The sequence below is a fragment of the Cyprinus carpio genome, chromosome A14 (genome assembly GCF_018340385.1).
Source record: "Cyprinus carpio isolate SPL01 chromosome A14, ASM1834038v1, whole genome shotgun sequence".
NCBI lineage: Eukaryota > Metazoa > Chordata > Actinopteri > Cypriniformes > Cyprinidae > Cyprinus > Cyprinus carpio.
In genome coordinates, this window is record NC_056585.1 from 26,625,509 (window position 1) to 26,697,597 (window position 72,089).

General features: G+C 36.4%; 2 protein-coding genes and 1 pseudogene across 3 annotated transcripts; 1 reads left to right on the forward strand and 2 right to left on the reverse strand.

Moving 5' to 3' along the window:
• Positions 1-15,559: 15,559 nt before the first annotated feature.
• Positions 15,560-33,075, reverse strand: kctd16a (potassium channel tetramerization domain containing 16a). 2 transcript variants are annotated; one of them, XM_042770416.1, is made up of 3 exons: positions 32,589-33,075; positions 31,492-32,310; positions 15,560-16,908 (listed from the first exon to the last, which is right to left on the reverse strand). In XM_042770416.1, the coding sequence occupies exons 2-3, from the start codon at positions 32,294-32,296 to the stop codon at positions 16,475-16,477; spliced, it is 1,239 nt and encodes a 412-aa protein (XP_042626350.1). In that variant the 5' UTR covers positions 32,297-32,310; positions 32,589-33,075; the 3' UTR covers positions 15,560-16,474. The 2 variants fall into 2 exon arrangements, with proteins under 2 accessions (XP_042626350.1, XP_042626349.1); XM_042770415.1 differs by having other exon boundaries at positions 31,492-32,446.
• A 4,599-nt stretch (positions 33,076-37,674) lies between these two features.
• Positions 37,675-59,165, forward strand: LOC109066913 (glucocorticoid receptor-like). Its single transcript, XM_019083925.2, is given in 10 exon segments — positions 37,675-37,976; positions 38,941-40,037; positions 53,611-53,759; positions 54,766-54,882; positions 55,022-55,306; positions 55,802-55,946; positions 56,728-56,858; positions 56,980-57,137; positions 58,875-58,992; positions 58,995-59,165. Coding segments are annotated over 9 exon segments (2,223 nt in total). The 5' UTR covers positions 37,675-37,976; positions 38,941-38,949; the 3' UTR covers positions 59,027-59,165.
• An 8,307-nt stretch (positions 59,166-67,472) lies between these two features.
• LOC109066911 lies at positions 67,473-72,010 on the reverse strand (annotated as a pseudogene).
• Between the last annotated feature and the right edge of the window lie 79 nt (positions 72,011-72,089).

Here is a 72,089-nt window from a genome sequence, read left to right on the forward strand (position 1 = left end):
AGTATGCCGAAAGGGTATCATGTCCAAATCTGTAGTATGTGAAAAACAATATTTCAAAAGTGTAGTATTTCTGAATTCACAGAATGTGAAAAACAGTACGACAGTATCTCCAAATTCAAAGAATGATATGGGAAAAACAACATGTTAAAGACCAAAAAGCATTAATCCTAAAAAAAACAAAATCCAAATTCTTAATATTCTAGAAAACAGTAGGCAAATAGTACCTGGATGATTTCATTGATACTAATATTCTAGAAAACAGTAGGCAAATAGTACCTGGATGATTTCATTGATACTACCTCTATTCATAGTATATAGAAAATACTTTTTTAATGGTCATGAAGCAAGTTTTAAACCAACCAGGCAGAATGTGATTTCAGACACTGCTCTAGTCTATTGAATTGTTGCACCGATTTTGTAATCTACTAGGCTCCAAATAATAGACCAGACCAAGAACCAACCTTTAAACCTAAGTATGAGCAATAATAAATATGATGCTTACCCTTACGAAAAATAAGTTTATTCAAGTGTGCTTTTAGTATACTAAAAATAGAATAGTATGCTTTTAGTTTACTTTTTATGTACTTCTCAGAAATGGGCTTAATGTATTTCTCAGAAATAAACTTAAAAAGACATTTAAGTATACTTGACTTACACTTACAAAAAGTCTAAATATATTTGAGCTATACTTGTGCTCCTAGAATCCGTGTTTTCATTGTTATATGGTAGAGGGCGCTATACACATCTTCTGCACAGAATTTCCAAAAAAACACAAGTGAAGAAGAAAAAGAAACAACAGATACTAACACATGTAACATCTGACATGAAACAGCATCACAACTGTAACGTTATGGAATAAAATGTGACCGATGAAGAGATAATAATTACAGTCAATCTCTGGGGTGTTTATTCAACTCCATCTACGTTTTAATTATCATACCCACATTAAAGTGTTTACTTTTTCAGATTTTTGTTCAAAATGTTATATCTTTATTTTTTATGAAACTTACCCACATTAAAGTGTTTAAAAAAAAGAATGCATGAAGCTAGAATACAATGTTCTTGATTACAAGCAGATACCCTGTTCTTTCTTTGGATGTTTTGTATGTTCAGATATTCATATAACAAAATATATACAAATTAAAACCTAAATAGGGACATATTTAAGTATACTTAAAGTATGATGTAAAGTTCACTTTATGAGTATACTTGCAGTATAAAACTACTAAACTAGTAGTTTACTGAGACTATACTTCAAAGTGTACAAAGTATTTAATTAGTAAACTAACAGTATACCTATAAGTTCACTTTTAGTATAATTGCAGTACAAACTACAAACATAGAGGTAAACTAGTTGTGTACTCAAAGTTGTGCTACTGTTATACTTAAAGTATACTTAAAAGTATACTTTTATATACTAGAAACTGGGCCAATTTAGTCCCAAGGAGTATTGAAACAGTACACTTACAAGTATACTAATAGAACACTGATATTTGTATACTTGCTACATAAAGTATACTTAAAAATATACTTGAACTTTACTTAAAGTATACTTAATAAAATAAACTTGAAGTATACTACTTTTTGGTAAGGGTAGCAGAGCGAACTTATGAGTTGAAGTTCTTTCACAGAAGAGCTGCTGTGTGTGGCTCCTCTTTTAAAGAGTGGGCCGAACAGATCACTTAAAGGAGGAAAAGTGCAAGCTTTTATGACAAATGATCTCTCTCTGCCCCCTACCACACCATCAAGGAGGTAAACATCATCTGTTCTGGCCCTGTTTTCTGTTGGGTAGATAATAACTCACATCAGGAGGCTAAATGAAACTCACCGGGAAAAAGGAGGAGCAGATTACTCTGCCATTCTAGCCCTTGACACTCATAGCAATAGAGATAAATGTGAGGGTGTTTATGAAGCAGCTCAACACAAATATTTTCACCTGATTAGGTGCCACAGCATATTCCTCTTGATAATATATCAAGTTAGCATTATTAAATATTTTGTTTAAATGCCATGCATGTAATGTTTCTATTTTTTTTTAAATACATTAAAAAAAATGTAATATTGTAATTTTTTTAGTGAACGTACAGATGTTTTTCATGCTAAATAATTATGCTGTTAACTTGTTTTCTATAGATTAACCTGCATGGATGAATTTTTCACCACAAGACTATACATTATAAAAGTAAATAGAGTCTATTTTGATTTCATGTGGACTTTAATGTGGCAACTTTTTTATTTTATTTTTTATTTTTTTACTTGAAAGATGGCACACTGACTTCGAAAAAGCTGATTGGCTTCTGTTTCTTTCCCAAAATGTTAGTTGTGGGGATATGTAAGATTGTTGAGCAGATATGAAATTCTGTGAGAAGGCTTGCTTTACAGCAGCAACAAACACACATGTACTGTAATGACAACAGTTATATTTACCACAGTGAATTCAACTTAATTGACTGTAGTGTATGCAAACCCATTTCCACCATGGAATAAAATTATTATTATTTGTTTTTTTTTTACATTTTTTTTTTCTTGCAATTCTGAGAAAAAATTTAGAATTGTGAGATATAAACTTAGAATTCTGACATTCTTTCTCACAATTCCAAGTTTACGCATCACAATTCTGACTTTTCCCCCGGAATTCTGAGTTTACATCTCAAAATTCTGTTGTTGTTTTTTTTGTTTCCGCCACAAAATAAACAAAATGGCAGTTGTGACTTTTATCTCACAATAAATTGCTTTATAATGAATCCAATTTCTTTCCCACCCTTACATACTGTACTACCAGCCGTCAATTTCTGGCGGTGTAATGCACAGCTCAATTGAAGTGCACATGCACAGAAGTTAATGAACCCATATGTTGCTGTGGATGACTGTGACATCTTGTGCATTTTCTCAAAACACTAAGGAGGAAAATTCCAGACATCAGCCGGCTCATCATTTCCTGCACTGACATATTAATAATCCAAAATACAAATACTGCACAATATAAATGACATGCTTGAACAAAAAATTAATTAATAACCTAATTATCTTATGCTTTCTAGATGACTAAAGTGCTTCCACAGTAAACAACTAACTATAATACAACATGATCCACAAAAGAAGGATTTATTCAATTAAAACAGAGTCACTCAGTGTTTCCAAATTAAGTCTAAATGAAGTGGTCAATATGCCTTACAGACACAGAGATTTTACATTTCCTTTCAGATTTAGAGCTGGTTCAGCAGTATTGGCAGAAGACTGTTTCTCTCAGGGCAATATTTAAAAAGTGCAGAATTTACCTCCAAACCCAACGTTTATCTACACACATACTGAAATGGGGGAAATTCTCTGAACTAATTAGCGGTGCTTAAAAAAGCATTTTCACCTTTAGCTATAATTCTAGCATGCATATTTAATCACAGCAGGGTAATTGCTCGCATCGTGAAAGATCTGCTCTCCTCATCTAAAGAAGTGTAAGCACTAACCTCAGGGAAAATGCATGGGCTCATTTGAACACCTTTTAGCGGATATGTATGAGCAGACACACAGAATATTGTGATAAATTAGTTCATTTAATAGTGCACTGCAAGAAGAAATGTTTTCAAGTAGTAATTATGAACACACTTTTGGAGAATGAAACCTACAACAGAGTGATAGAAGACTGAACTGATAAGCCTGAGGTGAAAATATTAAATGATTAGACGTTAAACTCTGCGACATGCTATCAATTACCCGGGTAATCATTTTGTAAAAAAACAAGAGTGTTTACAGTACAATGGAAAGACATTACACTGAAATAAATGGTACAAAACACATTATTTGGTCAAGACTTACTCATTATACATACTGTATTAATGCAGTAATAATAAAATCACTTACTTACCTTGTCCATGCAAAGTTAGATACAATCTTCTCCCTTGTAAGAAATAAGTACATTTCAGCATACTTTTAAAAAGAGTACTTATTACTGAATAAGATACTTTAAAATAATATACTTAAGTGCAAACTGTATTTATGTTTTTGGACACTTTACTGCATGTTGTAAAACTCAAGTACATCTTTATATGTAAGGTTTTTTTTTTTTTTAATAATTACTCCTGTTTTCTTTGAAATATGGTTAAAGTGTACTGCTGAATGTACATTTATTCATGGTAAATAAAATATATTTACTGTAAATTATATGGAAGCTGATATGTCATATTTGTATTTACACATTTGTAATGATGAAGGTGCAATTTAGTGGATTTAAAATATATTACATTTAAATGTGATATCAAATAACTCAGATTACATGAGCTGTTAGTCAACACTTCAGAATAAGTGTACTTTTTAAAGTATGACAAAGAATATTAAAATATAATGATTTAAAATGTACTTTAAATAAAAGTTTTCATGTGACAGTATCATAAAGTGCAGTTTTTAGAGCGTATTCATGAAAGTGTACTTTAATTTCACTTAATTGGCCTTTTGGATTCTGTGATGGCCAATCCATGTGTGAAAATGATGTATATATATATATATATATATATATATATATACTGCCCGTTCCAAAAAAAAAAAGTCACACACTCTAATATTTAGTTGGACCGCCTTTAGCTTTGATTATGGCATGCATTCGCTGTGGCATCATTTCAATAAGCTTCTGCAATGTCACAACATTTATTCCGGTCCAGAGTTGCATTGATTTTTTACCAGGATCTTGTATTGATGATGGGAGAGTCAGACCGCTGCACAAAGTATTCTCTAGAACATCCCAAAGATTCTCATTGGGGTAAGGTCTGGTTCAAAATTCTGTGATGGCCAATCCATGTGTGAAAATGATGTTGCATGCTCACTGAACCACCCGTTCAAAATTTTAGCCAGATGAATCCTGGCATTGTCATCTTGGAATATGTCCGTGCCATCAGGGAAGAAAAAATTGATGGAATAACCTGGTCATTCAGTATATTCAGGTAGTCAGCTGACCTCACTCTTTGGGCACATAACATAATCATCCATGCAGTAATTATCCAATAGGAGGATCCCCATACATACATACATATATAAAATATAAATAAAAAGGAAGCATATATTTCTATAATATACATATATATAGTACAGGTCAAAAGTTTGGAAACATTACTATTTTTAATGTTTTTGAAAGAAGTCTCTTCTGCTCATCAAGACTGCATTTATTTGATCAAAAATACAGAAAAAACAGTGATATTGTGAAATATTATTACAACTTAAAATAATAGTTTTCTATTTGAATATACTTTAAAAAAAAAAAATATTCCTGTGATGCAAAGCTGAATTTTCAGCATCATTACTCCAGCCTTCAGTGTCACATGTAACATTCAGTCTATCACATGATCATTTAGAAATCATTCTAATATTCTGATTTATTATGAGTGTTGGAAACAGTTCTGCTGTCTAATATATTTTTGATGAATAAAAGGTTAAAAAGATCTGCATTTATTCAAAATAATAAAAAAAAAATTCTAATAATATATATTCTAATAATATATTTTCTTTACTATCACTTTTTATCAATTGAAACACATCCTTGCTGAATAAAAGTATTGATTTTATTTAAAAAAAAGAAAGAAAAAAAAAAATTACTGACCACAAATTACTGACCAGTAGTGTATATTGTTATTACAAAATATTTTATATTTTAAAAAACATAGCTCCTTTTTTTTATTTTTTATTTTTTACTTTTTATACATCAAAGTATCCTAAAAAAGTATCACATGTTCTGAAAAAATATTAAGCAGCAGAACTGTTTCCAACTTTGATCATGAATCATCATATTAGAATGATTTCTAAAGGATCATGTGATAATGATCCTAAAAATTCAGCTTTGCATCACAGAAATAAATTATAATTTAAAGTATAATAAAATTTAAAACAATTATTTTCAATTGTAATAATATATCACAATAATTCATACATATTTACATATTTTTCTGTATTTTTGATCAAATAAATGCAGCTTGATGAGCAGAAGAAACTTCTTTCAAAAACATTAAAAAATAGTAATGTTTCCAAACTTTTGACCTGTACTATATATATATATATATATATATATATATATATATATATATATATATATATATATATACACACACACACACACACACACACACACACACACACATATATACATAACACTTTTGAGATGTGATGTACACTACAAGTGCACCTTCAATGCAATTAAGCACACTTCTTTTTCACAACAGCTGTTAAACAAAGTTAACTTTTGCAAGTAAAACACATTGTTTTACATAAGGGAGGTCAGCATTGTCCACTTAGATAGCATGGTCCCCTGCTGGTAGAATTCACAACTACACCATTATACTGTAAAAGCCTGTTTCTCCCTTGATGGCCATTCAAAAGGATCCATGCATGTATTCTGGTGGAATCCAATTTATTTGCAAGCAAATAGAAATCATAACATATATTTCATCATTTATAGTTGATGTTTAGCAAGTGCCAGTTTTTGCAGGAGCTTTACATCCATACTGTACTCATTTTCCTGTGACTACAGACTAATTTGTCACATGACGAATGCTTCTGAAACTGAGCTGAGCTGAGCTTTACATCCATACTGTACTTTTATATTACTTTACATCTTAAAAAAAAAAAAAGTCTTGCACTGTAGACTTCAATGCAGTACTGTGGGATGAGTAGAAAATACTGTCTATGTAAATCACAGAGCTTAAATTTTGAATGCAAAACATTCCTTTACAACTGTTAGGAATGTTAGAGTTAGGTTAGGTGACTTATGTAATTGGCCCATAAAATATTAAGACTATGATGCATCAAACTCAGACTCATACTTCAGTGTTCAACGGTGGGCCTCGTCGTGATGCAGCCAACACAGTTTATGAGTCACTGTGGCTGTTTCTTCATATGATGCACATGTTCGTGGTGCAAAATGACAAGGTGATGACACTATTTCGAGTTAAGCAAATAAGAAGCAATGATGCATGAATAGATTTTTAATTGTGAGTGTTAACCATATGCTACACATGTCCATGTCTTCTCCCATACCGATCATCAACCAATGGCATGGAGATCAAAAACGTATGATTTCTAAAATTCAATTCCCGGGCACTGATACAGGCGAGATGACTGTGCCGATAACCCACACCTCTGTCCATGAAATCATTTTAGCAGCAAACTGATGAATGTGTCACACATGGGCTGGTCCTGATGAGAACTTCTCTGTGCTTGTGCCATTTCAAGAATGCGTATTAACCTTCAGTCAGACTTAAAATGAAAAGAACAAAAAATAAATAAAAAATACAGGGAGTTACATTGTAACTTAGTATTAGTTTTCAGAGCTCTGCATGTTTCCAAGATACATACAGCTTTAGTCTTATAGGACACTGAACAGAGTATTAAAGGAATAGTTCACACAAAAATTAGAATTCTGAACAGATTTGGAGTCGTGTGGATTATTGTGATGCTGAGCAAGTGATGTAATGCTACATTCTGATGAAGGAAAAAACTCATCTACATCTTGGATGGCCTTTTTTATGTGACATCAGCATTTTTATGTGAACTGTCCCTTTAAGATGTTTGCACTAAAGACATGAAGGATACTTCAAATCATGTGGCTGGTTGAGGTGAAGTGTGCTATTATTTTTCTTGGTGACCAAACTTGTGATTTTACACCTGGCGGATCATAAAACAGATGAACAAAATCACTTTGTACTGAAAGGTGACCTGAGTCATATCTAGAGATGGAAAGAAGTTGGGATGGAATTTAAATTACAGTTACAGGAAGGAGATTTTACTAAATTGCAATGTATTGCAAAATATGATGAAAATTCAACAATGCATTAAGAATGAGATATATACTGAATTTAGTCTTCATCATCTTAGTCTGTTATTCCACATTAAGTGTTTTGTGGTGTGAGAGGAAAACACTTTGCATATTCTGTTTGTATTCTGGCCATCTACTTGCCTTACAATACATTTTATTAATAAATTGTATGTCAAATTTGGTCTTTTAATATCACTGTCTTAATGCATTAAGCCTTATTAAGTGTTTATGGTTTTCTAAGTGGGAAACTCTTAACGAGAGACTTTGTGCATTGTGTTTATATTCTGCTACAATATTACATTAACCATAATCCTTTGCCTGGACTTAGCACTCATTGCAATCACCTGTATCTCATCACACCATCAGTCTCACTCTATTTAAAGCCTGGTTTTTCACTCATTCATTGCTTAGTCTTAAAAGTGTCACACTGCTGTTCTTAGTGTTATGGTTTTCTGGTCATCCTTATTGTCTAAAGCTTTCTGCCCTGTTTGTATTGTTTGGACTGACTACCCTGTTTATTACTTTATGCTTGTCTATGGACTCCGGCTTTGGATTACCCCTGAAGTAAACTGCATTTGGATCCTCAATCTTCATGTCCCTGTGCAGATCGTGAGAATTAGCACAAAAATATGATTTATACATCATTCATTGAACAGTTTTTCCTGAAACATTTTAGACGTTAGTTTGTCTAAGGTTTTTTAAATGTTACAGCTTATTTCAGAATGATCAGAGAACATTTAAAATGGACGTTCCATTAATGTTTGCAAAATGATCAAATTAAATATTCTATTAACGTTTACATAACCAAGAATAAAAAAAAAAAAAAACTGGATGTTTTGAATGTTCAGAGAACATTCAGGCAACATTAGCAAAACATCCTTATAATATATAACTGGGTTATATTCCAATATGTAATTGTTTAGAGAACTAACTTGGTATTTTGGAAATGAACCATTTCTTAAGTGTGCTAATGTGCTTGTTTGTAAATTTAGGCATGAGTGTTAGTATTACAAGGCCAGAGGGACTCCAGGTTATATCCAAACATATGGTGTCTTGTTTCAGCGCATCAACATGTTTCTTTTGTCTTTGCAATCCTCTTAATGGTGCGCTATAAACTTCGCCGTAGCTTGTACCTCTGAGTTGAAAGCCGGCCCATTTGTACTGCTCTGTGGCAGGCCTGATTAGTAACCCTGGGAAATGATGAATAACCACTGGGATTGCTGGTCAGAATGGCTTAATTGACTTCTTGTAAATTTGGAGGCAGTCCTTGAGAGAAGATTAGGTAATGAGGGGGAAAATGACAAGCCGCTGCAGTAAATCTCAGCTCTTCTATAGCCAGCATGAATGAGAACAGGCTTGTGAGGAGTCACCAGCCGACTGTGATGCTGTCGAAGTCGACACAGCTCGCTGACTCCAGGGTAGGCTGTTTATAGGTATCTTGCCATCTAACTGTCTCTCTCAGCATTAATCTATAGTTAGAGCCAAGAGGGGGGAAACACAGATGAGCATCAGAATTTACAAGGCCTGCATCCCTTCCCCCATGTTGCTTATGCAGGAGCCAAAGGCACCTCTCTTGTTAAGGGCTGCTCACCTGCAGCGCTGGCGCCTGGCTCTGCTGAGGGCGGCTCTCTGGGGAGAACACTGAGAGTCACAGATAAGAGTCAGGGGCTGCGCTGCTGAGCACAGAGAAAATAGAAACCACATGGAGAAGAGTGTGGAAGCTCTCCCAGGACTGAATAATGGGCTGCGCTCTTTCCTACCACACTGTGTAGCTGATGCAAGGACGTTTTGTTGGTGTCTGAAATCGAAAGCAGCAGCCTTGCTGCTTCGCTGACCAGTCGGTCAACTCAATTTATAGTTTAGAGCCTTTCACAATACAGTCTAGCAGTGCTGTGAAAGATGACAATGGCAAGGAAGATTCCCTAAGATGATAAGTAAATAAGGAATACACTTCATGTGGAACCAAGACTTTAAGTCAAGCACTACAGGCGAAATTTGCCTAAATTCCCTAAATGTCTTTGTTTTCCGTCATACTTGCTGAAGATAGTGACTGGAAAGTAGCCCAATAGCATTCAGGCTTTGTACATAATTGACTAGTCATGGCATATGAGAAGGTGGGAGCTACAGAAAACAGTCAAAGCAATGCAAATACCCATACATAAAGTGTAAAAAAAAATATTTGATATATGTTCTCATAATGTTAAAATTGTGCTGAGATTAGATTGAGAGTGCTAACATTCTGTGAAAATCCTGATGTTATTTGTAAGTGATGAATATTCCACAAAACATTTAAAATAATGTTCCAATTACAATGGGAAGACTGGTCATTTTAATTTTAATGCATACTGCATGAAGTTACATAAAATATAACGTGATGAGATTTTGCCTTCTGCCAAAACTAAGGCGGCATTCCGGCGGATGACGCAGGACGTATGCGCAGCGTGCCTCTGAGATATGCTGATCTCGCGAGTTTGTTTATAGGAAAGTTTCCTTACTTCAGCAAAGGAAAACCAGTCTCCTCTTGGCTTATATCGAAATCCTCCAGCATTTATCTTTACAAATCCTCTGTTTGTTCTTCTAATTCATGACCGGCTGTTGTGTTTTGTTCTGCCAGAATGCCTACCACGTATGACAGATACCGGAAGTGAGAGAAAAGTGTTTATTACATTTAAAATATTTGATATTTTTCTCATGAAAATGCATGGATTCGCTACAGGAGGCCTTTATTCACCCCCCGGAGCTGTGTGAGGCACGTTTTATTATGGATGAACGCACTTTATTTGACGACTTGTGGACTGTTAAACTGCAACACCTGCTGACTGCAATGATAGAACTTAGAATAGCCAGGACAATTTTTTAATATAACTCTGACTGGATTCATCTGAAAGAAGAAAGTCATATACACCTAGGATGCCTTGAGGGTGCTAATTCACATTTTTGAGTGCACTAACCCTTTAAGGAAACATTTACTTATTTTATACAAATGTTAAGATGAATTAAAAGAAATTATAAAAATGGACATTTATAATTGAATATATTTCTTTTAACCAGTCTGTCAGGCACCTTTTTCTTCTTTCAACCAACCATTCAACCATGCAGCCAGGATTTGTGGATATTAAAGACAATGAAGGATCTGTACAGGTTTCAAAAATCTGTCAGTTGTAGACAGATCACATTTGACCAGATGTTACATAAATACTGGGCTCGGACGTGCCTTGATGCTTTCCTACCTTTGTATACATGCTTGAAAAAGCAGCAAGACTTTGTGCAGAGCTCTTTGAATTTTTTGAGGATCCAAATGCCTTTGGGCTGAAAAAGAGAAATGTGCATTTCTATGTTACGAGACCTGCTATCCTCAGATTATGATCAACTCAAACATTCCTACAGATACAAGTTCATAGACATCCAATACTAGTTTAAGGGTCAGTAAGTAAACCTTTAACTATTGTAACATAAAACTACAATAAACCATTTAAAAAATAGTCTTTTCTTCATTTAATGAAGGACTACTGTGAGCAAAAACACACAGCTTTTCAACTGAGACCCAAAGGGGTGATGATAATTCAGCTCAGCTGGAGAAATCAGCACAACCATGAATCTCGACAGTGCCCAGAAGACCCCAGCTAAACCATATCATTTATTCTGTGACTCTAGGAGTGTTGCTATGAGGCAGGATCTTCTGTGCTTCATACCGAGATGCTGCAGCTAAAATAAATATATTACATAACACACTTTTACATGCTAGAACAGACCTTGACATCCTGTAATGCATCATTCTAGACAGCATGCCGTTAAAGCGCTGAAAAAGCATCAGTACTGTGATAGAGAAAAGGAACATGTTTTTTTGGCCTCTTTTGGTTGAGATTATTTCCTACTTTAAGCTACTGTATTAAATAAAGCCTGATTGATTTATACCGTAATATTATACAATGACCCCAAAAGGTTTTTAGATACAGAAGCCAGACTTAAAAATGTATGAAGTGCAATGCATTAGAAAACAAAATATCAAACCAAGTAAAATCTGCAAGTAGAACTTAGAACTTTTTTTCATTCAGCCTAAAAAAAGTTAAAAGTTTTTTTTTTATTGTTTTTGTTTTTTTTTGGAGACAGTGTTCCTGGCATCAAAGTGTTCATCATGTCTGTCACGTCTGTCAACTCTGCAGAGTATTAAGACATTTCTAAGGTGACATTTTCTAAATAAAAAAATAAATAAATCCTGAGACTATTCACAGCTATGTGCAGTGTTTTATTTAATGCCGCATTTCAGTGCATTAGTCAATTTTTTTCATTCATTTTTCCCATAGGGATTTTAAAGGATAGTTCACCCAAAAATTTAAATTCAGTCATTAATTACTCACCCTAGTATCGTTCCGAAGACCTTCGTTCATCTTCAGAGCACAAATTGAGATATTTTTGATGAAATCCAAGAGCTTTATGGACGGGCATAGACAGCAACGCAACTACCATGTTCAAGGCCCAGAAAGGCAGTAAGGGCATCTTTAATATAGTCCATGTGACATCAGTGAATAAACTTTATGCTCAAAAAAATAAAAATAAAGACTTTATTAAGCAATTCTTCTCTTCCCTGTCACTGTCTGCCTCCATTTATGAAAGTACCAAGGTTGAACCACTAACAATACTGAACCACATATAAAACTTAAAACACAAACGTACCAAGGTTGAACCACTGATATTACTGAAAACACTCACTAAAAAGATTAAATATTTTATTTATTTACCTGCATGTCATGTAATCATTAACTGTGCACATTGCAAATGTGTTACTTAATTATTAACATTACCTTAAAATCTCTGGGGAACTTCAGATAAATCTATTAGGTGAAAGAGGTTCAGATGACAAAAAAAGATATATAATGTGAATTTGTGCATGTGTTTGAATGGTTAAACAACCTGAATGATAATTCAAATCAAAATTAATGTATTCATCAGTAGTTGATGCAGTGTTGAAATGTTGAGAAAACATTTTTTTAAACTGAAATGAGTCAAATGCTGTGTGGCCTCTCAATTTTCTGTGTCATTATAGCCATCTGACTGTAGATATATTATATAATTATAATACTGACTGGTCTTTCCGTGAATGTCCACTAAATATATAAAATATATACAAAAAATTTAAAAATATGAAAAACATTAAAAAAGTAAAAAAATACATATAGTAACTGCAATCTGATTACGAGTATTTTAAAATGTAATATAATCTAATCACAAATACTTAATTTTTGTAATCTGATTACGTAATCCAGATTACATGTAATCAGTTCCCATCATGTATTATATGTTATATAATACATATACAGTATATATTATATTTGCATATTAGCCTATATATTGTATGCATGTTACATTTATATAAATGAATACTAATTCGATAATAGTACATTGTCTTTATAGAAATATTTCTCTATGTCTCTCATCTTCACATTGCAGGAACTGTTTGATGAAATCAGGCAATATTTAATTCAGACTGAGGTTAGCCGCTGGTCATCTGTTCTTTCTATTGTCTGACCAGAGGATTTTACTCTCTCTGAACTTCTCTTACGAAGTTCTGCTATTGATTCTCAAAGAGAGCAGTGTGTCAGTGCACAGGGCCAAATTTTGGATCCTTCCCATGCCCTTTCATTGATCTGTTTAGGAGTACAATATGGGCACAAGGAATACTTGGAGTGGTCTTTTTAGTTTTTGAACACAGGGCACAAGTAGACAAGACTGAAGCAGGATCAAAAGAGGATGAAGATGACAAATGCCATTGATGCTGATTAAAATATTTCAACTGCAAAATCAATTAAATGTCTTTTAGTTATATTGTTAGTATGGGTTTGAACTGTGAAGCTGAGCACAAAACTATGGAGAGGAGACAGTAGTCTACTGTGAGTCTCCCACTAACAAAGTATTGACCAGGAAACTAGATTTTTAATGCATTAGATGAAAAAAGTACAGTTAGCTGAGGATCATAATGTGATAATAGCACAACACAAAAATGTTGCCGGAAACCTCACACATCTAAACCTCCTGCCTTCCCGAGTTACAAAGTGAATCGTGTTTCTTAAGCGTAAAGAGCTTAGATTTTAATCACTGAATGATAGTATATTTGAATGTCAACTTTAGAAGATGCTTTCTAGCAGATTAATATGGAAGCCCGTTTATGTCACTAAAAAAATAAATAAAAAAGGTCATTGCAACTTTTTATATCACAGTGCTGGCTTTTCTCTCAATTGCGAGGTTACATCTCGCACTTCTGACCATTTTTCCAGAATTGCATGATACAAATTCACATTTACAAGTTATAAAGTCAGAATTGTGGGATCTAAAGTCACAGTTGTGTGTTTTATGTGTCAGAGTTGCACAGAAATTTTTTGCATAGAAATTTTTTTTTTTGCAGTTGCAAGTTTATATCTTGCAGTTCTGACTTTTTCCTCACAATTGCAAGTTTATACCTTTATAACTCATAATTGTAAGTTCATACCATGCAATTCTGAGAAAAAAGTCAGAACTGTTCAAATAAAAAGTCAAAATTACCTTTTTTATTTTTTATTCAGTGGCACAAACAGGCTTCCATAGATTTCCGATTTGTCTTCAATAAACACATAAACTTTTCCAACTCTGTCATGCTTCTGCAGCCCCAAAGCTTCTGTTGTAGATGAAATGTAGCAACACTGCAGAATCGTATGGCTAAAAATAGTAAGTTAAAAATGGTACTTGTGATGCATGTATTTATCAACAATTTTCCTCACAGTGACAGAAAAAGAGAAAACTAATATATCAGACGGCAGAATGTAGGATTACACCACCGTGCATCTGAAATCAGCTGAATATTGTTAGGGGTATTGCAAAGAGATTTGTCTGGCGGTTTAGTATTAGATTCAGCAAAGCTCATAATCTGTTAAATTCAGAGAGAAGGGTAAGGTCATCTGCCACATTCGTGAAGAGATAATTTACCCTCTCGCATCTTCTATCTGATTTGCATACATATATTCATTTGACACAAATAAGAAACAAGCTGCTCTTGATTTTTCTGTCAAGAATCCAGTTTAAATGCTGTGCCTGCTCTAATGCGAAACCACAAGAGGTGCAACATTGCAATGTGTCAGGATTATACCAACTCGAATGAACAAATTGTATTTTAAACCCAGTTCGTTTAATGATTCATTGCACATTCAGAACAAAATATCCTCATGTACCCACAAGCGAAATCAAAAGTCTGAGCGCAAACGTTCACAATGACAAACAGAAACAGCTTAATATTTCAGTCCGATCCTGTTGATGTATTTCCACTGGGTTTGAATGAATGGTGAATGAAGTTTAGTGAATAATGTAGATCACATCACAAACTAAATGCGTTCATTGATATGAGCCATTACTCTATATGACTGACATAACATGCATTGTCATCTGTCCACCACAGAAACATACTCACTTGTGCTGTTTAAACTCTTTAAATAAATGGGGTAAATTTGTGGTAAAGGAATAGTTTACCCAAAAATATTAATTTGCTGAAAACTTACTCAACCTCAGGTCATTCAAGATGTAGATGAGTTTGTATCTTCATCAGATTTGGAGAAATGTAGCATTGCATCACTTGCTCAGCAGTGGATGCTCTGCAGTGAATGGGTGCCGTCAGAATGAGAGTCCAGACAGCTGATAAAAACATCACAATAATCCACAAGTAATCCACACCACTCCAGTCCATCAGTTAACATCTTGTGAAGTGAAAAACTGTGTTTATAAGAAAAAAAATCCATCAAGACATTTTTAATTTCAAACCATTGCTTACTAAATATGAGTATGAAAATACAAGTCCTATTTTTAGAATATTGCTTCTCCATCTCGACTGAATCAGGAGAGAAATCTGCACAGATCAAACACCTTTTTACAAGTGAAAACAGTCCAAAACAAATATGTGAGAGGAAAACAGGAGATGGACTTCTTAACTGGTGGAACTTAGCGTTATTATGGATTATAAACTTGTATTTAGGTTTCTATTAAGGAAACTTGTATTGTAAACATGCAGTTTTTCACTTCACAAGATGTTAACTGATGGACTGGAGTGGTGTGGATTAGTTGTGGATTTTTTTTATGTTTTTATCAGGTGTTTGGACTCTCATTCTGATGGCACCCATTCACTGCAGAGCATCCATGCAATGCTACATTTCTCCAAATCTGATGAAGAAACAAACTCATGAACATCTTGGTTGGCCTGAGGGTGAGTAAATTTTTGGGTGAACTTTTCCGTTAAAACTCTCCATCAGCTAAACACTGAATTGGATAATGCAAACCACATTCACAAACCAGTCCCGTAGTTCTCATATTTGCATTGCATTTACAGGTGGAACTGTGTTGTGCTGTGCTGTCCGTGCATCTACTTTGAGCATCACCAGGTAATACACACTTGTGATTATTTTGTTTATATACAATCTGTTTTTATTTGAGAGGTTTGTCTAGACGCTGTGAAATTGGTTTAGACTTTAATGCCATTGTGCCAAACAGGACCGGTCCCTTTAGGAGTCACTTGAGGTTCACTGAATTGTTAATTGTGCATCTTACCGAATGATTACACAGACGAGCCAATTAAGCCAAAGCAGAGAAGAATTATGATGTCATCCTATGCGCTGAGAGCTCTGTTGTGTTGCACTAATAGGCTCAGCGAGCCCACAGGAAATCATTTCAGAGCTGATATTTATTCAAGAGTTCCGACTGCCACATGTACTTCCTCTCCGGAAAGCGCTCTGGAATTTTAATCCGCCGGAAGTCCTGGATGCATTTCTCCAGCTCCTGCTCCGGCGTCATCTTCTCCTTGGCCGGTTTCCTCTTCCCTGCCATGACGTCACGCGGCCCGGCGGTTCTAACGCGAAGCAGATCAGTTCTCCTTGGAATCGGGGTCGGCCCCTTTTTCACCGGCCGGTCCAGAGTCTGGAAGTTGGGCTGGCGGGTGACCGGACGCACGATGACCGTTTCCTGCGGAGAGCTGGCTTCCGATTGGGTCTCGGAACAGGAAGTGGAGAGCTCGTTGAAGGAAGTGCAGCTCTCACCCTCGCGCTCGCTCTTGTGGCTCTTGCAGCAGCAGTCGCAGTGAGAAGAAGACCATCCGGATGGGCCACCTAAAACACAAAGCCACAAAACCCACAGATGTCAACAAAGCACATACAGCCCAAATGATAACAGAAGTCGCATTGGGAGTCATTTTCGGAAGTCAGTGCAATTTTGTTGTAGGTATCAGATTGCAGGACGGTCCGTTCAGGAATCAGGATGTGTGAAACCTGATAACAAAGGTGAAAGAACTGAGGTGAACAAAGATATTCTTCATTTCCCTTTATAATACAGCAGTTCAACCAACACAAATGCTCCTCTAATGGCACCGACGTTTCTCATTTTACACAGTCAAAGCCACCATTTAAGTAGCCCATTTAAAATGCATCATTTACTCAAAAGGAAATGAAACTCACCAACTTGAAAATAAAAAAGCATCATGTGCACACAGTGAAAAACATTAATATGTACGAGTGCGAGCTAGTCGCTTGGCATTGAGCAGGTTGACCTTATCAAGCTGACCTTATCAAAGACATAAAGAATCCACATTTAAATCACCATCTGAACTATATGTATCGATCTGTTTTGTGTTTTGGACAAAGAACTTTGCTAAAACCACAAAGGGCCGAGTCCTTGTCTCAAATAGATATCAGTGTGCGTCAATCCCTTTTGTTATCTGATGGACATATGCATGCATCAAAACAGACTATAACTGCAGAGAAATCTCCAAACATCAAAGTATTAGCTGAATGAAAGGACGAAACACCTTCTAATACATTACCATATTCATATTTTCATACAATCCTTGAGTGTGATATAGGTGGAGAATCTGAGCTCTAAAAACAGAATTAGTGAAAATGCATTCTGTTTAAAACTAAATTAAAATGTCTGAAAATCAAACTCTGAAGCAGTTTGTGACACTGTAATTTGATGACATCCCGTTCACCTTCACAGGCAGACCGTAAACCAACCTCTGAAACCAGTTATTCTGTTTCCTGGCAGGCCTGTACCAGGTCACCCTAGTGTAACAAGTCCACAAAAATGCAAAAATCATATTTCATATAAAGAAAAAAAAAAAAAATACCATTCTCATATCATAACAAAACAAAAAAACAACATTCTCATTGCTGTAGTGCATAAATAAACAAACACATTAATTAAAAATACATTTAAGTAGTAAAGAATTTATACAAAATGGTATCATATCAAATCTTTAGTTCTAACAATTAAATTATCTTTAGTGTAATAAATTAATGTAAGCAGTAAAGACTTTATGTCATGGTATTAAAATTAATCATTAGTTAAGACCAATAAATTCTCTTTATTGTATTGAAAAAAAATCAAATAAAATGTAAATGAATAAATAAATGGTTATGAATTTATGCGCCTAGTAGATGGTCCTTTATGGACCATAAAAATTTTCATTATTGTAATGAAAATTCAAATAAATAAAGTACATGCATAAATAATAAAAAAGTAAAGAATTTAAATATTGTGTTATTAAAAAAGGAAGCATTAGTTAAAGACCTTTAAAATTCTCTTTATTGTAATGCAAAATGAAAAGAAAATATAATTAAATGAATGCATGAATGAATAAATGAATTATATATCATGGTATGAAAATGAATATTTTTTTCAAGACCATTTAAATTCTCATTACCAAAATGCAAAAGTAAATAAATAAATACATGCATAAATGAAAAAAAAAAAAAATCAATAGTAAAGATTTTATACGTTGTGCATTAAAATGATGTTACTTTTTAAAATCTCATAAATAAATGAATAAATTGTAAGACATTTACACATCATGGTGTTGCTTGTTTCCATGCATTTTTGTAATACTGATTTTGATTTTAAAACATAAAACAAACTTTTCCTTTACAGTAATGGGAATTTATATTGTTTTGCATTACAATAATTTAGCTGAAAAATATGCTTAAATGTAACAATGTCAATGCAAAAACTGACTAATTTCTTAATGCATATATATGTAAATTGTTCCTATAATCTGGAGATGAAATATGACCTGGACATTACAGTGAGAGATTCACCCATGCACCCAAATCACAGTATGTGGATGATCTTGCACATTTGTGTGTGTATATATTATATAATCGCTGCTGCATTTTCTCAATCCAGTCCCTATGAATCGCAACTGTGCTTTTGAGAACATAAAACGCAGTACCTATAGCTTGATAGAGGCTCGATAAAATAAGTCAGACGTTTTCTCCCCAGGGGTCACTGTATCTCCATCTTCCTGTTATTGGTATTCCTCTTTCTTTCACTCATGTATAGAATTTCAACCCTTTCACCATCAGCTTGACATGCTATTAAAAAGAATGATCACCATTGAGACGTCATCTGCATAAAGTGATGCTATTTTACATCTGAGTATCGTTATTAGCTAAACACGACTCTCAGAACCAATGATTTGTGTTCATTGTGTCTCCGAAGAAGCTAATTTATCCTGATTAATAACAAAATCATTCAACTTGACCTGCAAATAAATTTTACTTAATGCAATAACAGGCTAATTGAAGGCGGTGTGATTGCTAGTGGCTTTCTAATGGAAATCCATGAATCTGACACCAGAATAAGCAGAACATTTCCCTGCATAACAATTAAAGCAGGTTCTCCTCTTTCCTCTGCACCCACTTCTTCTCTCTGTCCATCTCTCATCTTTGCTTCCCTTTGCCTGCAGCATATGAAGGGTGGATAGAGAGGCTTCTACCGCAGAATGATGGGACCACAAGTCAAGAAGTGAGGAAATCAACTATAATGCTGCCATAAAACTAAATAAGCTGGGTTGGAACTTGCTCCTCAACTTGCTGTTGTCCTCAGACGGCATATTTATATGGAAACTCGCATTTCCCAGAGACAGTGCATTCTATGCTCATTGCTTATTGGTATTACTGTAAGCGGTAAATATCAAATGGCCTTGGTCAGCAGGACATTAGGCTAATCTAGTGCTGTTTACCATTAATACTTACCAAGCTTATTGCTGCAGTTTCTATCAGACAAGAAATTGATTACATTTTGCTGTATCCACCCCATCCTCTGTCTTCTGATCTCCGAGCGACTACAGAGCTGCGTATACGGCTGCACGGATCATATTGCAGGCCCATTACGGTTGGGGCTTGTCTGCAGAGCTAAATCAGTTACCGTATGTGAGTGCCTTCTGGTGAATTACACAAGCCTGAGAGATGCAGCTCGAGCAGAGACAATCTCATCACAAGGGGCAACCACCCACCAGAGTCTACCCACAATGCATTGCATCTAAATGGCTGAAAGTGCCTCAGATCACAATTCTCCTGAGCGGCATGCTCGGCGTAATGTGTTTCCTAGCACTACAATGGAGCTCAGACAGCAATTCCTAAAAATAGTGTGACACACATCTATGCATTTTTAATTAACACTCAATCTTCTAATGCTCACATAAAGCAGCCGATGCTATGGATAAATCATATGGGCGGCAACTAATGTATTTGTGTTTATGACCTGCAGTCAATGCTTCCTGTGTATCTGTGCAATAAAGTTTGCAGAGATGTTTAACTATTCAGAACTATGGTAAGAAATTAATCAATTATGGATTATGTTTACTGGAAATTGCAAGGAATGCAGACCCATTATCTACTTCTTTACTTCACTTGATTTCCTCTTCCGTAGGAAAGAGACATCACAAATGAGATTTCTTTCAAATCTGAATGGTTTTTCCTACACTAATGAGATTAAATTGAGAACATAGAGACTTAGAAAAGACAATAATAATCTCATGTCTACTCTGCTCATCAATATAAACTCAACATTTTCTCATCAAATTCAGCCAAGACCAAAAAAAAAAAAAAAAAACCTGGAAATGAGTGAGCATTTTTGCACTAAATCATAATGAGCCTTTAATAGTCTATTGACGCATGAAGCTTGGCGCAAAGCAACGGTAAAAGTACCATAGATGTGTCGGAAAAAATAGCAAGGAGACATTTTTAATTATTTATTAATTAGTCAGTGTTGGCTGCTAAAGCTGATAATGCTGACTCACCATCTCTGCAGTACAGTGAGAGAAATGCACATTTTGTGTGGATTTCGTGTTCGATTTAAATTGGTTTGTTTAAAAGTAGACATTTCAAGTTTCTATAGATATACTTTTCTGAACTGTGAGGCAAGTAGCCTATATGCTTCATTATTGTGAAGTGCTCCAGTTCACAGAGACCGAACGGCAGAAAGTGCATCCTGTTTGTGTTCTTTATTTTACAAAAGCACAACATTTTGTTGATATTGTGAATGTACACAAACAAAAGTAGACCTTTACAGTTCCGAATGATGTATTACTCTTTTCTGTATGAGCAAAAAGGACCGCGTATTTTAAGTTGTTTCCACTGTTACCAGAAAACATGTTGCCTCCATGTCATGCAGTTGTGCAATAAACATTTGAATATGCGCCAAATAGCACACATTTATCTGACAATACAGAAATCAGCCATGTAAAGTTGCTACTACTTTCATGTTTCTATTTTGACTAAACTATTCTAACTCTTAATTTCCAACTTTTAGATTTCCAATAGAGACTGTAAGAGTTTTTGGAAGCTTAATAGTGGTGATTATAAAATCATGTGACCATGCATTTACATATATCCTAACTTGAGCTTTTTACTTCTGCCCACTGCATTGAGATTTTAAAACACACACACACACACAGTAAGAATCATTCATATTTGTTGGTCATGAAGCTTATTTTCTATAATAATCCAAACTACAGATCTTAAGTTAACCAGACCTGCAGACTTAGGGCTGAAGGTCTGGACTTCATATTCTTTTTTAAGGCATGTTTAGGGGCGTGAAAATATAAAGTCGATGTCCCTACAAAACAGATCAACATGCAAATGCATCATTCATTCAGTATGTCATCTTCAGTTGCCAAGAGTCTATGCCGTGAACTTAACAGTGTTTAGTTGATCCTGATAACACATTTTGTGTGCCTTATGCATCAGATGTTTAATGGTCTGTGGGCGTAAGGTCTGAGGCTGAGACTATAGGGTGATGCTAACTTCCAGGCTGGCCTGCAAAAATACATCATCACTGCAGCACTCTGTAGCTGTAGATCAACAATATGCTCATTTGTGTCAATTATATTTCAAATCTGTGAAAGATGCTATACTCAAATATCCTATAAAAGTCAGGCAAAACCATTTTCTTTTGGATTGTGTGGATCCAAAACCATCCAGCTCCCAAATATACGGTCTATCTACAAACAGCAAAGGGGAAAAAAATAAATATTCTCAACTCTTGAAAAATGACTGAGTCGAGCCGTCTGTTTTGGTATGCCAGGAAAGTCAACCAATCATACTCACCACAACCCTGCAGGCATCTCTGGATTGGAGCTATTTCCACACACACGCGCTCATGCATACGGGTCTCAGCCTCAGTTTGCACAATACAATCATAACCATACATTTTACTGAGATGATAATAAAAGTCTTTCTGCAGGTACAGGTCTTTCTGCAACCTCAGATTTTGTGGCTCTGACTTCAGATCTTAGTGAAGCCAAAAAAACAAACCTCTTGATTTTCAACAGATCGGATTGATAGGAGAAATTAGCAAGGGAATCTCTGTACGCTTGAGACTTGTTAATGAGAACGGGACTACTGATACTGATCCTGAATACTGGGAGTCTGTGCCATATTTTTATCCTACGAAAAACTGCAGATCAACATCAACTCAATTACTCATGCATGATGTTGATCAACTGTATGTGCATCTCAGGGTTAGATCAGTACAAGAGCTCTGTGTAAATATGTATAGTGTCCGTGTTCTGTTATGGTTTTTGAGCTTTGCCTGAGATTTGAGTGTGTATGTGCTTGTTAATGTACAAAGTAGGCCAATTTTATCCTTGCAGGGGAGCAGTCATATAGAAAACTCATTTTTGCAAATAAAAAAGCTTGTATCTAAGAAACACAAAATTTTTCTTGGGATATTAAGATGTGAAAACCCAAACTGTGCTGATAATGATAATAATGAGGTGTCTGAATTTAAAAAGAACTGATGCATCATGGGAAATAAAGCATGGTCACAGTAGCATCCAAATGGGTTGGACTTAATAAACAAGGACAAGTAATGCCAATCCCAGTCTCAGAGTCTTTGTGCTGGAAGATTACAGACAATGTGACGGTTTCATCCTCTGACTGATGTTGACACAAGCTGCAATCTCCTTCTTTTGTTAAAGGCAGGCATGTGCGTCTGAGGGAAAGAAGCGTCTCATTGTAGTAGTGACCCCTCTCAAAGCGCTGATGGGCTGTGATAAGACCAACAGAACCAGATGACTGAGAACCTGTCATTACTACAGTGGTTTCTTTTGAGACGTGGAGAAAGACAAATTTCACAGCATCATAGAGAAAGGACAGGAATATTCTAATACTAAAGAAGAGCTGAGCCATTGCTGTAAAATTCACATTGTAGTGCAATCTGAAGGCTTCTTTAGGTGAGCATATAAAACAATTTTAATGCTTGTAATGTACGGTATTGCACAAGTTCCTACACTAAGAAAAAGCTAATCTAAGCAAAAGGTGCATCTTTGTGCCCCACTAAACCCTAAATATTACAAAATAAAAAATTAAAATTAAAAAATAAAACATAAAACGCAAAAATTAACATATTAAAATACTAATATTAAGTACTATATTAATAAAAACACTGCAAATTATTACTACTATTTTTGTTTAACATTAACAATTACAAAAATTCACAACAAAGATCTCATTAACTATAATAATAAATGTCTTATTTAGCTTTGATTTTATTTATGAGAAATAACTCCAGATGTTTCTCTATTTCTGTTATTATTAAATCCACTCTCCTGTTTGATTGAGAAATCACATTTTCACACTTCAAAGCTTATTTTACATATTTTCATACTAAATTGCAAATGAAAAGAATTTGATCATATCAAAATTTGATCATATTTGATCTGAGCATAGACACTCTCTACTGTATTGCATGTATTGATATTGTACCCACTTACAGCCGCATGACAAACGCATAGTTCACCCCAAAAGTGTAAAGTCTGTCATTATCATTAGCCTCATCTCATCTAAATCCACAACACTCAAATTATGATATTTTTAATGAAACCTGAGAGGTTTTTGTCCCTTTACTGAAAGTCCAGGTAACCAAAACTTAAAGATCCTAAAAACCCAGAAGCTCATGAACCAATGAGGTTTTGTCAGTGTTAGTTTGTTCGGTAGTGTTAGATGCATTTTATGTATGTGTGTCGATCATTTAGATGTAAATAAAAGCCTAAATTAAATTTGTGATTGTATCTCTTTACAAGACTTGAATTAAACCACTCACTTCATATGAATTCATTTTATGATGCCTGTATGAGATGTATTTTTTATTTTTTTTTTGATCTTTTAATCTTTTGTCGCCTGGAAATCACTGTACTGAAATAAAGTCGGCAGCACCTTCTGGTTCACACAGACTTGAAGTATAACTATAAAGAATAAAATAATTAATAATATTAATGATAGTTATTATTGCACTTTATTCGTTTAGATAAAATAATAAAAATAGTGCAATAATACTATTATTTTGTCAAATAAAAGTATTAAAGGTGTCATATGATGCGATGTCAAGTTTTCCTTTCTCTTTGGAGTGTTACAAGCTCTTGGTGCATGATGAAGATCTGTAAAGTTGCAAAGACTAAAGTCTCAAATCCAAAGAGATATTCTCAAAGTTAAGACTCTGCCATGCCCTCCTAAAACGGCTCGTTCTAACACGCCCCCACATCTCTACATCACTGTGTGGATATATTTGCGTAATCCCGCCCAAATGTTCACGCAAAGAAAGAAGGCGTGGTTTCAGTAACTGCAGTTAGTGTTGAAGCAGTCATGTCAGGGAGATGCTGTGTGTATCTGGGCGAAAGCAAAAGCACTTTATTTGGCCCTCCGAAAGTAGATGCATTTAGGAATCTTTAAGATTACTTACAACAGAACAGCAACGCATTTTATGGACGACTGTTTCGTGAACCTAGGAGAGGAGGTAAATCTGACTTTGCTACGACAATCTGGCGCTTCTGAATCAGCTACTGTAAGTATGTTTTGTTATTAAAGTATTTACTATTGACTGTTAAAATGCGGAGTTTTGCACACTTTTTTTGTTTTTGTGTGTGTGTGTGTGTGTGTGTGTGTGTGAGACGGGGTCACACAGTGGAGTCAGCTATCTTAACTGTCTGTGGCTTGTGTACTGCAAACAAGGCAAGGCAAGGCAAGTTTATTTATATACAGTAGCACCTTTCATACACAATGGTAATTCAAAGTGCTTTACATAAAAGAAAGTAAAATAATCATGAAAAAAAAAAAATAAAAAAAAACAAAACAAAAAAAACAAGCAATTTATAACTTTGAAAAAGATTTAAAAGTTGACTTATTTAAAATGAATTTAAAACAGTTAAAATAGAAAATGATTTTACATAAAATACAGTGAACACGTAACATACAGTGCAATCAGTTCGTACATCGCACCGTTCTCATTCAATAAATGCACAGCTTAACAGATGAGTTTTGAGTCTAGATTTAAATGTGACTAATGTTTTAGCACATCTGATCTCTTCTGGAAGCTGATTCCAACTGCGGGCGGCATAATAACTAAAAGCTGACTCCCCTTGTTTTGTGTGAACCCATGGTATTTCTAACTGACTCGATCCTAATGATCTGAGTGCTCTGTTAGGTTTATATTCAGTGAGCATATCTGCAATATATTTTGGTCCTAGATCATTGAGTGATTTATAAACGAGTAAAAGTACTTTAAAATCAATCCTAAATGTAACCGGAAGCCAGTGTAAGGACCTGAGGACTGGTGTGATATGCTCAGATTTTCTGGTTCTAGTCAGAATTCTGGCAGCAGCGTTCTGGATGAGCTGCAGCTGCCTAATGCTCTTCTTGGGAAGGCCGGTGAGGAGACCATTACAGTAGTCCACCCTGCTGGTGATAAAGGCATGAACAAGTTTCTCCAAGTCTTGACTGGAAACAAAACATCTAATACTTGCAATGTTTTTTAGATGATAGTATGCTGATTTAGTTACTGCTTTGACATGACTAATAAAACTAAGGTCTGTCTCCAGAATCACACCAAGATTCCTGACTTGATTTTTAGTTGTTTGACCCCTAGAATCAAGGTATGCATTCACATTGAAAACTTGATCTTTGTTTCCAAATGCAATGACTTCAGTTTTTTTTTCTTGTTTAACTGAAGAAAGTTCTGGCACACTATTAATTTCATCAATACATTTGCAGAGGGAGTCAATGGGGCTGTAGTCATTTGGCGATAAGGCTACGTAAATCTGTGTATCATCAGCATAGCTGAAACTCACGATTATGGAAATGGGCGTTACATTTCCGACAAGTGCTTGCGGTATTCGGCCAATCACAATGCACTGGGTCTGTTGACCAATCAGAGCAGACTGCGCTTGTCAGAAGGAGGGTTTTAAAACGACACGTTTGAGAGAGGCGGGGCATAGAGGACCTACAATAATGTACAGTATTTGAAAAATAATGTGTTTTTTGAACATTAAAGCACGTCAACATATTCTGTAACTCCAAATACACAAAATAATGATCTTTAAAAAAGCATCATATGACCCTTTTAAATAAAAATACAATAATTTTATAGTACACTTAAAACAAACAATACTTATATTTACATTTTCTTTTATTTCTTTATTGAAATATTTTTATAAGAATTATCATAATTTTCAAGCCTAAAATCAGCAAGCTTTTATTTTGGCAGGCTGTCAGTGGATAAAGTGTCAGTTTTGCATTTTTCCCTGAAACTAGCAGCGCATAGCTGAGATTTAGGCTTTCGGTTCAGATGTGCATCTTATACAGTATTACAGTTGGTCGATCTAAAATGATGATTGTGCATTAACAGCTGTCAATGTCGATCTGAGCCTATTTACCCCATGCATTTCTTATTTCGGCTGCTCATCGGGCCGTGGGACAGGATTAGTGAATGGCAGTGAAGCAGTGGAACTGATGATGGTAGGTCACATGGCAAAGACAACAAGTCGAATGTACTACATCCTTATTATATTCATACTCAACACATTCATGCTATACAGAACATACTTTTAAACAGTCGTTAAGATAGTACTCATTCAAAAGACGTAACTAGAGAGTATGCAATTTCAAATGCAGCCAATGTCTGTGTCCTACACCTTACTTTGGATTTTTCCCAAACCCCCATAACAAAGCACCCCGTGCACTTGTAATGTCACAGTTTTCTTAAGCACGGAAATCTTTAACACACTGGATATGGCCGGTTCCGCTGGAAAATCACTCACACTGCTTTCTCGCTCTTCTCCATTTACTTTCCATCTCAGGTGGAGTGGCTCTTTCTGTACAGCAGCCTAGATTGCAACGGTCTGGATTCGCCCCATCTCAACTCCCACAGTGGACACAGGACTTATTTCCTGTGCCAGTTCAATAATGGCTGTAAATCACTAGTGTTCAAAGGAATAATAGCAACTGCATATTCACTTGAGGTTCTTAGAGGATATGGCCAGAATAATCTCTCTCTATCCATGGTGTATTTTGACAAGCTTAGTTGCCAAGCTCATGTTTCAAGTGCTGTGGGCCTAATACACTACTTGAAGCACATTAGATTAGCCCACACCCTACTGTATAATCTGCACTGGACTGGAAACAATGTGACAGGCTGTCGTGATGTTGCAATGCATTAAATGATATTAAAATTATATAGCGTGAGCTAGATTCTAGGATTTGAATGAGATAATTATGCATGGGGCGTCTGGACGTTTCTGCTTTATGATGCAAAAACATGCCGTAGATCATCAGTATTCTTGGGCAACAGAGAAGGTGACCTTAAGAAACATCTAATAGTGTTTTAATTGGAAAACTTTCAAGTTGGCTTGTGATGTAAATAATTAGCTATACTGTTTTGGTCCGTAATGAACAAAAGAATAAGGCTCATCCATTTGAAGAGGGTTTGTTACTGATAAGCTAAACTAAAAAAAAAAAAAAAATTATGCTTATTGTATTAACTTTCAGGAAAAGAAACATGCCTTATTTTACACATTTTGGGCTGTTCATCATCAAAGTGAATGGTGCTTAGGATTTCAAATATAATATAAGGCTCTGCTTGACAACAGGTCGAGATTTTGGGTCAAAATGACTGATGCAGGCAATAAATAAAAAGAGGAAAAAATCAGTAAGTCAGTGAGTTCCGTCTGAATACAGCTATGAAATCTGTGAGACGTTTATGAATCACATGATGCTCATGCAAATTATTTTTTCCGCCAAGCAGAAATCACTGTGGCTGTAATCTTTGGCCATTAATTAATGCAGAGACAAAACTGACCAGTTGGTACGAATAATAAAAAAAAAAAAAATGTTGAGGACAACCTGCAGCACATTTTTAACTGCAAGAATGGGCAGAGATGGCATGTTAAGTGATGAAGCACATAAGAAGGAGGATGAGTAAGTAAGCGACAAAGAAAAATAAGCAACCCCTTTAAACCACAAATGATATATCACCAATCTCTTGGGCGGTCTAAATTGGTAAAATGTGTCATGTGGGTGATGTTCTGAGAAGTAACAGCACAAGAGAAGGCAGTGAGGCCTGTAAAAAGCAACTGGTTCATTTCATAAGGGGATTCAAGAGAAAACAAATCCAGAAGAGACACAGGAATCTACCAATCATGCTGTAAACTGAAATGTGCAGCGTAAAGTTACAAGTTGCAAGTAACTACATTATAATGTTATCTTGTTATCTGATGTGTCAAGCACTTTTTTTGAGCCAAGTGGATTTTAAATATAACTTTAAATACAAAAAATATTATAATGTGCATCTTTTGAACTATGTTGCATAATCGTCTAACACTGTGGTAGAATTCACACATTCAATGTCTAAGTCCAATAAAGTCATCAGTCTGTAGACCTTTTGCTTTAACATCCTCATGGCTCTCCAAACCCATAAGATTTTCTTTCCTGTGGAAGAGAATGTCAGAGCTGCTTCAATGAAAACTCATGATGATCACAACTGTCAAGTTCATTTGTTTGGTTTATTTAACAAAAGTAATAGGTTGGGACTTAAAGCAAGGTCTCCTTTCATGTTAATTAAAAGTGTACTATAAGATCGTCCCATCTTACCTTAATATAAAGTAACAACTAATTAGAAAAAAGTGTGTAATTTCTTTGTTCATCTATAGGCACCAAGTAAGATAAGATAAGATCATTTCATTAACAATAAGATAATTTCATGACACCCCTAGTTAGTGGTGATTGCCCTTTTACTTAAATATCACAATCAGTAAGACAAAAGTGTTACAGGTTTTATTTTATATGGAGTTTAAAGTAATTTTTAGGTGATTCATGATTTTTTTTTTTATTTTTATTTTTTGTGATCGACAATTTGTGTGTGATTTTATGTAATGCAATTAGTTACTTTTTAGAGAGTAGCGCAGATGACTCTGATTTGAGAGTGCAGATCTGCAGTCCAACAGCACTGGTTTTTATTCAGTCACTGAATCATTCATTCATTCAATTCAGTCAAAAAGTGACTGAGCTTACAAGTGAGTCACTGAATCGTTCATTCAATGGTTTCATTCAAAAACACTGATTCATTCACAACGGTTGATTCTGCTTGGACTAGTTTGGAACTATTTTCGTTGGCGGAGCAAAAGTAGACAAAATATCTTGCAATATTGTGTATAAAATATAAGTTAATCAACATCTCGACAAAGTTGCTATGAAACAGAAGTAGCGACAGTTCTGTTCTTCGGTTTTGTGACGTACATCCTAGTGTAACAGATAACTGAAAATTAAAAAATATAGGGTGGAACTTGGTTCTATCCATTGATTATTGACAGGATGTTTAATTGAAGTCAGAAATCCTGCATGCGTCACCAGAGAGAAGTCTGTTGTATCACCGGAAGATCCAGTTATGACATTTAGATTCATATTGTTGGTATCAACACTACTGTGGTGTAGATGTACACTTACAATATAGCATTACTCCTTATCTCGATGTGTCATCATTTTTTTAATTACGTGGGCAATGGGAGGGGCTGAATGCTGCAGTAGTTATACTTATGACAGACAACAAATCATTAAGCAGCCATATGTCCATTTGCCCCAAATCTTGTGACTGTCCTCCAGAAGTAGTTTACTACTTATAGTTTTTACAAGGGGACTCGTTTGGAATTAAGCACAAAGTGATTTTTAATTGGACATATGCTGCAACATCTCTCTCATTTAAGACAAAGGCAAGTGAAATGAACCACTAATGAAGGCAGGCGCTGGAGAACAATTGTATATCCAAAAGGTGCACATGTAGTTAAACAAAGAGAGACTGAGTGAGCGAGAGAGAGAGGAGGAAGTGACGTGATCATAACTGTGGTAGATTACTGAAATATTAATATCACACTCTGTTCATATCCCTGAGAGCTGTACTTGAGGGAATTCTCCACATCTGCATTAGCTCGCCCCCTCCCTCCCTTTTAAAGCCAAATTATGTATTTTTTCTGTGGTATTAAACTTCTCATATGCCTCTGTTATTAGTAATATAACTTCTAATGCCAACTGCCAAATATGACATTTACCAATTAATATAATATAAACGCAGAAAAGACAGAAAGTATGGATTTTTTTTTTTTTTTTCATTGTTTTATTTTATTTTTATTTATTTATTTTACACTATCTATTTAGTTATTTTTTCTGATCATCAGTTGTCAGTCACTCTCAATGCCAACTGGCAGGAAAACATGGTAAATTCTAACCATTTTTTTTTTTTTTTTTTACAATAGATGAAGTGCCGACAATTCATAAAACTATTTTCACACAGCGGACGGGTCTATTAATCTGTGCAATGAATTATAGGCCTATAATGAAAATTAAGAGCAGCTTTATTTCGTGCACCAATTTTCAAAAACAACCAGTTTAACGCGAAATTCATTTCTTCTCATGCTGTTCACTATACGGGCCACAAGAGAAATATTAAAACCGTTATCAGCAAATATTGAAGTAGGTTTGTCTCTCGTTGTCTCAGGGAATATGCGCCGTTAATGCAACGTTAGAAAGTTCCGTCAGGTTTTTTTTTTTTTTTTTTTACTTTAACTTTCTCTCTACTGACTTTACTGACGTTCACATGAATAACTCTTGCGCACAGTTTGCGCGTTGCTTGCGTTGCTTGACCCCTCCCCCATAAAATCAATTGTTTATAGGCCACAAAGTAGGCAACTTTTTTGGGGGGTTTTAATGTTTAATGGGGGGTCCGCCCCGCCCTAGCGCCGCCACTGTTTTTAACTCAAAATGGTTTATGTAATGGCCTAATTGACAACCCAGATATCACAGTTCGTCTGCAAGATGTCTGTTAATGCTCGCTTCATCTGGAAAGCATCTGCTGTGTACAAACATCTGATAGACGTCTTTCAGACGTGCATTCTAAATCATAAACATCTTAAAGACATCTTCTAAACATCTATTTGACATCTGATAGGAAACGTCATACAGACGTATTGCAGATGAGCAAACACTCTAAAAAAATACGTCTTGCAATTGTAATGCATACGTCAGGGAACAATCGATAAACCACTTCCATGATTTGGCGATAATTAAAAACTGAAAAGTGAACTAAACTGTACTCACGGTAGAAGACGTACTCTGTGTTATTGGACCAGTTTCTGTCATCAGTGCGTCTGTTGTGCGGAGAAGTGGTGAGTGATGAATTGCACGCGACGATGTGGAAGCCGCTCTCCGCGAGCATATCAAACGCGCGCTCCAGGTGGCGAAACTTCAGGTAAAACTGAGAGGTGTAGCGCTCGGCTGGCCTGTCGGGGTCCCGGCTCTCGTTTAGAGTGTCCCCGAAAACTTCTTTGGCCAGACCCACCCTTCCGCAGATGAAGATTTTGGGTATTCCTCGCGCTTTGGGATCCGCGTCCCTCCCGAAGGCGCACGAGCTCTTGTATCCCACCGTGATGAAGCCGTAGCGCCTATCGCGCGCGTCCAGGTAAGACGCGGGGAACAACCTCTGATCGCTTCCCTGGGACGCTTCATCAAAATCACCGTGGATATATTCATCTGGTGTCAGGATTTTCACGAGCTCGGGCAGCTGGAAGAACTCAGCCTCGCGCTTGAGCCTCCCTTTCTCCGGGAAATAATCCGGCAGCACGACGCTCTTATCGCGGAGATAGTCCAACACATATCGAAAGAGAAATCCGTCCCTGTCGATGAAGTAGCGACCCTTGATGTCCTGCGCGAGGTCGTTGGAAACGTCCTTTTTAGCTGAGAATAATTTCCCCAGCAGGGAGTTTGGCACGCTGGTGAGGGTGGCATGGCGAGTGTAGTACACCTGTCCACCTACATTGAGCTCCACCACATCAGAGGAGCAACTCTGAGCACATCCACTGTCCTTGGGCGTCTGATAAGTCTTGCAATTCTCAGTCAGAGCCATTTTGGCGTTGCACGCTTTAAAAGACAAAAAAGCGAATACGCAAAAGTTTTTGATTTGTCTTTAGTGAGCAAAAAGTCAAAAGGAACATAACCTGCACGCGCTTTAATAGACATTCGCAGTCCATTGTGTTATGCACAGCATCTCTGAGACCTGCAGAGTGTTTATAGAAGTATAAATGCATTCAAATGACAGTTTAAGATTAGTCTTTTTCAACAAATGTGGCTGGGCATGATAAATCTGAACACGCATCTCCCTGTTATTTGAAATAATGTAGAAATAGAAGAGCTCTCACCCAAGGGAACCAATTATGCAGCTCATGTAACCTCCAGCCGAAAATCCAAAAATAAGTTCTGCTTATAAAAATGAAAAACTGCACCAACCAAGACAGCTTCAACTTCCTTTAGAAGAGTGCTTCTCTCCCAGAAAACCTTGTCCGTCCAGAACAGTTAGTCTTCATGTACCTGGCACCCACCCAGCGTTTCAGTAAAAGCGTCTGTAGTTGAAAAGGAGGGTGCGCTGGGAAGTTTGTGCATCCTGACTCTCCTGAGCATCAGTAGCGTTGTGCGAATGAATGCAGCGTGCCGAGAGAGGCTTTGGACGGGGGAGGGAGACCATTCTTAGGGAGATGAGCCTTACATCATCTTAAAGGAAAATGACAGATGGAAACATACAAGCATTTCACCCTGCTTCTCCAGATTTCCAACTATACTTATTCAATTAACTTGCTAGAGATTAACTGGTTAGGCTGCAATATAAATTTTCATAAATGTAGCATTCCATGACTTGCTCACCAATGGATGCTCTGCAGTGAATGGGTTCCATAAGAATGAGAGTCCAAAGAGCTGATAAAACCATCACAATTATCCACAATTAATCCACATCACTCCAGTCCATCAGTTAACATCTTTTGAAGCAAAAACTGCATGTTTGTAAGAAATGGTGAATTTGCCTATATGTTTATAATCCATAAAAATGCTTCCACCAATGAAAAAGTCCATCTCCTGTTGTCCTCTCACATAATTGTTTTGACCTGTTTTGGACTGTTTTTGCTTGTAAAATGTGTTTGATCTGTGCATATTTATCTCCTAATTCATACAATATGACTTTTCACTGGAGAAAGCAATATTCTAAAAATAGGACTTGTATTGGCATACTCATATTTAGTAAGCAATGGTTTAAAGTGAAAAATGTATTAATGATGGATTTGTTTTTTTTTGTCTTCACAAGATGTTAATTGATGGAGTGGAGTGGCGTGGATTACTTGTGGATTATTGTGATGTTTTTATCAGATGTTTGGACTCTCATTCTGACGGCACCCATTCACTGCAGAGCATCCATTGCTGAGCAAGTGATGCAATTCTACATTTCTCCAAATCTGTTCTGATGAAGAAACAAACTCATCCTTATATGTAAATTTTAATCAAGTTTTTCATTTTTGGGTGAACTATTCCTTTAACAGTGGTTGAGCTCAGATCTATCTTTCCAGAGATTAGCTTTGGAAAGTTTTGGGGGATTTGAGGGTGTGTTATGGTTTCAGGACCACGGACAGTTCCGCACAACCTTGGCTCCATTTGGCTGCTTTTACTAAGCAAGCACACATATATTTTACAGTAATTTGAGTATTACATGATGTTCGATAGTGCATCAGCTTTGAGTAATGTATATCTCTTGTCACTACCACAACTCTGCAGCATTTCAGTTCCTATCGCTTTTGCTCTAACCGAACATTTATGAAATCCTCTCTGAAATCACAGATTTAATAGCATTTCACTGACTTTCATCTAGAGTAACCCTCACAAGATTGTGTGCACCCAGAGGATGCTTTGAGTTAGAGAACATATTTATTTTAGTATGCAAACCTTTGGCAATGTGTGCTAATCTCGTTTCAAGTAATTGGTGGGCTCGGCTACACCAAGCGATGGCTTTGAGTCCGTGGTTACCCTTACTCTGCTAATTTTGTGTATTCTGCTGAAAAAGTGTTGCTAGGCACCGAAAGGAGAAACTGTGAGTGGGATTCAGATGGCAAATGCTCTGCTGTTTTCTTTTTATCTGCAATAACGTTTCATTATAAAAGACTCGTAGCTTGTTGCCTTAATACCTTCAGTAATACATGAACATTATGATATCTTCAGAATTCAAGCTGACATTTGTTCCCTCTCATGGGGGACTGCTATAAATACACATTCTCAAAAGATATGAATAATGCTAGACTTCCAACATGTACTTTGTCTGTTTGTTTGATTTTATTCAGTCTTCATTTTAAAGCAGGTAAGACTCCACATGATGACATGCAAAGTTAAGACATGCCTGCAGCCACTGCCTTTAAAACACTTGAATAATGCAGGAGAACTCTTCAGGTGCACATCTACCACTCGTTCAGCCCTGTCTAGAGTGTTTTCGATCACTGGAAAATATATAGAGTGTAAACTAACAAATGTAGTGTTATAAAAATTTGCATTACAACATTCATCCACAGATTAATGCAAAGCATGCATGTGGCATTACAGAAAATCCATGCACTATATAAACGCATATTATCTTTTTATTGCTTCAATTACTGGTCAGACTGTGTGGTTTTCATCCATCCATAAGCATAACATATACATTTCGTAAAAGGGAGTCATCATAGCTGTGCAGCAATCCATTGACCTAGATTTGCAGTATTCTCTGGATTTCAGCCACCCCTGCCTCAGAGAGGAGCCATTTATGTGGATTTGGATGTTTCTGCATTTGGAGGGCTGTGGGGCTGCCTTCATGCTTAATGGAACCAGAAGAGTGCCATTATTGCAATTATTTATTTTTCTGCTTTGTAATGGTTTCATTATTCCTGATAGTTTCGAAAATCAACACAGATAAATTGATTTATATACAACTCTACCCATTTTACACAAAAACATATACACAGCCTCAATTTATGCATCTGGTTTTCTTTCTTGCATGCTGTGCCTCAAGTAGGTAAAAAATAAATTTAAATTCATCCCTAATAATAACCATTTTCTTTCAGGCATGCCGCTTTGTGGTGGGAAGAATTGATCTGTCACGATGACTTTTAATGATAGCTTAGTTGCTTACCCTTGCAATCAACATTGTATGGCTGAAAATAATTGATTATCTGTGCCAGTTGTGAAGCACTTCTGATTATTAATGCACAGTGGTAAGCATGTTGCTGCATGTTTAATATATAGACACAAAGTCAGCGTAGAAACCATGAATGACATCAGTAAAAGTTAAGATATGCAAATGTAGTAAGAGCAAGAGTGCTTTCTTAAGTGTTTCTAATTCATCATACTTTTAAGATATTTCTACTCCAAAACCTACCTATGAAACAAAAAACATCCGCTAGGTGGAAGTGTTGTCACCCATATATGTGCTGTTTATTTTAATAATTACTATAATAGCAGTGATTAGTAGCCATTATACATTAAATGAACACTGTTACATTAAACCCTTGAAATATTACTTCCATTTATGTGAAACAATGTAGTCTGATTCATTCAAGAATCGGAGAAAATTTATATTAGAAATAATTAGAATGTTTTGTGCTAAAAATAAATAAATACATTTGTTTAACTAACAAAAAAAATCACTTTTCCTTTTATTCATTTAAAAATTGTAATGTAATTAATAATGTAATTACTGACAGCAAAGGCCATTGATGTAGTTCTGGTTGGTTGTTGACAATGAACTGCTACATCTGAAAATTAAAAGTGATTTTGAATATACATTAAACCTGTTTGTCTGTTGTGAAAATAAAACATTTGAAAAATAGTGTTGCATTCTCAGTTCCTGATTGTAGATTTTATAAGATTACATGGGCTAATGTTAATATTTATCTTGAACACCTTTACACAAAAAAAAAAAAAAAAAAAACCTAAAAATTTTAAATGGATTATTTTGTTTTATCTTTGTTGTATATAATTTCTTAGTCTCTGAAAAAAACTTACATTTTAACCAAAAAGAAAAAAAAACATTTAAAATGTCCTTATTTCAGTGTAATTGTACATTAAAATACTAAGTAATATTAATTAACAACATGTAGCCAACTTTCTATTGGGTTAGGTTTATGGTTATTGCATGCAATTATACATAATTTACTGTCATTACTAAAGTAATATGTAATGTGTAACAAGGATACCGTAAAATAAAGTGATACCAAAAACTTTATTCTTTGCAGTTACCCTGCAAGTATTATCCAACACCCCAAGAAAAAAAAAAAAAACATTGTTTTGCAAAAAAATGTATAATAATAATTGCTTTGGATGCACTGCAAAATGAAGCATGTTAAACTAAAAGCCAAAAGGAAAAGTGGAGCAAATAGCAGATTTGCTTGATATACAAACATTATTAGTTATGATCTACTTATAATGTTAATTTGTGCATTATAAATCATGCAATAATGTTTGTTATAAATTAAATAAAGCGTTTGGAAGTGTATGAACGAGGGAGTCAGAATAACGGTAGACAGGAAGATAGGAGAGATCGAGACAGAGACGCACTTATACTTCACTGTTACAAATTTATATCAATAAGTGACCTATACATGAACAAATTCACAAACATCATAAAGAACTTTACAGCCATGACTGAAGAGGAGCAATTAAAGACACAGAAGCACTTTCTGTGAGATATGTGTGGATGTGCACACATTTAATTTAATGAACAACCATAAGCAAAAAAATGACTTTAGATAAACATAACATTTGTTTCTTTTTATTTTTTGTTTCTGAAGAGAGAAAAATGAGGCCAAGGCAGATGAGAAAAAGTAACACAAAAGTAGCATAATGCATTACTTTCCATCAAAAGTGTAAAAAACTTAATAAAGTCAGAAGTTTTTACACTCAGTGGTGATTGACAGTGACTTTTAAGCAAAAGTGTTGTAGAGTAATGTCTGTGTTACCCAAATATGATTATATCTGATGAAGTATCAAAGGAAGTTCATAAGATTTGTAATTATCGTAGTATAATTTATATGTGGATCAGAGGGATGGGTGTAATGCCAGAGTAAAGTAATGCCACAACTTACACATCTGTGTTCAGCTTTTCTCCTGGCAAAATCAGTGTACTGGCAATATTATTAGTAATGAAATCTTAGTCACACTAGTTAGCCTACTGCAAATGCGATTTTATTACTGTAACTAGTTACTGCCCAACACTGGTTGTTATGTTTCTCAGCATAATTATATTCCAAGCTTTGGCAATATTGTATTTGTTACAGTCATACCACTAAAGCAATTTGGAATTGAATTGAATGATGGCAACAACAGAGACAGAATCAGAGTGATTTGTTTTATGGTGATATCAAATCAATGCAGTCAGTGTAATAAGAGGCGAGGTGTAATAACTCGGTGCAGCCGGTAGGTGGCAGTGCGCGATGTAAACAGGGATCTCGCTACTGTAATCTCCATTTTGAATGTTTTTATGGTTTTGGGTTTTATGGCACGCCTCCTTTCTCACGACCGAAGACGAGTAAATTGGCTGGATTACCCAGACGGTGTTATGAACCCGGACTAAAACACCGGATTATATCCGATCTGCGATCTTTCTGCACAGTTAGCGGGCTTCCTCGTGAACCGCGGCGGAGGCTTTCGTGTTGTTGTTGTTGTTGCTAATCGCGGCAACGTCTAACCAAAACAATGTCAAATGATGCAACAAATCAAAACGGGAACGTGTATATCAACAGGTACGTGTGTTATTTTCACCTTTAACCCAAGTTTTTCGTGTTAGCTGCTCATCTGAGTAACGTTACAAATATCGGCGTTGATGGCGTAAAACTACAATCAGCTAGTTTCGTCGTTTTTACACTCTTCAACTGAACTCGTGAGTTGTTTTTGTCGTTGAATCATCTGCGCTGCGTTGTCTCGTAGGTATTACGCGTTATTTACGGGTTTATAATCTGAGTTTGAAATGATTATCTCGTATGTTTGCTGTGGGTTAGCATTAGCAGTAGCGACTAGGCCTCAGTGCGTGTGTCCATCCGGGAGCGCGCCAGATTTGGGGTTTTTATCAGTTTATTTTAATATTAGTCGAGGGGACATAAAATGCAGTAAATCCTTATGGATTTAGCTGCAGCTTTTGGACAGAATAGTGTTTGTGGCGTTAAATATTAAGCCATTTTTACGAAGCGTTCAACTTCACTCAAGAGCGCGCGTGTGATTAAATAAGTGACTTTTGTTATTTTAATACGTATTTAAATATAGATAACACATCTAAATGCATAAGAAAACTCATAAATCATACTTATATACAATAAAATGTGATGTGTGTGCAAATCAGCTCATAAATCTTACAAAACACCATAAAATCAATTAATATTGACTCGCCATTGATTATTATAAGAAGCTTAAGAACCCTTTTTGATAGTTTGCTTCATTTCTCTTTTTAAAAGCTAATTATTTGCTTAATCTTTTATTTTTGGAGGTAGGGGCAACATACATAGATATAATTTATGCAACGTACTTAATACATATATAGTCCAAACTAAATTGCATGTATATAATTTTGTGTGCGTGCAATTTTGTTTGGTGTTTATTAACTCAAATAATGTTTTGTTTTGTTTTCATGTTGCCGACAGTAAACCAGGTTTCTCTTGGATGTTATTTATGGTGTTTCAGAAACTATAATTGCTTTGTTCTGTTTAACCGCAGCAATGCAAGATGGATCAAGGAGGACTGAAGAGCGGCGCCAAGAGAGATGATTATTTGAATACGTTGGATTACAGCAACGGCCCGGTCGAGGGAATTTCACGGAGCGGGATACGAAGCGCCATGTCTGTCGCCCCCACCTCGCTGGTTCCTCCGCCCAATCCGCTGATGCAGCCGGTTTCCGGAGACCTTCCCAATGGCTTGAGCAACTCGCCCACTCTGGAGGAGCACTCCACCTCCGTGTCCTCCTCCTTTGGCATCTTTGGGGAAGATTCGGAGCTCAAAATGGTTGGGAAGGAGCTGAGGCCCCATCAACACCAAACCCTGGGAGCTTTCACGTTGGGAGACAGCTTCTCAAGTCTGGAGGCCAGCATCGCAGACCTCAACAGCACTTCCCCTTCAGTGGACTCCCTGATTGGTGGAATGGACCCCAATCTCTTTCCTTTAAAAACAGAGGAGTATTCTCCCTTGGATAATGGCGATATGGACCTAGACCAGGATTCCTTCGGGCCCATCGGGAAAGATGTCGACGTTGGCAATCATAAGCTCTTTAGTGACAACACTCTGGACCTCCTGCAGGACTTCGAGTTGGACGGATCGCCCTCCGATTTCTACGGGGCGGATGACGCGTTCCTCTCCACCATAGGTGACGATGCTCTGCTCGGAGACTTGCCGACAAATACGGAGAGGGACTCGAAAGCCGCCGTCTCGGTGAGCAACGGCGCGACTACCACTCCGAGCCCCTCCGTCACCGCCACCGTCAGCTCGCCCAGCGTGAAGGTGGAGAAGGACTCTATAATCCAGCTGTGCACTCCGGGGGTCCTCAAACGGGAGAACAGCGGTGGGAGTAACTACCACAGCACACCCATTAACATCTGCGGTGTCACCACTTCAAGTGGACAGAGCTTCCTATTTGGGACCGGCCCATCCGCAGCTGCTGTCAGTCAGCAGAAAGATCAGAAGCCCGTCTTTAACGTGTTCACCCCTGTGACCTCTGCAGAAGACGGTTGGGGCAGGGGCCAGGGCTTCGGGAATGCAAGCGAAATGCAACAGAGGGCCAGCGAATGCTTTTCCCAAAACTACACAAGCCCCTATGCGAGGTAAGCAGTGGTGGTCTGTGCTTGTGAAAGGTTCCTACAAATTCCAGGGACTTTTCGAATTCGGCCTGGAAAAGTCAAATGACTTAAAATCTTTAGAATTTAATGGAAAAACCATAGAAATGTTTTTATTGGTTATATAAATCTGTCTTTGTTGTGCTAAGATCTAAAACACCCTTTAATGGCATTTCAATGCTTTTTTTTTTTCTTTCAAGTTTAATTTTTAGAATTACAGTAAAATTACAGTAATCACTTTTTCAAAACTCATTTGTCAAAAGCGTGGCAGTGTTATAATAGTTTTTATGAATATTTTAATGTCATTTTTAAATTTTCAGTTTTTGTTTTAATTTTATTTGAATGTTTTAGTCATTGTACTTTCGTCATTTTTATTATTTTTAATTAAAATTTAATTTTTATCTCAGTTTTAGTTTTAGTTCAGTTTTAGCTTTTATTTATTTTCTGTTAGTAGCCTAATTTTAGTGCTTTCACTTAAACATTTCAGTTTTTCATTTCAGTTTTTTATTTATATTATATTTTATTTCAGCTTAATTCCAATAAATTTAAATGTTTTTAATAGATTCAGCTGTAGTTATTAATAATAATAAATAAGGAAACTAAAATGTGGGGACCGTTTTAGCACGGTTATCTCAGAAATAAATCAGATTTTAGTCGTTATGGCACAAAAATATAAATAATTAAAGTGAAAAAGAAAGCGCAAAATAAGAATTAAAATTCCATGCATTTCCTCCAGGAAGAAACAGCCAGGAATGGAGGTCAGATCAGATAAAAACAGTTTTAAAGACATCACTGAACCCTAAATTAGTCAAAAAATTACTGTGCTGCACCATTATGGATTTGTTAGACTTTTACCCACAGTATTCAACTAGTTAAAGATGCAGTAAGGTCTGTACAATATCTCAACTTTCAGGCAGTACTGCACCATTTTATTCTTCTTATTCATGTTCCGTCATGTTCTCACTGCTGTCTCTCTTCACCTATTCGCAAACCCCGACTTGTGTGAGCAGAAATCGTATAAAAATGTGTTAAAAGAGCATGACAGTAAGGCAGAATTTCTATGGAAGCAATCTGTTAATGTGCTTCTTTTGTTACTTTAAAAACGGTCTTGTGTTTACTGTAAGTCGAGGAAGTCTGAAGAAGCCTGTACTTAAGAAGGAGTTATGTAAGTGACAGACATCAGTATTTAATGATCTCCACAGAGCAGGTCTCTGCAGCTCGACCTGAAACCTGCTTATCCTAAACTTCAGCAGTTTGATGGATCGTTAAAGTCATGTCAAGCACACAGGCTTTGAGGAAGTGTCTGCATATTTGTCATGTGAACGGGCCACTGGCGACACACGCAACTTTAACCAGCTTTTGCTCGATGCTTAAAATAAACACAGGATTGTTTTTCTAATGTCGGAGTCGTTGAGTTGAGTTCAGATCAAATGCCAGTGTCCTCACTTCTTGTTTCAGTAATTAGAGCACTGATAACATTATGCAATCTTACTTGAAGTCGACAAGAAATTGAAATCAACCCTGTTTACTTTATTAATACATGTTCCTGGTCTTATTATGATCAGTTCATGAGTTACTGAAGTTGTTTTATTCAAATGAAATCAATCTTCTTGTAATTTTTAATCAAAATATATAAACTGGCTCTGCGTCTGAAATGCATGCTACTGTTTTAATGTTAACAAATAATCAAATAACTATTTAGCCATTGTTTGCAGACTATTATTGGATGTAAGGAAGCCTTTGTAAAATCTTGGCAATAGTTTACACATTGTTTCAATGGCGGATAACATTAATGAATGCTTGCAGTGTTGTTATCGTTAACCGAAACTAAAACTTTTAAAAATTGTGAATTCAAATAAAGATGAAATAAAATACAAATTTAAACTGAAAAAAATGTATTTGTACTTTAAAAAAAAAAATTTTTGCAAGTTTAAGTTTGTACCAGTAGCCTTGGCAACTAACTAAAAAATAAAAATGTTTGCGTTAAAGTACTAAAATTACTGAAACCAAAGCTATATAAAAAATAAATTACAGCTAAATAAAAATTAAATTAAATTAATAGAAATAAAATTAAATTACTGAAACTAAAGCTGAAATACAGATGAATTACAGCTAAATAGAAACTAAATTAATAAAAATAGAATTACTGAAGCTGAAATAAAAATAAATGATATCTAAATAGAATTAAAATAAATTAATATAAATAAAATAAATTTACTGAAACTAAATCCAAATTAAAAATAATTTACAGCTAAATAGAAATAAAATTAAATCAATAGAAATAAAATAAAGATATTGAAACTAAGGCTAAAACAGAAAAAAAATACACACACACTTACAGACTGATAACAAAACATTAATACTATTGACTAGAGCACATAACAAAATTACTAAAACTTAATCTAGACTTGATGAAAACTGAAAATATAAAGCCCCTTTCACAAAATACACAGATAATGTGCCCCGTAATTTGTCCAGGGATGGTTTGATTTTGGTTCACACACGTCCCGTAAAGACACGTGACGTTACGATGTGACGTGTAAAGCTGGCGAACGATCTCAGCTTCAGCACGGATAGTGAGGAGCTCCCTGATCTCTGCTTCACTACAGTCTGCACATAATTTTTCATCATGAATGTTGATCGTCCTTCAGAACACCGGGTAAAAGAGTTGCACGATAACATGCATCATCACCCTTTAGGGCATTGGTTCTGTCTTTTGTTCACACAGAGGTCGTTCTGGACGGATCCCGGCAATGTTACTAGGTCCCCATTCTGGGACCATTCCCGGGATCAGTTTTCCAGAATCAATGCGCAGTGTGAAAGGGGCTTAAGAATGAAAGCACATGAATTAAATATTAATTAGTACCATATTAGTATATAAATAACACTGGTTTAATCCTGCTCCAATTTCACAACTGGAAGGCCAGTTTAGCTCCAACACACCTGCTCAGAAGTTTCTCGTGATCCTGAAGACCTTGATTAGCTGGTTCAGGTGTGTTTAGTTATAGGAGCTAAACTCTGTTGGAAGTGGATGCAAGGTTGGACAAAAACAGCAAATAACTTTAGCTTCGTAAAATAACCAATGAGATGTTAAGATGCTCTCAAGGGTGATCTTGATCTTCAACCTTTTGGTCAAAAAGCTTCCTTAAAAAGTTGTGTGACCACATCTGGCTCCATTCCTACAATCCTATCAGTTCCCTATGGATAAAACCCATTTTTTTGTCTCGTTGTACATCCTGTTACACTCAGATATTTGTCAAACGGAATTAAAATAGATGCTGTTTCATCTAGGCTCTAAACGATGTTTATCTGCCAAATACATCACAGGGTAATGACTGAAAATCTGGCCTACTACATAGTCAGATGTTTTATGGAAAACCTTGAAAGTGCACCATAAAGTAATCTAAATAGCTGGTGGTTCTGGATAGAAAAGCAGTCAGTTGGTGCTTCAGAAACGGAGAGCAGGAACAGATGGTGAAACACAAGAGAGGTTTCATCTTTAATTTACATATGGGCTCAATTATCAGGCCTTTGTGGTCTGCAGGTTTTGAGTGGGAGTCAGTGTTGTTTGCGACGGCGTCCCAACCTGCGTGACATTTAGTGGCTTGCAGCCAGCTTAGATAGGAGCTGTCTCTCTAGCTGTGTTTGTTAGTCAGTCTATCTCTCTGTCGTGTGCACGCTATGCAGCAAAAATGGTTGGTATCGGGGCAATGGTGCAACCTTTCTCACGCAAACATAAAATCGGTTCACACCCCTTTTTGTTTTGCGGCATGTTTTTTTTTAAATTGTTTTTATCTCTACTCCTGTGTGACTCTATCCTTAATGTATGAAGATTTAATTGAGCCAAACCCTTTTAATTTGTAGTGACTCAGAAAGCTTTGCTCAAATCGTTCTTGGCTTTATATGACTCAACAAGCAGCTGTGAATAAGTAGCTTGTTTTCTCTGTCTCCTCCTAGTCTCTCTCTCCTCTCCTCCCTCCAGCAATCACCCACCGAATATTTTTAACTCTGCATAACCAGTCCCACAATGAGGACCTTTGGACTAGCGAAAATATAGGTTTTCTGAAAAAGAAAAAAAGCCCTGAGGCTGATCTTTGAAATGCACGGTGACTGTCACGCTGTTCTGCAAACACTGTATATATACGGTTTGTACAAAAACAGCATTTATTTAAAGCAGAAAAGCAGCTCTATGTTACTACAATGCAAACACGCCATTGCTTTTATTTCCAGTGGCCAGATGCATTTTGCTTGGATGACACTTGTAGCTGAACATAGAGACTCCACTCCAAAAAAAAAAAAAAAACACCCACAAGACACCATAAAAAAACAAACACACTATTTTACAAAGCATTTTTATTTTTTTACCTTACCCACAGCATTGATTGTGTTTAGTTTTCAAATTAGTAATTGAAATAAATCCCTTTTTAATAGTATGATTGATAAAGTTGAATTACAATACCATTCAAAAGTTTGAGGACACATAAAAATGATCAAAAGTGACATTAAAGGCTCTTACATTCTTGGAAAAAAAAAAACTTTAATGCTCTTAAAGCTGTAATGTGATGTAAAGTATCTTTTAATACTGGTCAGTAGTTTCTCCTTTCACATTAAATCACATAATACATAAATTAATGCCAATGTTATTAGTAATTAAAAAGTATAAAAATGAATCGTTCCAGTCCTGAATGCTATTTAGTCAATACAACATTCAAGATTCAAGATTCAAGATTTTTATTTGTCACATACACAATTATATAGAGCATATATAACCAGCAGTGAAATGTGAGTCAGGTCCGCTCCATGAACAGTGCAATTATTAAAGAATACAACACAGATGAAAATATACATAAATATAGCTATGAAAGAATGAATAAAAGTAAACAATAAAAATATAAGAATAAAATATAAAATATATAAAGAGATGTATACTGTAGAATTAAATATATAGTGAAAAATAATGTGCATGAAAGTAAACTGTAGTCTTAAATAATAAGATACACAGGAATGTACAAGAGGCAAATGTGCAAACAGGTTGACACTTACAGTATGTCAATGTGAGGTAGTGAATGATGAATATATTACTGATAAAGTGAATATTAAGTGGAGACATGAAGATGTTAAGAGGCTGGTTTTGAGTTTAGGAGCCTGATGGCCTGGGGGAAGAAACTCCTCCTAAGTCTCTCAGTTTTTGACATCAGGCTACGGAAACGCTTACCAGATGGCAGCAAAGTGAAAAGATGGTTACTGGGGTGAATGGAGTCCTTGATGATTTTAAACAGCTCTGCTTTTGCAGCGTTTGAGGTAGATGTCCTGCAGAGAGGGGAGAGCAGACCCTGAGATGCGCTCAGCTAAGCGCACAACTCTCTGCATGGCCTTGCAGTCATGACTGGAGCTGTTCCCCATACCACACTGAGATACACTGAGTCAATACACTTTCAATGGCCCCTGAATAGAAAGTTTTCAGGATTGCAGGTGAAACCCTGAATTTTCTCAGCTGTCTCAGATGGTACAGTCTTTGCCTGGCTTTATTAACCTGTGTTTGAATGTGTGTAGTCCAAGTCAGGTCCTCGGAGATGTTTACACCGAGGTACTTGAAGCTGCTCACCCTCTCCACAGGGGTCCCGCTGATCATAAGAGGAGTATAGGGCTGCTGCTGTCTCTTCCTGAAGTCAACAATCAGCTCTTTAGTTTTGCTCACATTCAGAGAGAGACAATTGTCCTGGCACCATGATGTTAATTTCTCTACCTCATCCAAGTATGCGGTCTCATTATTGTTGGAAATGAGGCCCAGAACCACAGTATCATCAGCAAATTTAATAATAGATGTGGAGCTGTGGGAAGACACGCAGTCATGTGTGTAGAGAGAGTAGAGCAGGGGACTCAGGACACAGCCCTGTGGAGCTCCTATGTTCAGGGTGATGGAGTTAGAGGTGAACTGGCCTACTTTCACCACTTGAGGTCTGCCGGTGAGGAAATCAAGAATCCAGTTGCATAGTGAAGAATTCAGGCCGAGGTCCATGAGTTTAGAAGCTAGCGTGATGGGGACTATAGTATTGAAAGCTGAGCTATAGTCGATAAAATAGCAGCCTTACATAGTTCCCGTTATTGCTGTCAATGTGTGTGAGAGAAGAGTGCAGGATGTGAGAGATGGCATCATCAGTGGATCTGTTGGGGCGATAAGCAAACTGAAGAGGGTCCAAAGTATCCGGGATGGAGGAGCTGATGAAGTTTTTAACCAGTCCCTCAAAGACCTTCATGACTATTGATGTGAGGGCAACCGGACATAGTCATTCAGTCAAGAGGGGTTATTGTTCTTAGGCACAGGTATGATGACAGATTTTTTAAAAGAGGTGGGAACCACCAAGGTAGCAAGAGACTCATTAAAAATGGATGTAAACAAACCAGCGAGCTGATCAGCACAGGACCGCAGAATACGGCCAGAAATCCCATCAGGTCCGGCTGCTTTCCTGACATTCACTCGCTTTAGAGCCCTCCGAACCTCGTCCTCAGACACGGTGATCACATGATTATCGCTGCTCTGACTGCTGCTTCCTGACGCGCTGATCGGCAGACTCGCGCTGCTCAGATTGCTTTCAAAGCGGCCGTAGAAAGAGTTTAGCTCGTCAGCCAGCGACGGATCTGCTCTCACCTCTGCAGAGGATTTATTTATTTCCAAAGGCACAGATGGTTCTTAGTCCCTGCCACATGCGTCGGGAGTCATTGAGCTGGAAATGTGACTCTATTCGTTCCCTGTATCGGAGTTTGGCGGCTCCCACTGCGCGTCGGAGAGCATAGCACGATGCTTTGTACTCACTCATGTTTCCCGACAAAAAGACCGGCGTTGTAAGCAGCAGTGCGTTTGTTTACTGCTGCACGGATTGTACTGTGCATCCAAGGTTTCAGATTAGAGAAGGTCCTTATAGATATTGTATCCATAGCTTGTTCGGCTAGCGTGTTTACAAAGCTTAATGCTACATCCGTGAACTCGCTGACGTCAGATGAACTTGCCCGAAACATGTCCCAGTCTACATCATCAAGAGCCGCCTGTAGCATGGCTTCTGAGTGGGCGGACCAGCGCGTCACCACCCTCTGCACCGGGGGTTCTTGAACGAGCCTTTGTTTATATTCCGGTGTGAGGAAAATGGCGGCATGGTCCGATTTGCCGAAAGCCGGTAGTGAGCGAGCTTTGTAGGCATGCTTAAACTGAGTGTAGCAGTGATCCAGTGTATTCGGTCCTCTGGTTGGACAGGATACATGTTGATAATAATTAGGCATAACCTGCCTGAGGTTGGCTTTGTTAAAGTCCCCAGCGATGATAACAGCAGCGTCAGGATGTTTGTTGATGTTGCCGCTGAGCGCATCGTGAAGCTCGGACAAAGCCAAACCGGTGTCAGCTTGTGGTGGGATGTAGACAGCAGTAACGATGATCGATGAAAACTCCCGGGGAAGATAGAATGGGCGGCAAATAATAGATAAATGTTCCAGATGAGGCGAGCAGGAGCGCGACAGTGTGGAGATATTCCTGGGGTCACACCATCTCTTGTTAATCATGAAACACACTCCTCCACCCTTGGATTTACCGGCCTCGGCCGTCCTGTCCATCCGTAAACAGAGAAGTTTTCAGACGGCGTTACAGCAGCGTCCGGGACAGAGGGCGTGAGCCATGTTTCAGACAAACAAAGGATGTTACAGTCCCTAATGTCCCGTTGGAAACTTATCCTGGCTCTAAGATCGTCCATCTTATTCTCCAGAGACTGGACATTAGCGAGCAGAATGCACGGTAGAGGAGGACTGTGAGCTCTTTTTCTCAGTCTGTTGTGGACCCCAGCACGTTTCCCGCGGTGTTTCTTGATCCGTCGCCTCGGGGGGTTATTCAGGTGGCCATTGTTCATCTCGGTGTTCCGGAGAATCTCAGATGGCCACGATGGGTTGGAGGATAAAGTGTCCTGGAACAGGTTAGTGAAGCGGTATCCAATGTCCAAAAGTGTTCCTTTGTCGTAAGTGATCAGTGCAGAGGTTATGTGTGCAAAAAGAGAAAGCAAAAGTAGGTAAAAAAGTAAATAAAAACACAATCTAAGCGGAGCGACCTGGACGGCGACCGAACTCAGCGGCGCCATCTTGTTAATCTAGTGTGCTAAACATTCCAACATTCCAAGTGTGCTAAAAATACAATATAGTAATAGCTTTGACTGGTTTCTGTTACCAAAAACCAAATTCCCAGACCTCTACACTGGAAGCTATTTCAGCTACTGGGAAGCTGTTTCACAGCATCTCGGCGTTAAGAATATCAGACCGGTTAGTCATAGCGTATATTTGACAAAACGGCCAACCTAGGTTTAACAACAGCCATTAAAGAGGACAGTCTCTCTCTCACTCGCTCTGTTTCTTTTACTTCCTTCTTTCTCTCGCTTTCTCGCTCTCTCACCGTCTCGGTTCGGTTCCTGTAGAGCCAAAATCTAGACAGTCAGCAGAAGTGGATAATGGATGTAAATCACCTCTGCTTTAGCACACGGAGATCAAGCTGCCTGAAATGGTATGAGTGCCATTGGTTTGACCTACTTTCCCAGCTGGGCCGAGCAGAGATTATCCAGTGTGTATACACTGCAGGCCGGCGGCGCGACACAACACAACTAAAACACCTCAGTCGTAACTAATGAAGCAGAGTCCTGGAGGACAAATCAAAATATAATGAATGAATATGACACTTAGGGCCAAATTTACCAAACAGAGCAAATAAGAGTGAGAGTGCAATTCCCAAAAAGCGTTAATGGTGGTAGAATTTTCTGTGGGTGTTTTACTGACAGTGCGCAAATGAAAGAACACAGACGCAACCAGATCATTTCCATAATGAGCCACACAATCTACCAAGAGCAACACAAATTAGCGTCTGTTTTAAGAGATGCGTTTTTTTTATTTTTTTTATAATAATAATAATTGTGCAAATACCAGTAATTTTACGAGTGCAAACATTAGTAAAACGCATTGCACGATTAATTTTAATACTCCCATAAATGTTGCATCTGAAGAGGAAACTCCTATAAATGCATATGCAATAAGGTCAGGCGCAAAAATAACTGTGTCCACGCCTTTTCAGCGCTAATTCTTCACTGAGCGTCTTTAGTGAATCCTGACAGTAGTATTTTAACGCCAGAAGACAGTTTGCACTGGCACAAGCTGTTAGTAAATCTGCCCCATAGTGTTTCCCATACATTGATTTATTTGTGGCGGCCTGCCACAATATTAACATTGACCGCAACATTTAGATTGGTCAAATTTGTCCAAAACTCATGCAAGAATCACGATATGTCTCTATTAAACTTCAAAAGGCTATGATATCATTGAATAAATCTGAGCGCTGCACATTTCAAAGTCAGTCATATTTCAGATGTGCCTCTGAAGGAACCGGACTGTATTCAGAAAAGTATCAGAGGCATTTTAATTTTATTTTACCAACTTATAATGACTTATAAAGCAATGTTTATGAGCACAGCACTGCTTTGTCGTCACCGGGGACACCGCTGTATTTCTGCTTTTCCAAAGGCGCCACCTACTGGCAGAGAATGAATGTGCATTTTCAGTCAGCCTGTCTGCTGTTTTTGTTCAGACCAGTGTGTAAAGTTATATTTTTTAAGCACCAAACACACAGTTGTAAATGTGAACCAGCGGATGGCTAATATGCTCTAAAATAAAAATCTAAACATATTCAGGTAAAATTGTATTTTCTCAGGTCGTTGTTAAAAAACAGGCTAACGAAACTTCTTAGCTAGCGTTAGTGAAGCGGTCAGGGGAATCTTTCTGCCTCCACCTAAGTTCCGCCCACAGAAAAACTTCACATTGTTTACTAACTGAAAAGGGGACTATACAAAACAAAACAATCCCCCCCTTCAAATGGGGGAAGTGGCACCACAAATAGAGTGTAAAAAACCACTAGATTTAAATCAGCACAGCCAACCAACGATCAAACGCAACTGTTTTGAATGAGCGACCTTTTTTTAACAACCACAAAGGTTCGTTGTCTGTTGAGGAAGTACAGACGTTCCTCTCGTTGATAACTGAGGAGTGGATCCAGCGAGAGCTTGATGGGGCGACGAGGAATGAAAAAGTTTGTTTTAGGAGTCATGGCAGTAGAAGCGGCGCAACTATAACGACGTGAATAATCCCGCCCACTCTAAAGAGATACTAAACTGCAGTGGAGATGCAAACCATGCCAAGCCGAGCCGAGTCGTACCACGCAGTGGAAAAGCGCAATAAGTTTGTGGGAAACACTGAAATCATGTGACAGCAGTGCTGAATATGCTGATATTCATATACAACAGCACACTTGCCTGTGTGATATTATTTATAAAATGGCTTTTTCCTCACCATTGTGCACTAATGATTACTGTCTGAACCTTGTGACATTTCCATTGAGAAGAATGCAGATAATGTATCTGTATTTCGGGTTGAGCAAACCTGTGTGGTTAGACTGGTTTACAAACATCTGTGAGTCAAAAAGGAAAGAAAGAGCTTCTCGTGTTTTGATTATATATTCATGGAACAATTTATAGTTTTAAGAATTGTTGTGTAAAATGCATTGTGTTTGTACTTGCGGCCTGATTCATGGGGCTGTGTCTTATGGCAAGGCACAGCGATGGCATGCTCAACTTCCTCTTTCTGTTTTCATGTGTTTCTCCTCAGGGTAGGCGCTATTTCCTTTTTTTATTGCTGCTTTTGCTCTCCGATCCTGGGAGACTGAAGACTTCAGCCACGAATTAGGCATTTCTGTCAAAAAGACCTCTAAAAAACCAAGATCAAAACCCACAATCTTTTGCTAAATGTCTTTATGTGCCTTTTAAGGTATAATGAAGCTATTACAACAAATAGACTTATCTAGCATCTGACATCTAAAATGTTGCCCCGTTACCAAACTGAATGTGAGATTTTCAGCCCACTGTGATCAATAGTTAGAAGGGACTGTAGGGATCGATACATCACTAGCAGACGGATATGTAATGTGGAGGAAGTCACAGGCTTTTGTGGCCATCAAATGCAGTCTATAAATAAGTAAACAAGATGGAGAGAGTGGGATTTTAGCCACGGGTATCTCTTCATTTTCAAACTCAAATTCCTCTTCATTATTGCAAAGAAAGGCCGATTTATATTTAAAGTCGGCGTGAGAAGAAAATTCACCTCAAGTATTTTCTAAATGCGTGTCATAGATCTTATTGTGAAAAATTAATCCATGCATGTCTCAGCAATCCATACATGTCTATGCAGTAGTGCGGTTTAACCAGTGTGGCGCTGTTGCGCAATACTGTAATTCAACCCTCCCAGCTGCAATCCAAGATTACACACTTAGGAGACATGCAAACGAAGTTGAACCAGTGTGGGAACGTTTTACAGAACTATAAACCAAAAATCCTTTCTTCCGTTAGTTCAATATACACAAGCAGCACTTTACTGTAGTGATGGGGGAAAATAACCATTTCGAAGCTTCGAATCAATTAAACCAATTGCTTTGCAAAATGATTCACTGTTTCGAAGCGCTCGAAATACCACACGCTGGTGATGCCCGCTGCTCAGAACTGTGTAAATGCAACAAAAACGCATGCCAAACCGTGCAAAAAGCAGCTTTTATAAACCCAATGCAAATGCTTTCTTGGAAGTATAATGTATTAAATGCAATCCAAATTATGAAATTCAATTAAAATGAAGTGTCTGTATAATATGCATCTTTAAATTAGGCTAATTGTTATTAATTTGCAAGGGCTTGTTTTATTTGTTTTATGGAGAGCTTGTCTAAACAGGCCAGTAAGAGACTATTAATTACTCCTCATCCTTTTAATTACACAAATACCTCATTAAAAATGTGTAAGTATATGCTGCGTGCTTTCCTCTCAATGGCAAAATAAACACAAATCAAATGACAGAAGTGAAAAAACAGCAGTTAAGAAAGCATCTGATTGTAGAGATGTGAATGTTTGCACCAGCTCTGCAATCAGCACTACAGTAAAGTTAAGTCACGTTTATTTATATGACACCTCATGCAGTAGACTTCTATAAAGCAAGCAGCTTTACAGTATTGAACATGAAAAAACAGTGTTGCTTTCAGTTAGAATTACAACTTGCTTTTCTGCTACAAGGCAGCTTTATATGTGTATGAATATGTTTAGAATATGAGTATTTTAACAATTTGCAGAAGTGGAATAATCGATCAGAGCCTACTGATTAATCAGTTAATCATTCTAATAATCTTTAGTTTAATCAATTTGATTTTGCAGCCCTAGTTCCACCCTAAGAGTCCTACATCCTCTCATCATTTCTGTTACAGGTTTCAAACAGCTGTTTTGTTTTCTGATGCATAATGCTCTCGCATTTGGCCTGCGGGCCAACAGTTGAAAAGCCCTGGAACAGACAACTATGACTAAAACTATTATTAAAATGTTTTCTAGTTAATAGAGATCAGGTTGAGCTTGAAAGGTATGACATGATGCTATTAAAACTTCAAGCATGCATGCACAAGTTGCTTCTTTTACAGGTCTTTATAAAAAATATATTATGTTGTTTTTGTTTAAAGGGCAATAAAATGCATGCCGTAACAATAAGTGGTAGATGAACGCCTACTTGTATATATTGCATAAAATAAATGTACTTTTATATATCGCATAACCATGTAGTATGTCTAGTAATATCAATAAAATAACGAACACAAATGACAGGTAACTCATTCAACTATTTATTTGGAACTTGATTGACGCAGACCGAAAGATTATTGATAATGACACAATAAATCAGGCATTTGAGCAAAAACAACTTCACATTTTGTAACATGTGAGTCAAAACACTAGATAAAACTTATGTGAAATTTGTGCCTAACAAGACCTGCCATGTTTAGACTTGTTTGCAACACGTCTCACTCTGTATTTTCACGCAACTCCTTGTTGCATGTGAACACAGTAAAGCAGTCCTGTCTGCTGATACTCATGCAAATGTATTTACTTTATTACAAATGATACAGGAAAATCTCTACCAGTTGAATCATAGCTGTTTCCATGTACTTACAGCCTGCGTCACACACAGAGTTTGAAGTTTAGACTGAAAATCAAATCGATACAACAGCTGTTTGTCTGAAACACATTCATGCTGTCTAAAGAGGATATGCAACTGTCCTCTCCTCCTTTTTTTTCCTCTGCCTCACTGGATGGATTTGCATGTCTACAACACTGTGAAGCCCTTCTCATATTCTCTACTCTCTCACGCTGAATGCATGTGTAGGCGTTGCAAATGTGGCTCATCGTGGTGGTGGAGCATTGATAAACGTTTAGGCCGTCGTTCAGCCGTCGCCCCCTGGTGGCCAATCTCACATCCTCATCTTCATGTTATGTTATCATTGCATTGGCATAGGAGCGGGCTGAAACTACTTATATTACCATGTTAGTAAAAAGATGAAGATAAAAGAGAATGTGTGCTGAGTTCTTGCCATTCCTGCTGATCGATATTAATTCATTGCTGTTCAAAATCTTTAAATGGCATTATTCCTGTTAGCTAATATACATGCATCCCTGTGTTTGTGTGTTTTCAGACCTGAAGACCGCACTGCCACATCCTCAGCTGCTGGGAAGTCCGGCACACGTAAGAGCTGTCTTGTGTGCTCTGATGACGCTTCAGGCTGCCATTATGGAGTCCTCACCTGCGGAAGCTGTAAAGTCTTCTTTAAGAGAGCAGTTGAAGGTAAGAAAGCTCTGACACATTTTGTGCCCTATCGTACATCTGGCGCAATGCAATGCAAGTGTTTTTTGCTAAAAACTAAAATGTGAATATTGGCTATTAGGTAGATTTAGAGACACGTCCTTCTATCGTGACTTGACTTTCTCACTGCATGTCTATTTCGAAGGACTCGTACTGAGTCTTTCATTGGTCAAAATGCTTTTTATTCTGTGGGTGTTGATATGCATCTGTGCCTGACAGAGGAAATGTGTTCTGATAATATCACTCTAATGCAGACAGGTCACATGAATAGGATTTTACAGCTATTCAGTGTGTATTTTAACTCTTTCCCCGCCAGCATTTTTGAAAAAAGTTGCCAGCCACCGCCAGCAATTTTGATGATTTTCACTAAAATTTGATGGCCTCCGGCATATTTTGTTGTATGAATATTTGAATATGCAATACACCAAAATAAAGATCACTTGAATATAAGTAGGTTCCATAAAAATGTATAGTTTTGAGCAAAAATCACAGTCGTGAGAAAATCAAATTTTTATCAAAAACTACACCTGGATAATATTCAGTACGATTATCAGAGCATAAATCCAGTAAATTGCTTCCATCAACACCTCCAAAGCTTGCACAGACATATACCACTTCATTTATATGCTGTGTATTGCTGATGATCGCATTATTTATCATATGCATCTGTTTACACCAGAGATCGCTTGTTTCTCCATCCTGTTCACGTGTGTTTTTGTTCGGGAGGTTTTGTACTCATTCAGAAGATGCGTAATAGCGCCCCCTAGTGTATAACAGTGAAAACACGAAAAGCCGTCTTTGGCGGGGAAGCGTTGTCTTCTAAAAGACGAGATAACTCGTCAGTGGCAGGGAAAGAGTTAAGTGCATATATTTGAACTATACGAACTACGGCTCTGCATTTAAAAAATAGCAATTAAAAACAATGCAGTGTTTGACAGCTCATGTCTGAAACATCCTGTCTGATCCACACTGTTCTTGATTCTCGTAGGGCAGCACAATTACCTGTGCGCTGGACGGAACGATTGCATCATTGACAAAATCCGCCGGAAGAACTGCCCTGCCTGTCGTTACCGCAAATGCCTCATGGCAGGCATGAACCTAGAAGGTAACATGAAGTGCTGCACTTGTTACATAATTACACCAGTGTGTCCCCAAATGGCAGTTTAGATGTATAACAAAACTTCAAGTTAATCAAGGGAAATGCATGAAGTTTGAAAACTGAACTTTGCTCATTCACCGCACAGCCCGTAAAACCAAGAGGGGGCATCAACCCGGCAAGGTAATCCAGCAGCCGTCTATTCCAGAGCACAGTCTTCCTCCGCTGCCTGAACCCCGGGCACTGGTGCCCAAACCCATGCCCCAGGTGGTGCCCACCATGCTGTCACTGCTAAAGGCCATCGAGCCGGACACCATCTACGCCGGATACGACAGCACCATACCTGACACCTCCACCCGCCTCATGACCACTCTGAACCGGCTGGGCGGCCGGCAGGTCATCTCTGCGGTCAAATGGGCCAAAGCTCTGCCAGGTACAACTTGAGACTAAGGATGTAATGATGCACCCCAAGCTGATAAAATATGTGACTATTCAAATGTTAAAACAAATCGCGATACAGTTGAGGGTGTGGGTTTATATGAAAGCAGAGTCCATTCTGCTTTTGTTTCAAATCTCATTTAACATGCTGCTTGTATGACACTGATTAAAATGCTGTGCTTGCCTCTAATTTTAAATGGAAAGAGCACAGGCAAAGCCTTAGATTGGTTATATGAAGTGATGTCTTTTTATTTGTATTATTTATTTATTGGGATTAGTTTTAAAAAATGTATTTAGCTTTGCTATTTGACATATTTCAATGTGCAGCATTTTGTTTGATAAATAATAGAAGGACACCACCTCATTTATAATTTGTCTTAAATCTGATTCTGTAATAAAAAACAAAGAAAGTTGAGTGACGTCTTGAAAAAGCCATGTGGAAGATCTTCAGCCGCAGCATGTACTAAAAACACACTTTCTCTCTTTTTAGGGTTTAGGAACCTTCACCTGGATGATCAGATGACCCTCCTGCAATGTTCCTGGCTCTTCCTCATGTCCTTCGGACTTGGCTGGAGGTCATACCAGCAGTGTAATGGAAACATGCTGTGTTTCGCACCAGATCTGGTCATCAATGAGTATGTATCTCATTTAACAGGACATTTGCTCTAATAATCTCTCTGGCAGTTTAAAGACACGCTCATACCACTGAAACTATGATAATAACAATAACTGTAAAGTGTTAACTATTTTTGGAATCACGTCCAGAGCCAATTTTTTCTAGCTGATGAACTATAAAAACATGGGCAGTCAATCAAAATCCACCCAGCTATAAAGAGAAGCGGTTGACAACAAACCTGCAGCATGCACTTATTATAAACAGAACATTTATCGTCTGATAAAAATGTACTCACCCTCAGGCTATTCAAGATTAGGATGAGTTTGTTTCTTCATCAGATTTGGAGAAATGTAGCATTGCATCAGTGTCTCATCAATGGATCCTCTGCAGTGAATGGGTGCCGTCAGAATGAGAGTCCAAACAGTTGATAAAAACATCACAATAATCCACAAGTAATCCACACCACTCCAGTCCATCAGTTAACGTCTTGAAAAGACAAAAGCTGCATGTTTGTAAAAAATTCATCATTAAAGAATTTTAACTTTAAACCAATGCTTCGGGACAAAATACTTGTCGGTAATAACACTTCCTCTACTTCATTCTGATGGCACCCATTCACTGCAGAGGATCCTTTGGCTGGAAAATGAAGCAATGCTAAATTTCTCCAAATCTCTTCCAATCACCAAACAAACTCATCTCCGTCTCTGATGGCCTAAGGGTGAGCAAATGTAAATTTTTAGGAAAAATGTTCCTTTAACTTTCCATAAAAGACTAAATAAGAGTCTTGTGTCCGTCTGCAGAGAGAGGATGAGGTTGCCCTACATGAATGATCAGTGTGAACAGATGCTGAAGATCTCCAATGAGTTTGTGAGACTGCAAGTGTCCAACGAGGAGTACCTGTGCATGAAAGTCCTTCTGCTCCTGAGCACAGGTGACCTTCTTTAGAAGCCATTGATGCTTGATCCGTATACTTACAGGTTCCCTGAGAATCCAGGTGAATTCATTGTACAGAGCACCGTAACAAACCTTTGTGTGTTGTTGTGCTTTCTCAGTGCCGAAGGATGGTTTGAAGAGCCAGTCAGTGTTTGATGAGCTACGAATGTCTTACATTAAAGAACTGGGCAAGGCCATAGTGAAGAGAGAGGAGAACTCCAGCAAGAACTGGCAGAGATTCTATCAGCTCACTAAGCTACTGGACTCCATGCATGATGTAATGAATTTATCCTAAACAATGCTCTTTGAAACTATGGCTCTGCTCCAAACTCTAGTGAGCTGCTCTTGCTAAAGCGGCATCCTAACGGAGATGGACTCATTTGGAACGCTGTGCATTGCAAGCAACTCTGTATGACATACTAATATCGCCTTTAGAGACTCAAATCAACAACTGATCCCAGTAGAGTTTTGCATGTCCCTAAGCTAAAGACTCAATACTCCAATAAGCATAAAACACATGGTGCTAGGCTCACCATATCTGGGGTCAGTTGCATAAACAATCACTAAGTTAAGACTGTCTTACTTACTTAACAAAATAGTAATCAGCCTTAATTTTTTTTTTATTCAAATCTGTTTTTTTGTTTTTTTTTGTAACTGATTTTGAAAAGTTATGACCAGTCTTGCAGAAAAAAATTAAATGAGTAACTTTTAAGCCTAAGCAGTTTATGCAACGGCCGCAGATGTTCACTACATGATTATTGTGGCCATAAGAATTCACACAAACATATAATAGAATTATTTTAATTATTCATCTTTAACTTATTTTGTTTTTTCTTTTTTTGCCCAATAAATCACACTCAAAATATAAGTGTAGAAAGAGAGTTTGTAACCATAGCTGTACAAATGTGCACAAAAATAACCTTTTTTTATGAAGTCAAAAAAACTCCCTCACTGGCAAGCAAACTTTTTTGGATGTGAGTAGAGTGTCATCTGCTCCAACATGAGCTTTTGTGGCACTAGCTGCTATAAATTTTGTCTTTTTTCAATAATTTATATTTTTTTAATTGCTACTTAATAATTTTAATTCCTACTCGGATTTATTTCACTGCAAAGCACAGTGAAGCAAACAATGCTGTCTTAGAATTTTGCCAAAACTAGGTATCATATATTAGCCAGCATATCATTGTGATGTTGATCTTTTGAGAGCAGCCTTCACCTCAGGAGTGTCTGTAAATGATTGCTGTGGCAATTCACTAGATTTTGGAACAGAGCAAATGTATATGGTTTGTGTTTTTATTGCATATATTATTATTGTAGTTTAAAGATATGAAATCATTAGACAGTTTGAAGACATGAGACATTAAATAACAACAGGCTTGATTTTTTTAAATGTACCTTAAGTTTTATTTTTTTTTGTATGTTTTGAAAGAAGACTCTTATGCACAACAAGGCTGCATTTATTTGATCAAAAATATAGAAATATTGTGAAATATTTTTACAGTTATTATGATTGTAAAATATTTTTGAATGTAATTTATTTCTGTGATGCACAGCTGTATTTTCAGCATCATTACTCCAGTCTTCAGTGTCACATGATCTTCAGAAATCATTCTAATATGCTGATTTGCTGCTCACGGAACGTGTATTATTATGATAAAATTTTGAAACATTTGTGCTGCTTCATATTTGATGAATACACAGTTTAAAGAACAGCATTTATTTGAAACATTAGCTTTTCGTAACAACTCAAAAGTCACTTTAAACAATTTAATGCATCCTTGCTGAATCAAATTAATTAGTCACTGACCCTAAGCTTTTGAATGGCAGGTTATATTCCTTTTCATAATCCTTTTTCAAAATGCATGAACTTCTTCACTTTTAATGAAACTGAGAATATGTGTGCATAGGAAAATGATATTAATATCATAGCCTAACCTCATCTCGCCCTACTTTTGGCATTCACTATGCATCACAAATGCTGTTTCACATGTTTAACCCCTCTGTATGTCTTCAGATGGTGGGAGGACTCCTGAACTTCTGTTTCTACACCTTTGTGAATAAATCCCTCAGCGTGGAGTTTCCCGAAATGCTGGCGGAGATCATCAGCAACCAGTTACCAAAATTCAAAGCTGGAGTGTCAAATCGCTGCTCTTTCACCAGAAGTGAAGCGCCTCCTCCCAGCGGCAGGACACGATGCCTTAAAACATCCACCCGTCCCCTCACCCCCACTCCAGCGGGACAGCAGAGGCGCGTGAGAGCGCTGAGGGCCGGGACCGTGTGCCGGGTTGCACATGACTGACCACAGTAAAGTGCAGTCGGAGGAAGAGACGGGTAACTAGAGGTTGTAAAACTGTTGAAATGACGTAACCGTGAATCTCACTGATAGATTATCCTATACATGTCTCAGGTGTTAGACTCCCAGCATCAACTGTTAGAAGATGAAAGCTAACTGTCTAAGGTCACTTACTATGTAGAGTTCGCACTTCTCTTATTTTTGAAACAGATGCAGCACTTACAGTCCAGTATGCGCAGATCATATAATCAAATCCGAGTATCCTACTTTATAACTTCAGATGATAACACTTTGAAATAATCAGTTCAGTAATATGTACAGAGAATAATGGCTTCAGTCTGGTTTGAATATGAAATGCATTTTGATAGACATCATATCTACACTGTTTTAAAACAACTCATTAACAGAATTACATATATACAGAAAAAGGGAAAATACGTGCCTTTTTTTTTTTTCAAGTTTTATTTTTTTTTTTTTTTCAAGCTTCTTTCCTTTTTAGCCGTTTTCTTGACTCGTCCGCACCAGACATCCAGAACTACTTCTTCATAGTTGATTGTACTTTTATACCCACTTGCACTTGTAATTTTTTAAAAAAATGCATTTTTTTTTTTGGCAGCTTTGTAATCATCAGTGTGAACTTCTTAAAAAAAAAAAAAAAAAAACAGTGATCCTTATCGATGAGACATGGAGATGAGTCTGACGATTGTTTTTACGCTGATATCAGTCGAGAAATGCAAATCGAGCACTTTCACTCCTTGTAAATACTTTAAAGGGGCTGGTTTAGATGTGCTCTGCAGCGAAGATGTATTTGTGTTTAAAAAAAAAGCCATTTATTATGAAATCCACCTGTTAATTCATATAGGAATTATGCAATGTGAAACATGAGTTTTTGTCCTTTTATGTTTGTCGTCTTTCTTCCTTGGCTTACATAGTAATGCCACAGTATACAACCAAAACAATGAATGCAGATTACAGTACCTATAACATTCTGGATTCATACAGACAGATGATTTGTATTGTCAGATACAGTACAATCACACTTAGCGACACCAAACTTCAACTCAGGCCCATTACATTTATATCTGCAGTACTTCTCAAACTCTAGATCATGTATGACAGTGTACATTTTGTATTTTTTGTTATCAGGTCCACACTAATCCATATTAAATTAACCTTGACCTGTCTTGGTTAAATCAGTCAAACTGTGGTGCAGGAGCAGGGTTTTAACTCTCTGGGAATTTCTACTCGCCTGTATTGTTGCAATCTGTTATTTCTGTGCCAAACATATATTGCTTTCAGTTTGTACGATCTAAAACTGTGCTTGTGTTAACAGTTGTCAAAGGTATATCTATTCAAGAGAGGGAAAAACAGAAGAGCAGAATATTTTACATTTCTTCTGTGGAAGCTTAATGCATCTCGTTTAATACACAAATAAAAATCCGATGATATCTCCAGCTTCAGACTGCTTAGAATTGCATTGATTTAGCGGAAAAACACTCATTTTCGAACTGTAATCCATATCTGAGCAGCACTTTTTACTTTGCTCTTCCGTTCCTACAGATATATATGATACAAATAAACAGATGTATTTACATGAACTTTTGCAACATGTCTAATAAAATGTTCTCTTAGACTCTACAGTGTCATGTTATCAGAAGTCAAATGCATGGAAAGGATGAGGTGGATTGTGCTGTGTTGTCAAAATTGACATGATCTCAGCTCTTACGGGGTGAGAAGCAACAAAGAGGCGATATATATTAAATAAAGTGATATTTTCAGAATGCTAATCAATTAAAAACTCTTTGTTTTTCATATTTAAACCTGGACAGTTAAAAAGATGTTGCCATGGCAAGCTGTGTTTTATGATGGCCAGGTACAAAAGCACTTTTGTTTGCTCCCAGAACTCATTGTACAATACAAGGCCTAAAATGAAACGGCTGCAAATCATCCACTGCTTAAGATTTAAACAGCTGCCACATTAACACAGCCTTCTGTTTCCTAACAACAAACCAGTTCATCACTAGCCTTGAATTACACTCCGCCATTAAACAACAGTTTTGGATTCCGTAAAGAACCTTTCAGTGTATATATATGTGACAAAGATGTTCAGATGTCCGCATCAAAAGGTATTTACAAAAGTGATTGTGTCCATAGAAAGCACATTAAATGTAAGTAAAATGTCTACTTTTAAGGTTTCAAATAAGTTTTTGGAGAATAAAATGTCAAAATTTGGTTGAAATAATGTTACATTGTCATTCAGTGTAACACAATATCTTATGCAAAAATTCAAACAACATGCTTATTCTGACGTGTACATATTAAAATATCTAAAAGAATAATGGAGCATACTAAATTTTATTGTGTTATAAATTAGTAAAAAATTCTTACTGACAAATGGGCGAAACCTAGGATAGTGACAAATGTTAAAAATGTAAAATTACAACTCATTAGTATTTGGGGTGAAAGTAATTAGTCTTTTAATATATGTCATAAAATTGATTTTTGTTGTAAATATGCCTGACAAGATTGTTACCCTGAATGACATTTTACTGGGTGTCTTCTGTAAATCAGGGGAAAATGTATGAAATTTATTTTTTGCTCAGAAAAACAAAAACAAAATTGCAATTAAATAAAACAGAAAACTTTTTGCATTTTTTTGGGGGAAAAACTACAACAGTTTAAAGCAGTATAGTTTTTTTTATGCTTAAACGTTTTTTTATGCCCTTAAACACTTTTTTCGTCTTTGACCCATATATATATATATATATATATATATATATATATATATTAATAACAGAAAAATAAGAAATTATTCCTTTTTTCATTTTTCCAAAAAATAAATAAAATAAAATTCCGCTTGATTTTGAAACTCCTTGTTATTTTTCAACCCTTTAACATCTTGAATATTCCGATCTCTTGCAATGAAATGTGCATTTTGTGTGTAGTGTTTCCTTGAATCATGTCCATGATTTGTGTTTGTGTGTGTGAGAGAGAGAGAGAGTTCAAAAAGTGACATATAAATACAAAGAGAGAGAGAGAGAGATGCCCCTTTTTCCACAAGTTGATATGATTCTTTAGAGTCTTTCATCTCATTCCAATGAAGCAAAATAAAAAAATAAATTGTAAAAAATGTTAAAGGGGTCATAGGATGCCCCTTTTTCCACAAGTTGATATGATTCTTTAGAGTCTTTATGAAAAGTCTGTAACATAGTTTGGTTAAAATTTCTCAATGGTAGTGTAAAAAACACTTTTACTGTCAAAAACAGCTCTTTTCAGAGCAAGCCGTTTGCAGTATTTTTCTTTAAATGTTAATGAGCTCTGCTGACCCCGCCCCTCTCTTCCGAGCCGCTCTCAGAGAGAGTTTACTTTAGTAAATTCATTGTGAAACTTGCTAATTAGCACATTAATAGGAAAGGCAATTTGCAAAGATTCATTAAAAACCCTTATACTCACTTCTTCTGTTTGTGAAGCTGGACCACGAAGGATTCGCTTGAAGATAGACATATTTATGTTGTTCGGGGGCACATTCGCTTCCAAAACAAATGTAATACACTGCGTCTTCAGCGGCTCAGATTGCTATGTTCATTATTACATCCAACAACAAAACACCTCAATCTCTTAGCAGTCATTATTGTCTACATCTGCTCCGGCGGTGAAACAATGGTGGACCAGGGTTGCCAGGTTTTCACAAGAAAACCAGCCGAATCGCTACTCAAAACTAGCCCAATTGCGTTTCGAGGGTTTCCCCAGTTAAAAAGGGGATTAATATCATGTTATTGGAGTCCATCAAAACAACCGAAAACAAACAAACACAGTGGTGGACTGATGACAGTCACTCAGGGCGGGTCTAAGGTAAGACACCATGGAACTACATCTGAATATATAGTGGACTGATGACACCAGTCACTCTGAAACGCTATTGTCAATCAAATTAACGTGGGAGGGGCCTGGGTTTTTGTGACGTCCACAGAAGGCATCTGAGGTCATCATTTAGTAGAATTTTTTTTTTTTTGAATATATAGAATAAAATCTGAATATTGAACTACATCTGAATATATAAAATGTAAATCTGACTGGTTAGAAGTACATCTGGATATTTTGGGAAATAGCAAAAATAAATACAGTGACAGTTTTACACCAGACAAGAGCTTGGAAAATGTGTAGATATGTTGAATTGTGAGGGGACGTTTTGGCGCTACGACCAGCCTTTTGTAAAAGTTTCCCATAAAAATACTCAGTTTGGAGTTCGTAGATGAGGGAGATATGCACTTACAGTAATAATATAGTACAATATCTGCATTGATGTGATTCAGGATGTATAGGCTATTGTTTTAATAAAAATAATAAATAAGAACATCTGTCTTTGACGATTGACAAAGATGCCAGATAATGTGCAGGAGGTATATTCAGATTAGATATATTCCTGCATATTACAGATATGGAGATGTGCATTTATATATTCACGTGTACTTGATATATTATTCGGATTTATATTCGTATATTCACGATTAACATTTAATATATTCTGATTTACAATATTCATTTATACGATCTATCTTATATTCAGATTTTGCATTTATATATTCAGATTGATATATATTCTATTTACAGCCTATTTATATCTGTATATTCGGATTTTACTTCTGTATATTCAGATTTACAACACATTTATAATATTCGTCTATCTGTATATTCAGATTTACATTTATATATATATCAGATGCACTTACTATATATATTCAGATTTATTTAGATTAGATATAATATATATATATCAGATTTATTCCAGTATCTATATATTTCATGGTATACAGAATAACTGTATATTCACATTTTAAGTTTTTGTATATTCAGATTATACATCTATCTATCTATCTATTCTATCTATCTATCTATCTATCTATCTATCATCTCCACACATTTCTCTCATGGCACATTGAGAATGTGAACTGGACTTAAAAGACTGCACTTTTTCTTTTTAAATTCTATTTTAGTTTATTTATTAGTATTCTTATTTATTAGCTATTTATTCTATATTTTTGCACTGGATTACTGAGGTGTGGACGTGTGAAACGTAATTGTGTTTTTATGTGAAGCATAAGAATGACAAAGAAAAGGAATCTGAATCTAGCTATACACACCCTCATACATACAGGCCTATTACAGTACATACACAAACACGCCCGCAAACAGATACATTTACACTCATAAATACAGAACATATACACATTTACACACACACATAGTGTAAAAGTAACGTGGATTTTTTTATATTACAAAAGATTTATTTTACATAAATTACATACTTTAAACATGTAAGCATGCACTTATTATTATTGTATTACTTAAACTGCTATATTGTTCTATTTTTGCTTGAAAACAGTTTCATTCCTGGAAAAGTTTTGTCCTTGATCTTCTGTTATCGTGGGATGCTGGACTGTTCTGGAATCAGGGATTTTTTCTGTGTGTGTGTGTGTGTGTGTGGTATGTGTGTGTGTGTGTGTGTGTGTGTGTGGTTGTAAAGGTGTGTACTGCGCATGTGGTGTGTTAAAGGCATTACTGCCACCATAAAGCAAACTGTCCAGGAGTGGTGGTCATTGATGGAGGAGCGAAGAGACAGGACTTTACCTCTCTATGAATGAAGACAGCAAAGCTGTACTCTTCAGTAAGTCTAAAGAAATCCTTCCGATACAAAAGAATAGGGAATCATCAGTATTTGAACAACTATTGTCTTTCTGTCTTAGCAGTCATTAGTAAACAGATGAAAGTTATTTCTTGGAGAGGATGGAGGAAAAACCACTAGATGGAAACCATGTGCCATATCAGAATTTACTATTTATATATGCACTGGAAAAAACAACAGCAAATGGAATAAATCTACTATAATAGTGTCCTATATTTATTTTTAAATAGTGAATTGAGTTATTGAGTCAGAACAACCTCAAATGACCGTTCATTTTTTTTTTTTTTATTGATATAAAGTAATGCGTGTCTGACTGAACTGGTTTAATTTTTCTTTTCACGAACACAAAATATGAATATTATTGTCATTGTACCTTTCTGGATCATGTTACATACAATAAATCTCCTCACTGACCTGTACTGTGTTGATTCATGTAAAATCATAAATAAAATCATAATAAAAATCAGTGAATATTACTTTAATTGCTATCATTATAAAGACAATACATAAGACACTCAACCCAACAAATTATAGGTAATCTTACACACATCACATATAATAGATTTCTTTAGAATTGCTCGACTGAGAATCTAAAAAATTATGTGAGATACACAAGCTTTCTAAAGTTTGGGGTGAATAAGATCGATTTTTGGGTTCAAGGATGCATGCAAATGATCCAAATGCTTTTCTTTTGATTTAACGATTAATCAAAGATTTTCAAAAGCACGTTTTTCTGAGAGCAGGCAAATCAGCATATATCAGAATTCTGAAGGATCATGTGAGACTGAAGTTAAATGAGTAATGATGCGGAAAATTCAGATTTGATCAGTTTAAAATTTATTTAAATAGAAAACATTTTAAATTGTATTAATATTAGGGCTGTTGAATTAGTGCGTTAAATTGATGCGATTAATTTGGGAAAAATAATGCAATTAAAATGCAATTATATGCCTCTAAAATTAAATATAAGAGGCCAAAAAAAGTTATATATTCATATCAAATGATATAGTTTACCAATCCCACCCACACGAGCAAGAGTGATGTTTTCCCAAATATCTGAACAATTGCAAATGTGATATTGATTTTATACAATAGTTCATAAGACAATGAGTTAATATGGTGTTAAAATTCAGAAACAATCATTGTCTGGTTTTGCTCAGTGAAAAAAAAAAGATCATCCAAAATTTCAAATCAGAACTTTTCTTGTGTCTTTTCATTTTTTGAATGATAATTTCATATTTCAGCATTCATAAAAATATATACCACATTTATCATTATTTACGCAATGTGTTAAAAAGTAAAAAAAATAAACTAATTTCTAAAGCTACTTTTTGTAATGTCCATTCAATGCTTTTCTCATCTAACAGTGAAATGATTATTTATGGGGTAATATTGATGCACGATTAATAAGGTTAATGAATTGGCACATCATGCAATTAATAAAAAATCTAACCCTAAATAATACTTCACAACATTACTACTAAATAAAAGCTCTAATGATGAGAATAAGAGACTTAAATCTGACGCACCACAAACTGGTAGTGCTAGTGTATAATAATGACAAATGCACGAGTGATCTGTGGTGTTGCCATAGATGTTACATTTATTAAAAGTTACTGGACAAGTGTAAAACATACAAATCACAAACACATCGTGAAGCACTATCCCACACTGAAGCCTTCAATAAAAAAAAAGAGATCAAGGTACCATCTACTGCTACATTTGGCATCATAAGATATTCTGTAATTCATACTGATTGGTTAAGCGCATCACATAATCAGGTGTGCTTTAATTCTGAACCAGTTTGCTGTTTATATTGAACTGCTATCAGTCTAAGCTAATCTATTGTACAATAAGACTATTTTGGTCCATTTTGTGACAGTAACTTAAAACAAGCCGACACATTCTTGAATAAACGTTGCTTTACTATGCTTTTGGCTTTACAAGGACCTGGTAGTCGCTCGGTGTATCTTATTCTGTTCATATCTTGAAAGTGCATGTATATAACGTTTAATAACTCTCTTCTCGTATACTGTATATACATACTCTTGGTCTAGTTCACTAGATTTACTCAAAGTAAAATTACAACCAAGAGGAAACCCACAGAAACAAACTGTGACTGGGACATGCACATAAATTTTACAAAACATGTCGGAACTGGAGCACATGCCATGTAAGCTTCACACTGCATAATGAATGTATACTGTACCACTGAATCAAGCACTGATAAATGGTTGGAGGAACTGGAATCCTTTGGTAAAAAATGCCAATGTAATTAGTTGCATTATGCAAACAACTGAGAAGTGCAAGGGCGTCTGAAGCAGATGTGCTCTTTGCACTGTTGTTGTTTATGTCCTGAAGATTCAAAAAAAGCTGTAGGCGGTTCTCTCTGACTTTGCCGTTTTGTTCATTTTGCAATTATCCTGAGATTTTAATCTATTTCACAAAGTCAAAAAAAGAGAAAACACTTTACCTTCAATTTAATATCATGATCACAATCATTTAAATCACTGAAAGGTTGTCTTTTAAAGGTTTATTTTTCCCCTAATGCAATGCACACACATAAAACTAACTCCTAACTTTTCAATGGTAGTATACAAATGGTAACTATCTGCCATGTTGAAAAAAAACTCGTTCTAGAAAAAGTATACAACAAGGAGATATCCCACATTTCGCACTCTGGAATAATTAACAAATCCCCGGAAGAACAGCAGGAATCCTGGTGTAACAAAAAAAGAAATCACATATTAGTTTATATTAATAATTAAAAAAATATATATAAGTGAATAATAATAAAGTAATGATATAAAATAATATTTACAGCAAAGTTAATAATATTAAAGAAATTTGAGTTGCGTTGAAAATGCATTCACCCTCAGGCCACTCAAGATATATTTTTCTCTTTTTTTATCATCAGATCAGATTTGGAGAAATGTAGCATTACATCAGTGTCTCAATGGATGCTCTGCAGTGAATGGGTGCCGTCAGAATGAGAGTCCAAACAGCTGATAAAAAAATCACAAGTAAATCCACAGCACTCCCAGTTCATCTTAATGTCTTCTGAAGCAAAAAGCTATTTGTTTATAATTTTTTAAAAAAATCCATTAAGGCGTTTTAACTTCTGGCCAAAATATGAGTCCATAATAATGTTTCCTCCAGTGAAGGGTTCATCTCCTGTTGTCTCTCACATCAAAATCCAACCACATATTTGTTTAGAATTTTTTGGACAGTTTTGTTTATTTAGTTTATTACAAACAAGCAACTTTTGTCTTCTCCAGATGTTAACTGATGGACTGGATTGCTTGTGGATTACTTGTGATGTTTTTATCAGCTGTTTGGACTCTCATTCTGACGGCACCCATTCACTGCAGAGCATCCATTGCTGAGCAAGTGATGTGATGCTACACTTCTCCAAATCTGTTCCGATGAACAAACAAAAATCTTGGATGGCCCGAGGGTGAGCACATTTTCAGCAAATTTACATTTTTCTTTAATAATCATTTTTATTGAATAAAAAATTATTTACACTAAAGTGCAAATGTACACTCACCTACAACAAGGAAAAACCTGTACATCAAGGGAGAAAAAAAAACCCACCACAGCCAGTACTGGCCGTCAAAATATCCAGGGAAGTAGGTAGAAAACTGTTTAATCACAGAAAGAAGAAGAGTGAGTGTTGTTATATCCTCTAATAATTAGCACCTTAAACTAAAAAAATCCAACTGCTCGGCTTTAAATATTAATCCGCTGCTACAGTTTATGATGATGTAATATGTAAATCATCTCATGTCATACCCTGACAATCAGGACCCCTTGACCAGGGACAGTCCGAACCCAGAGATGGCTCCATAGCGGTCCCCGCAGGACGTGGTCAGACAGAAGGACAGGAAGAAGCCAATCCAGTTAAAGAGGAACGCCACTGATGAGGCAAAGAAATTAAGAGCTATATTTACATATCTAGCCATCAGCTAGGACTGTGTGATACAGACATGATATATGGATAATTATTGGGATTTGTTCAATAATGATAATATTTTGCTGAGGATGTTTTTGTTCTGGTTCAGGCATGTGATGGATAAATAAATATGACACTAAAACACCAGTAGGTGGCAGTAAGACCCTGTCTGAATGAGTGATTCATTGAATCATTCTTTCAAACGATTCATTTAGATATGAAGCATGTGGCTGCCTTTACGAATGAATCACTGAGTCAAATGATTCGTTCAAAAACAGATTAACTCAGGATAGAAACAATGCTGATCCATCTTTGATGGTAACTATTTTCATTATCGAAATAAAAAAAAAAGACAATAGTGTGTCTAAAATGAAACAATATTAATTCTTATTTGTTGAATGGTCGTGCTAATATTTAGGAAAACTGCGGTTGCTTGTGTGATATTACTTAAATATATAAATATGAAAAACAAAAACCTGTACAGGGATTATTTTCCATTCGTGACGGATTATAGGAGCATTTTAACTGCATTTTCAAAAAAGCGCAGTGAATGCATTTGGACTCTCAAGACGTGTTTGTGTTTCTTTTTTGCAAAGCGAGTGACATCCTCAATAACGTCAGCTCACATATCGTTAAAAATAACAATTACGATATTATTGCAGCTGATAAATCTCACACTACCCTACCATCAGCCCAACTATTCACCCATCCAAAATGCACAGCAGCGTATCTTAAACAGAAATAAAAAAAAAAACACCACACTGATGCAGAATGTGTTGAGTACTGAGCACTCTTACTGAAAAACGTAAGCATGAAAATCCCATCATTCCCAACACGTAGCTGATCCGTATCATCAAAGCTGTCTCTGGCAATGAAGTCCTCCTCCTGTAGCACAAGAAAAGAGTCAAAGACTGAACAACTATCTGTAAATACCCCTAAATCGTTCAGGAACGCTCACCCTGTCGGTGACTAGAGGGACGGTGGCCTCCGCTTTGCTCCTCTCAGCCTCGTCGTATGACGGCAGTGACGTGGCAACATTGTACGACGGGGGTTTGGGGTAAACCTCATCCTCCTTGTACTCAAAGAAAGCTATCAGACACAGAGTGAAAGGGTTAGGACTCAGTAATCTCTGGCCCGCGGTGGTCACTGCGCACGTGTGTTACCTGCGTTACTCGCCGCGATGCTGCTGTACGGTGGAGGCCCGTCAGCGGCTTCCTGAAACACCTCCACTGACTCCTCCTCATTATTCAACTACACAACAACAAAAAAATAAAGTATACATTATTATATACAAATAAAATGTGTATATAATGTTAATTTTAATAAGATTAATATAACATTTTCATACAAAAACTAAAATAATGACATCATATATGTATGTTACACACTTTTTTTTATATACAGTACAGGTCAAAAGTTTGGAAACATTACTATTTTTAATGTTTTTGAAAGAAGTTTCTTCTGCTCATCAAGCCTGCATTTATTTGATCAAAAATACAGAAAAAAAAAGACAAATGTAATATTGTGAAATATTATTACAATTTAAAATAATTGTTTTTAAATTTATTATACTTTAAATTATCATTTATTTCTGTGATGCAAAGCTGAATTTTTAGGATCATTATCACATGATCCTTTAGAAATCATTCTAATATGATGATTCATTATCAAAGTTGGAAACAGTTCTGCTGCTTAATATTTTTTCAGAACATGTGATACTTTTTTTAGGATACTTTGATGAATAAAAAAGTAAAAAAAAAAAAAAAAAAAAAAGAAGCTATGGTTTTTAAAATCTAAATATTTTGTAATAACAATATACACTAATGGTCAGTAATTTGGGGTCAGTCATTTTTTTTTCTTCTTTCTTTTTTGTAAATAAAATCAATACTTTTATTCAGCAAGGATGTGTTAAATTGATAAAAAGTGATAGTAAAGAAATAAAATAATAGAATATATATTATTAGAATTTTTTTTATTTTTTTTTGAATAAATGCAGTTCTTTTTAACCTTTTATTCATCAAATATATTAGACAGCAGAACTGTTTCCAACACTCATAATAAATCAGAATATTAGAATGATTTCTAAATGATCATGTGATAGACTGGATGTTACATGTGACACTGAAGGCTGGAGTAATGATGCTGAAAATTCAGCTTTGCTTCACAGGAAATATATTATTTTTTTAAAGTATATTCAAATAGAAAACTATTATTTTAAGTTGTAATAATATTTCACAATATTACTGTTTTTTCTGTATTTTTGATCAAATAAATGCAGGCTTGATGAGCAGAAGAGACTTCTTCCAAAAACATAAAAATAAAAATGTTTAAACTTTTTGTTACTGTATACCACACACAATACTTATATATGTCTTTAAATATGTATGTGTACACACACAAAGTCAATAACGCAAACGGTTTCTCTAGCTTTCTCTTTGTCTGTTTTTTGTCGTCTTGAGACCATATTCCGATGTTGTGCCGAATCCCGTCGAGTTCTTTATATAATATAAAAGTATTATATTTTAAATGTATATTTTAAGATAATAATTTAAACGTTACTTTGAGACCATATGTGTGTATACATATCACAAAACTAAACCGGTTCACCTCTGTCTGGTCGTAAATCATTAACTTCAACAGCTTCATCATGAGATCAAATATCACTGCATTGATAACGACAACCTTAGATGATAATTTAACGTTACCATGACGGAAAGAACGGAGTGTATATTGTATTTATATTCTCTGTTGTTTTTCCGGTTTGTTGTCATTGAGAACTGAAGGCCGCGGAAGCAGCGGCTAGTTAACTAGCTAATTAATCCATCGGACTTTATCCTCATTATCATCAAAACAGTACAGTTTGGAGACCGAGACATTATTATTAAAACCTCACCGACTCGACACAAGTCCATAAAACACCCGAAATCACTGAAAAACCCCTCAGAAAACCAAACGAGCTTGATCGTGTTTGCTAACGTTAACGTTACTTACCTGCTGATATCCACTCCTCTGATCCGTCATTCTTCCGCGTCGATATCTTCACTTAATCACTCATACAGGAGAAGTGAGCACTAGTTTAACCTTACTTCTACTTAATATCACAAACGGTCCGTTCCTTAATTAAAAGAGCCTCGTATGGCGAGAGTGTGACAGTGCTTGGCTAATCTAGTGCGAACAATGGCGACTGCGCATGCTCAGTCGGCTTCGGCGCAGGCTCGGTCTCAAAGATTAGTGTGCTTCCTGTCTAGACTGCACCTCAGCCGCTAGAGGCGCGCTCCGCTCAGCTGTCTAATTAGTC

Bases quoted from the DNA above. Each gene is read 5' to 3' on its own strand.
- kctd16a (XM_042770416.1), bottom strand. From the start codon at position 32,296: ATGGCTCTGACTGAGAATTGCAAGACTTATCAGACGCCCAAGGACAGT. The intron at 16,909-31,491 runs GTGAGTACAGTT...TTTGTGTTTTAG, and splicing joins CACAGAGTACGTCTTCTACC to GTGGCCCATCCGGATGGTCT.